Source organism: Chanos chanos, chromosome 9 (assembly GCF_902362185.1).
Source record: "Chanos chanos chromosome 9, fChaCha1.1, whole genome shotgun sequence".
Lineage (NCBI taxonomy): Eukaryota > Metazoa > Chordata > Actinopteri > Gonorynchiformes > Chanidae > Chanos > Chanos chanos.
In genome coordinates, this window is record NC_044503.1 from 30,989,702 (window position 1) to 31,061,790 (window position 72,089).

General features: G+C 39.4%; 2 protein-coding genes across 2 annotated transcripts; one reads left to right on the forward strand and one right to left on the reverse strand.

Annotated features, from left to right (window-relative positions):
- Positions 1-16,063: 16,063 nt before the first annotated feature.
- On the forward strand, positions 16,064-22,911 carry LOC115820128 (guanylate-binding protein 1-like). The gene is made up of 9 exons (XM_030783604.1): positions 16,064-16,256; positions 17,073-17,200; positions 17,465-17,586; positions 17,721-17,926; positions 18,188-18,430; positions 19,291-19,571; positions 21,113-21,325; positions 21,643-21,745; positions 22,520-22,911. The coding sequence occupies exons 1-9, from the start codon at positions 16,064-16,066 to the stop codon at positions 22,909-22,911; spliced, it is 1,881 nt and encodes a 626-aa protein (XP_030639464.1).
- A 5,296-nt stretch (positions 22,912-28,207) lies between these two features.
- Positions 28,208-47,161, reverse strand: LOC115821625 (guanylate-binding protein 1-like). The gene is made up of 12 exons (XM_030785431.1): positions 46,972-47,161; positions 46,595-46,722; positions 45,399-45,508; positions 44,569-44,759; positions 44,169-44,411; positions 43,690-43,970; positions 43,285-43,497; positions 42,834-42,937; positions 42,265-42,451; positions 40,331-40,526; positions 35,201-35,412; positions 28,208-28,222 (listed from the first exon to the last, which is right to left on the reverse strand). The coding sequence occupies exons 1-12, from the start codon at positions 47,159-47,161 to the stop codon at positions 28,208-28,210; spliced, it is 2,070 nt and encodes a 689-aa protein (XP_030641291.1).
- Positions 47,162-72,089: the final 24,928 nt, after the last annotated feature.

The following is a 72,089-nucleotide window of genomic DNA, read 5'->3' on the forward strand; positions in this document are numbered from 1 at the left end:
ACAATATAACACAATGCAAAACCATTGTGTTATATTGACTGCAGTAAACACATTCAAGTCAAAGTTGTCTGCCTGAAAAAAGGGGTATTAAACACACCTAACAAAGGAATAGGCACTGATCCTAACACAGGATTTCAACATATTATCTATTACAAAAGTTATACTTTTGCTAGACTGTTCTTACAGGAGATGGAAATTTGGTTTGGATCAATATAAGCATGCCAAGTAGGGTTGACAGTCTGACTTTTAAATTCCATTTTAGTGTAATTAAGACAAAGGTATCTTTAAAGTAATTACTACGATGTTAATCCTGTCATTCTATAATACCAACTAATTTTAAACCTTAACTCTGAAGGAGCACAGGGCTAAAGAGCCCCTCGCCACACAAGCAACATAACCACCGCTGTTCCCGGGATCTAGCATCCAAGCAAACACCCAGGACCAAGACCACATTGTGTTAGCAACATGCATGTGTTACTTGCCAGTTAACGCTAGATTATAATAATTTAATCGTGTTTACTTGTTGCTAGTGGTGCATTTGAACAAGAGGCTAGCTAAGGTTACATGAGACTTCATTAACCTAAATTAATTTAACATGCAAAAGTCAGGTAGCATTAAGCAACCAATTTACCTCAATATGTTTCTTCAAATTTGACGGTGAATTTTTGAAAGCGAGTATCTCGTGTTTTCGAGTGAGACAAAGATGGCACCGAAATCTCCATGAATGATTTTTAGAACCGGTTATCTCAAACAACTCTTTTAAATAAGGCCATGAGTGGCGCATGTCTAATGGCTGAATCTCCGTGTTGGCCTCTCTCGAATCCATTTTGGATGTTTTATCACTGGTTAGTGCTGCTGCTGATGGTGCTGCTGCGGGTGCGCCCCGCTCTTGTTGAAGGAGGGTTTAACATTACCTGCCTGCTTTGATTGGTTCAGTGGACCAATTCCCCTCTCGCCATTGATTACTTTAAAACTAACAAATAAACAAAAAAACGCAATGTGACTGTAATGTGTAATGCAACGCATGGTAGAAATGTAGTGGAGTAGAAAGTATAGGTACTTGCTGTAAAATGTAATGGAGTAAAAGTCAAAAGTACCCACAACTAAATCTACTTAAGTAAAGTACAGATACATGAAAAATGTACTTAAGTACAGTTACATTCCACCACGGAAAATATGTATACAGTTAAAAGATGTAATGGGCAATAATTTGTGTCTACGTCAACACGGGCTGTTGTTTACATGTTACATGAACATAGTTGGACCCAGAATGGTAGAAAAAACACTCACTCTCTCGGCTCTGGCTGGTGCAAATAGACCGCTGCAGATTATTTGAACACTCTTTTAAACTTTTGAGCTAGGTGACAGGCTTACTATTTTCATGAATTTCGCCCCAGAGCGAAATGTTTTTGGGCAAAATTCGTGAGGTGTTTCACTGTGTGGAAGCCTAGCATAAAAGTAAAAGCAGGCAGATGCGTTCTGTCCAACATTATTCTTTTCCCCACGGAATTTACCCAAACTTTCGTTACGTAGCATTCGGTTCCCAAACCTGTGGAAATGCGGGCCGGTTCTCTCAAGGCGCCAAGGCAGCACTGCCTCCGCACCGGCACAGCCACCGGCACAGCCACCGGCACCAGCACGGGCACCAGCACCGTCCTTGTGGAAAAGCGCTATAAGTAAGGTGAATTGGAGACAGTAAAATTGTGTGTGTGTGTGTGTGTGTGTGTGTGTGTGTGTGTGTGTGAATGTCTTTTTCTTGGTGCCTGCCCTGCGATGGACTGGTGACCTGTCCGGGGTGTTTCCCTGCATTTTGCCCAGTGAACACTGGGATAGGCTCCAGCTTCTCCAGTGCGTCGCTGTTAATGGTCCCCATTTGGGGTCAACCAATAAGGGTTTTTCAGGGCCGATACCAAATATTAGTAATCAAGGAGACCGATAAGTGATATTTGGAACTGAAATACATTTGCAGTAAAAATGAAAATCTCGCTGTCAAAATTTAGAATAACAAAATTCCAACACAAAACTTTGTTGAAATGCCTTCAAGCATATGTTTCATTAAAAGAGAACTTTTCAACATTATCTCAAAAAAAAAAAAAAAAAAAGTTCAGGTAGCTCCCAGTAGCATTTCTTATAAAGCTGACTGAAAATTTTAAAAAATACATAAATAGAAGTGACTATTTAACTCCGACAACAGTACACCTATGCAGTCCTTGTATGGATTAACACAGGCCTTAGGTGCAGTTCCATTATGTCTAAAATCTCTAACAAGAATATCTTGCACCTCTCTATAGGAAAGAGAGTCAGAGACAGCCTCAGGACACACTTCAGTAACGTTACTAGTAGTCGTGGTTTGACACTGAGAGTATAACCGTCCCCGGTAAGTGAAGTGCAAGAAATAACATAGCCTATCAGTTTTTTTTGCTAGACAGCTGGCTAAATTATGGATCAGCAAATGAACTTGTTGACATTCGCTATCGCATTCAACGAGACTCAACGTTAGCTTATGTTATTATGACTATCGGCTACCTATAACATGTAAAAACACCAACTCAAATGAGTGAGTAATGTTACATTTGCAGAATGGTAATTAAAACAAGTTCCAGTTGCAGCGACACCATTGTTACTCAAATATATAGCTATCTCTACATAAATAAACTCTATTATCTTTTGATAGTTCACCAAATATCACTGCAACAAAGTGCATTATTCGTGCATTTTCAGTGTAACTGGGAAACTCGGGCTTTTGCAACTTCAGCGTAGAGGGTTGTGATGTTTATTGCCACAGATAGTGCTGTGAGCGGGACATTGTTCTAGATCACAGAATGGTGACTACAGAGAAGAGGCTGCTTCAGAGCTAAAGAAGTTTTAAATGAATTTATTTTATCGGATAAAAGAAATAATGATACCGATAATTGTAAAAATGCTGAATATCAGCTCCAATAATCGGTCAACCCCTGCTGTTGTAGACAAGAGTGCTACTGAGTAAAACAGCCAGGCAGAAGATCCAAGTGTCGCACTTCTCATCCCCCTGCCAAACACAACAAAACAGATTAGCTCATTACAACAGTATAGTACTATAAATGATGTAACAGTGACACTGACCCTGCTGACGCTGACCCTGCTGACGCATCTATAGATAGTTTTCATGGAAACTGTGCAATCATCACCTTGTCTACATCTCCCAGTCCCTTTGTATCCAGAAGCACTGGAGTGTGTCCTTCTTTAGTTGGGTGAGGTACACACCACATCCAGATTCCTTTGGTCTTATACTGGGCTAACCTCTGAACTGAAGACTAGATAAGCACCAGGCTGACTTACCTGTGTTCACTGGCTAGTTTGTTCATGAGGAAGGATTTACCAGTATGATAGAGCCCCAGTATGGTCACCACCACCACGGGCTGTGTAATCTGCTCCAGAATCTCCACTGCCTCTCTCCTGGCACACATGTGCCCATTCATGTCATTGTCTATTAGACATACAAGCTCTGGCATCTCCACTGATGCTCACCATCTGAAGAGCAATATGACATAACATGACTTTACACAACACAGCACACCTAAACACAAGTATGTCTAATAAAGACATTGACTAATGGGTCAGATGGACATCCTACGCTGGGGATTCGCAGTATCATTTCCCACTTGTAGCAAGGGAACCGGCTTGACACATGTCTGTTCACTTCCCTTTTTAATGCTCATCTGTGCTCCCTGATAGTCAAGCTTCTATTTATGTTGCATCTAAGGAGCATATGGCACTCTTGTCCATTCATACGACATTGCTAGGTGATACAAAGCAATGTGAAAAGATGGAGTGCATGGATTTGTAAGTTAAACAGGAAGTGTGTGCTGCCCTCACTCACCTTCTGTTATGTGTCTGTGAGGGGAGTCTTAAAGATGTTTATGGGTAACTGGCACTTTCAAAAATTGCAAGAAAATGTGGGCAGGGAGTATCATTAACTAATGACTCTAAGCTTCCAAATGCAGATCTCCTTTGGGAAATTAGAGAGCACAAACACTCTGGGCAGTGAGAAAGACCCTATCAATTCTACAGAATAGAGAGCATACACAGAGAATTCAATGTCTCAACCAGAAATGCCAGCTCCACTAAAGAGAAACTGCCAGGTCTACCAATGTTTGAATCATTAGTATTCCCAGTGACATTTCCTGTGTGAGGTTGGCCATGCTGACCACCACTTGATTATTGTGAGGCACCTTGCCAGACGGTACAGTCTATATACTATGTGGCCTTGCAAAAACATTTATTATTCTTTCAGCAAGAGCTGCTTAGTTCTGGGCTGCAAAACTTACATATAGCCCAGGGAGGAGCATATTGTACAGCTTTTGACAGAATGATATGATGTCTAACTAGCAATGGGCGTAATCAAGATATTACAGTATCCTGGGGTATTTAGAAATCCCAAAGGTCAATACCGTTAAAAATACAGACTCTCCTCTTTCTGTTAAACTGATACAGAGATGGTGTCTTGAGGTAGGGTGAACAGGTGTTCCGCTTTGCGTTGTACTGTACAGCATTTTGACCCGTTGTCCCACATCCCACATATTGAGATAATGTCCCGCATTTTCACTGGTCATTTGGTTTTTAACGGTCAGAAATAAGAACACATGGATGCGTTCTTTTATCCACCCAGTACATGAACCGCTTATGCCATTGCGGCATCATTTCTACTGTTTAATACTGCTACATCGAAAGCAGAGACCTGCTAGCTCGTTTTTGAAGAATGCTGTATAGAATATCAACATACATAAGGGCGGAATGGAAACAAATATAAGAAGAAAAGAAAGTTCACATCCCCCAGCAATGCGAACAGGCCGAGGTCCAGAAATACACCCCGCTGGAGTGATATTGGACATTCGTTGGACCCCCGCAAAGCTAGCTCATGTGCCCCACAAAATTTAATACGGTCCACAATCCAAGATAGTGAATGCCTGTTTTTATTTACCAGCTTGTTGTGTCTCTGTATAGTTGACAGGCGATGTTAACTTTACCCAGCACTGATAGCTTTACTCTGTTTCCAATGTGACTTGTGCTGCATTCATGTTTCCTAATCTTGTCGGATAGATGTTTCTAATCCACAGTTCCTTGTTGGGTCCAAGCGGTTTCCTCGAAAAAACAAGAATGGGAAACAGAAAAGTGATTTCTTAGCCACACTTACCGTTAGCCAATCCTTTCTTTGAAACCAGGTAACACAAAATTTACGATTTTGTCGTTCATCCTTTTGTGTTACTTGGGTATCGTTTGGACGATGTGTCCCCAGTCTCTTCACCTCCATTTTCTCCTCCAAAGACATCGCCGAAAATGAACTGGAAAGTCAATAACCCACCTCATTTATGCTAATGCCCACCATTGCTATAACCGCTCTTGTTCACTTCTCCCTCCACACTCTCGCCCAAGGAGGTGCTACAGTAGCAACTCACTGTACATACCATCTGTATATCCGCTGTCATTGGTTAAAAGTTAGTGGCCTGTGGGCTGAATGAATTTAGCCCAAATGATCAGCAAATCAAGGGGGCGTGCCACGACGCCTGTCACTCACTTAATGCTACGACAATGCATAGAAGCTGACACTGCTGTGTTTGGGCTGTGAAAAATAAGCCAGTTCAGATATATCCTGTGTTTTTCTTGTGACTGTTTGGTGCTATTGCTGCTCTAGGTTCCATCAAAATTTAAAACAATCTAAGGGTTTTTTAAACAATAATTTTCTCATCTTTATAGTAATAGATAGGGAGGGCTTAGCCCTGTTAGCCCATTTATACCAGCCGTCCCTGCACAATTGTATGTTTCGTGTATGTTTTAACTTTTATTCATTGTGTTATGACTAGTCAGTATAACGGCATTCCCGTGGTGTTCATTGCAGTACATTTTTATGACCGCTAGAGTGTAGTGTTTATCCTTGAATGAGTATCGTTTTCCGTTAATGTTATCGGAATTGGATGAAGTTGTAATTTATATGATCTATATTGTATCACTTTGTATTTAAATTTTTATTTGTCTAGATATACATTTAATCTCACTATACGATCACAATATAAGAATATGCTTATTTAGGTTACTGTTGTTATTCTGTTGTCACTTCACATTTTATAGTAGTTATACTAATAGCAATTGTAATAATATACTAATTTTAATTGTAAATTTAATAATTGCAGTTGTAGTAATCTGTAAAAGAGAATTGCGATAGCGTGTAACCAGCAGACAGCAGGATACCGTTGCTGTGGCGGACCAAAATTGTTCATGCTTTCTCAGATGCTTGTCTGTGCTGACCCTTGTTGTGCAGCTGAATAAATGATTTGATCCTACAACTGAGTTGTGTGCATTGAGGAGGGTAAATCGGGTGTGAGACAGAGAGTCAGAGTAGCGCAGGTCACATGAGCAATGTCACATATAATTGCTCTAATATTGCGAACGACTTCAGGTTTACTGACAATGTCTAATATGCAATTAGCCTACTTACAATAAACACCTATACTTTGTCCTCTAGTCCGGAGGTCCCCAACCACCGGGCTGCAGGGAAAGGATAAATAATTTATTTTTATTTTTATTATTAAATCAGTAAAACAAAATTATAGCCCGATCATATTAAAATAATTAAAATATTGATTATATACAATTATAGGCTATTCCTGCAGTAATTACACTGAACTTGGTGCAGTCTGTTGGTCCTTTTCTCACCTCAGTAGTATCTCTGTCACGGCCACAACAGTTTACACATTTTGAACTTGAGTAACATGCATGCCGTGAATATTACGATCACATTCTACTTCGTACTAGCTAGCTAGCTGACATGAATTTAAAAAAAAACAAAAAAAACAAACCCTTCCTTTATAGCTTCTTCGGAAGAGGTAAGGGAGAGAAAAGGCCCAAAGATGATGTTGATAATGCAGAGTCAGTAGAGCCTGAGACTGCGAAAAAAAAGAAATAAGGAAAGAAAGCCTCATTTAATAGGAAATACGATGAGTCCTACCTACAATATGGCTTCGTTGCGACAGGTGACTCGCATGCTCCAAGCCCCCTGTGCATAGTATGTGGAGACAGGCTGTCTGACAAGGCAATGAAACCCTCAAAACTGCTTCGGCACATCGAATCCAAGCACCCTGCACTTAAAAAAAAAAAACAAAACAAAAAACTGTTGACTTCTTTGAGCGAAAAAAAACATGAACAAGAACAGAAGCAAGTCTTGAAAGCCACTGCATCAACAAATGTGGCTGCATTGAGAGTGTCATACTTAGTGGTTAGCCATATTGCTAAGGCTGAGAAGCCTTTCAGGAGTTGATTCTACCTGCTGCTAACTTTTAGGAGAGGCTGCAGCTAAAAAGATAGCACAAGTTCCTCTTTCGTCTACCACCGTCATGAGGTGAATTGGTGAAATAGCAGAGGACCTTGAGGCACAATTGTTAGAGGCTTAACGAGTCACCGTGGTATGCAATTCAGGTTGACTAATCTACCGATGTCAACAACAAGGCAATACTGCTTGTTTATGTGCCATATATATTTGAGAATGATATGCATGAGGATTTGTTGTTTGCGCTGTCACTTCTGAGCAACACAATGGCCGCAGAACTGTTTAAGTCTTTGGATGACTATATGTCAGGAAATCTGAATTGGTCATTCTGTGTTGGCCTATACACTGATGGGGCTGCTGCCATGTCTGCATGCGGGAATCAGCAGGTGAGGGTATGCTGCTTTTTGCTTCACGGAAACTTGGCTCCTTTCTAACATCCCAGACATTGCCATAAATCTACATGACTATGAGCTTTTCAGATCGGACCGCGACGCAGCAGCCACCAGTATAACAAAAGGCAGTGGTATATTCTTCTGCCTGAGTATGGGCTGGTGTAATGATAATACAGTCATTAGTCATTACTAAATCCTGGCCAATCTGGAATTACTGATCATACACTGTCGGCCATGCTATTCACCCATTCTATTTACGTCAGCCTCTGTGAGGAGATCTGCACTCCCACGAAAACCATTGTCAAATATGGCAATGATGAACCATGCTTTACCAAGGAGCTATGGTCTCTAAGGAGAGAGAAGGAGGTGGCCTACAGGAGCGGTTAGATTCCATAGTTCTTAGAACTGTTGGAGAAAGTACCCCCTTTTTCGTGTGTTCGCATATCATAGTTCTTAGAATGCCGTTTTGAAGGGCTTTTTTAGCTCCTACTTCAGGGTAGGTACTTTCAGAGCACAATAGGAACCTTGTGACGTAGGTGTACAGCCATTGGTCCAGATGCAGGTATACAATGATTGCAAACTCCATTTTTAAAGATCTGTGCAAAATATAAAGTCTTAGAACGTATTTATGAACATTTAATTTTTGATATTCATGTCTAAAAATGTCTTAAAATGTCTGGAATTGTAGGAGAGGAGACATTGTTTTTATGTTTTATTTTACCGGTATTTTTTATCCCCTAACAATGACCATTTCCGCAACGTCCAATGTATATTTGTACGTTGAGAGGTAGCGTACACTCCATTTGGCAGGTGCTTGTTTGTCCGCTTGTGCGGTTATGATCCACATTTGAACCTAAAATAGGAATGTGTTTATCCAGCTTACGATTTGTGGGGTGCGGCAGGGAAAAGGAAAAAAAAAATAAAACAAACAAAAAAAAAACCACGATGCTGCGAGCAAGCGCCAGGCAGAAGTGCTATGTTAGCACCCGAAAAGTACTATGCTCATCGAGTCATTCACTGCTATTGCGGTGGTAAATGCATAAATGCAGGGGGGAATTTCTTCTTTCCATTGGACTGGGTCTATCGCCACATAGTTTTATTTTCGTTAATGAGAAGGCAGTTATATGTTATCTAATGTGCAATCAATATTTCTGTCATTCAAATTCAATAAAACTCAATAAGTGTGTATAGTGCAGTCTAGTTTGTCGATTTCTTTTGCCGCAGTAATGGTATTTTTTTTTCCTTTTGGAGGTATTTGCAAGGTCTTAAAGCTCATTAAATTTGTACTTAAAAATGTGCAGCTGTCCTGGTTAGTCATAAACAACAGTTCTTAGCTGCTATACCGTCGGGCGACTTACGTCACTTCAGCTTTCCTTCTGGCGGTGCGAATGCAAACAGAAAAAAAGCCCTAGAATGTATGTAGCTCTAGGGGAAGCTTCCCAGGGGGTAGTTCCTATCAAATGAGACCCTAGAACTGTTTGGTCCTAGTGTCATAGTGGACATAGTGTCATCTGCTGCTCTCAAACGCTGTGCCAGCGAGCTGGCTCCAGTATTCACTGACATTTTCATCCAGTCTCTGAACCTACGCTCTGCTTTAAGTCAGCCATCATTGTTCCAGTTCCCAAAAAGTCCAAAGTCTCTGAACAACTACAGACCAGTTGCACTCACCTCTGTGATTATAAAAACATTCAAACGTCTGGTCCTCTCCTACGTCAAAGCCTCCACTGAACATGTTATAGACCTCTGCAGTTTGCATACAGGCCCAATCACTCAGCAGAGAATGCTGTCAGTATGGGGCTCCACTACATCCCACAGTGCCTATACTAGAGTCCTGTTTGTGGACTTTAGCTCTGCCTTTAATACAATCATCCCAGACCTCCTCCACAGCAAACTGACCCAGTTGAATATCGACTCCTCTATCGGTCAGTGGATTACAAACTCTCTCACCTACAGGACACAATATGTCAGACTTGGCCCTCACCTACCTGATCCTCTCACAGTTAGCATGGGTGCCCCACAAGGATGTGTGCTGTCCCTCCTGCTCTACTCCTTGTACACTTATTGTGTCAAAATCACCAAATACGCAGATGACACCACAGTAGTTGGCCTCATCACTAACAAGGATGAATCCAACTACTGGATGGAGGTTGACCGCCTCGAGTCATGGTGTGCAAGCAACAGTCTGGAGCTCAGCATCAACAAAACAGTGGAGTTGATAATGGACTATCGAAAAAACGCTTCAACCCACTCCCCCCTGGCAATTAACTGCACCACTGTCACCCATGTAGAATCATTCAAGTTCCTGGGTACCAACGCACTAAAATGGGACAAGAACATCACCACCTTATCCGAGAAAGCACAAAAAGGGATGTTCTTCCTACAACAGCTGAAAAGACTCCATGTCAGCCCACACATCCTGGTTCAGTTCTACAGGGCCTTCATCTATCATGGACTGGTACGATTCTGCATCTGCCCACTCCAAGGCCAAGCAATAAAGTTGTACGCATGGCTCAGAGGGTCATAAGCTGCCACCTACCCTCTATCAAGGACCTACACAGCTCCAGCGCCAGGAAACGTGCATGGAAAATTGTGGCTTATCCCTCCCACCCAGTCCACAGCCTGTTCATAAGACTCCCTTTCAAACGGTGGGACAGGTCTATCAAGACCAAAGCCACATGACACCAGAACAGCCTCTGTTCCAAAGCAGTAGCTTTTCTCAGCACCTCCCAAACTCTTGCACTGTTTGTTGTATCTGCACTTATGTGGAACCACTGTGCCTTCAGTATTGACTACCCATACCATTACCACCTCTGTGCCTCTGTATCGATCACTCATACCACATACCACTGACTTACTTTGAATCCCACATATCATCTACAATCTAGCATGTATCTGTTAATTACACTGCACACTATTCTGGTGTTGTCTGCTGTATTGTATTTCATATTGTGTAATGCATACTGCAGATTGTACATTGTACTGTATATTGAACTGTATTGTTTACAGTACGTGTATTGCAGGTCCTGCATTGTGTATTGTATTGTATATTGGCTGTCTTGTATCCACTGTTGTATTGCACACTGTATTGTATTTATTGTGTATTTTGTGTACTGCATGGAGAACACCAAGTAAAATTCCTAGTACATGTAATGTTCCATGGCAAATAAAGGTGATTCTGATTCTGATATTGTTTTCACAGTATTTTTAATAGTAATTAATAATAACAAAACAAAACAAACAAACAAAAAAACAAAATAAAAAAACATGGATATGATACAGAATAAATGACAGTACAGGTGAATGACCGGTGATTAACTGTTGGAGCCTTAGCTTGCTGGTCACATTTGAAAGAGAAGCTCGACTTTCAGTTTCATTTTCACTTGCACTTTAAAACTACAAAATAGCAGTATGATATAGTCTTTTGCAGTCTCAGAGGGGGTGAAACATAACTACTCATGTTCTGTAGGTAAGGTACTCCAATATACAGCCATGTTTAGCATATTTCATTGATCATGACTTGAAGGTGACTGAGTCGGCATCGAGAGGGGGGCATTCACGGGCCATGCCCCCCAAATGACTTATTGTGCCCCTGATTGCAGGCCAGGCATTTGGTGCCAAACTTTGCGTTTTATTAATTAATTTATATTTGTCATATTACAAGTGAAAACCTTTTCGCTAAATGAAATGAAATAAAAACAAAAATAAGCAAAAACAAACAAACAAAAAAAACACACCTTGTTAGTCATATTTGCATGAGGTCACATTTGGGGAAGTAGTATGCTCATTGGTCTGCTGCTTTGGTGCTACTGGTTTGATTTGTCTGATTTGCTGATTTGCTGTCATTAAGTGAAGATCAGTGTCTGCGTAACATAAGCAACACTCGCCACCTGCAACTCCTCTAAAAGTAAGCCATGCGTTTAATTCACTTTATGATGCCAGTCTTGGCTGTCATGATTATTGCGCAAAATGCTGAATGATTTTTGAGTCTGCCTGGATTTATTTGGTAAGAGTGGAGTATATGGTCTATTTCAAATGATGTTCTAATGACGCGCACAGTGCCATGTGTGTGTATGTATGTATGTGTGTGTGTGTGTGTGTGTGTGTGTGAGAGAGAGAGAGAGAGAGAGAGAGAGAGAGAGAGAGAGAGAGAGAGAGGTGGTTGCATGTAGGCTATATTTTGTGAGAGGTTGGTTTCACAGTGCAGTGTGTGTGTGTGTGTGTGTGTGTGTGTGTGTGTGTGTGCGTGCATGTGTGTGTGTGTGTGTGTTGAAACTGGGACTCGGTTGGTGAGTTGGTTGTTGATGGCAAACTCATATTATCACGTATTTACATCATAGATTGAGTTCTCGAATGGCAGTACGCAATGCGTACACAAAACATTGCATTCGTTATATTCTTGCTGGTTATTTGTAGTGTCCATTTTTCCCCCTTGTGTTTTTTTTTTTCGTTTTTTTTCCTTTGTACTTTATTGTATTACCATTGCATCCACAGTCAGAATATATGGGCATGCATCATGTTACAAAGATGCCAGGGGGGTTGACATATAAAGAGACATTTACACAGTAAATAGTAAACAATCAAATAGATAACAAGTGAAAGAAAAATACACAGAGATAGAAAGGAGGTTATTCACAGAGGTGAAAAGAGTTCAGGAGGAGGACAGTGTTTACAGCTTTAGGGTTTGTCGAGGTCTGAATTGTGTTCTCATATCTTTTTATATCATTGAGGAATACAGGGAGGAGTGGCTTGGTATTAGTATATTTACATTTGTGTATTTTGCTAATAAAAAGATTAATTTGACAATATGAAATATATCTTCTTCCTCTGGACTGAAGTCATGGAAGCCAAATCAAACATGTTTAAAGGAAAATTCAAAATTATGCTTAAGGCTGGTACATAATAATGATAGTAGATCAGACCAGAATTTTTCAGTGTGGCAGCAGAACCAAAATAAGTGTGCTGATGTTTCATGAGGCCCCTCAAAGAAAGAACATTTATCATCTAGTGTTATCATCTTTTTTCATTCTAAGAATGAAATTTTTAGCAGGGTAATATTTCTGTATACGTTTATAGGAGACCTCTCTCACTTCATTTATTAGAAGATATTTTAAAGGCAGGGTCCAAACACTCTTCCAGGAGATGTCACCAGTGAAACCAGTCCAGTAGGAAAACACATAAGGACTGTCACAATATCTTCCTGGAACAAGGTCCTGATGGCTCTAATGTTCTTACTAACCCTGGGTGAGAGGCAAATCTGCCCTATGGTTGAGGTACATGGGTTCAAGTTTGGTACAGTTGGTAAAGCAGCAAATGATTGTTGGCTCCTCAACAACATCACAGCCCCTTGAGGTATTCCATCAACAACAGTGGCAAGTTCTTTGGGTGTCACTTGTAAGTCGAATTTAGACAAGACTTCAGAATAATTAAGGAGAAGAACATTTTGTTTCAGTAGTTAAGAGACCAACAGAATACTGTGGTTCACCCAATTTTCTAAGTAAAGAGACTTGATTTTATATAGAACGTCTTGTTATTCCAAATTAAATGCTTATGTGGGGAAAAATTATGCTTGTAAATTAAGGACCAGGCTAAAAGCACTTGTTTATGAAAGCTGGCCAATTTAATGGGGACTTCATGAATGTTATAGTTACACATTAGAAGAAACTTGAGACCACCTACTTTGGAGAAAATATGTTCTGGGATAAAGTTCCAAATAGATGATGGGGTGTTTATGAATTGCCTAAGCCAATTTGTTTTCAATGTCTGGTTAAGAGATGTAAAATCAAGAAAATTCATACCTCTGCATGCATTGGAATTGATTATAACAAACTTTTTAATATAGTCTGTTCTGTTCCTCCAAAGAAATTCGTCTGCTATTGATTTATTTCTCTTTCTCTCTAATTTGTTATGCTCATTAAAAATAGATTGCAAATAGTTAATGAAAGTGGCTGTAGGAGAGGCTGCAGTATTTTTGAGATAATGCAAAGTGTACGTTATTCTTTGAAACAATAGACATTCGTTCAATGTAAAGCACTTGCTGAATATTCCAGAGCCATTCGTTTAGTATTTGTGGTTTCACCGCTCGACCTGCTGCCAGCTAGCGGTAGTCTGTGGACATTTTGTATTGCAGAAGTGTCTTACATATCGAGATATTTGGAGACCAGAAATACAGAGAAGCGCTGTTCTCTTTTGTCTTTGGGATCTTTAACACAACAACGATTTAAGAATCATCTCAGCAAAAATGGAAAGTTTTGCGGCTTCCTGACGGGGCGTGACGTAACGTTCAATTTTACTTTCATTTTTAAAGCTATTAAACAATGATCAGGCACTCTTTTGCCATTTCGTCAACGCGACAGAGAGTGACTATACAGAGTGCAAGCCACAAAGGTAAGGTCATATAACAGATAACTACAACAGCAGCGCTAGACAGCAGTTGGCAATAATTGAACAATTTTCAGGATCAGATGGAAGGAGGAAAAACAAGCAAACAAACAAAAAACAAACAAACAAAAAACAATATAGATTGCAGATAAACAATATATATCGAAAGGAATGAAGTTGCTGCTGGCATCATAAACATGATACATAAACTGTACTTTAGCCCTTCTGCCGTTAGTGTACTGTAATTCTAACTCGCATCGGATGGTTGTTCAAAGCTTGTCGGCATTCATTTCATTTCTTTCAATGAGTGCAGATTCAACAAAGCGCGTTTCTGAATGAAAGTTTGAACAAAATGCGCCTCACATTTTCTAAATTTAATTCAGTAGACGACGTGGATTTGGTTAACCATTTGGCTACCAAATCTCAAAGTATGACTTTTTAGGGTTTGACTAAATTTATTCAGCAATCCTGCAAACGAAATGATTTTAATCCCGAGGCATTTTAGCAGTGTGTGTTCAAAATTTATTTGTAAAGAAAATCAACATTGCTGCATAGCCTGTAGATCAGGGGTCACCAACCTTTTTGAAACTGAGAGCTACTTCAAGGGTACTGAGTAATGCAAAGGGCTACCAGTTTGATAACACACTTCTGAAAGAACAAAGTTGCACGGTTTACCTTTAATTTTATATTATTATTAATGATATTCTACGTGAAGACACTGATCATGTTAATGATTCATCACAATAATTATTCAGAATGATTCAACAAGGTAGGAAATAGACTTAAATAAACACAGCACAATTAAATAAAATTTTAGACTGAGGTTGTTGGTGATTAGTGCTATTTTTAGAACTGGCCTGCGGGCAACTGATGTGGTCCCTGCGGGCGACCTGGTGCCCACGGGCACCATGAGGGTGACCTCTGCTGTAGATTATCATAGCGCAAAGCATGAGAACTGGAAATTCATTCTATTTATTGTGAATCATCTCAAGCAACATCCACTAATCCACTCTCTCTTTTTGTCTACTTTGTTGTTTTAAGATGAATACATATGCGCTTCTGAAAAGCTTTCCTCTATTGCTAAAGAGCAACTGTCTTCAAAGACATTAAACATATTACAACAACAATGGTGCTTTGGAAATGTATTATTGCAGTACAGTTGTTCTTGGTTGCATACCCATATACATAGACCGCATCTTTGACAGACTCTCAATATAAAATTTCTCCCATATTCAAAACCAAGTGTCAAATATTCTCAGAGGTATACAGTTAAGTATTCTCAGAGATATACAGTTAATGCAGTTAAGTGAATAAACTCCATAATGCTGCACATTTGAGCAGTTCTCTCGACTTTAAAAAACCCTGGAGTCTGCGGGCATTTGAGTTACCTTTGTGCATTTTCTGTTCTGGTCTCACATCAGCAGTTCAGACTGCACTAGGAAGCCAGGACTGATGCATTTAAATTTATGATATATGGTTTTATATGTTTTTTTGTTTTGCATGAACAGTGATCGACATCTGAGAAATATTTCCAAAAACATCAAGTGCACATTGCTATCTTAGTGTATAAGACAAGAGAAATGCGTATGAAAGTGTATGAAACACATTTGAAATTTACAAGAATTAACAAATTTTCATTTACAGTTTTTTATGGCTTAGAGAATTAGCCTATTACGCTATCTTAAGCTGCTGTATTAAAGACGTTACTGACAGTAATGTTTCAGTTGTGTGCTTCACATACATTCAGCTTACAACAGTGCTGTTCTGGCTGAATCCACATACAGGTAACACAGCACTTTGTTGTTAGCTCCACACACAGACAGTCCATACGTAATGCACCAGTACTATATACACGCAGGAAACTAACAGTGTTTTAGAAGTACACTCCACATACACACTTATGAGACAGTACTGTTGTGCTGGCTGACTCCACTGACGTTGATGTCATGCTGTCAGATTCTGTTTATAGACCGTAAGTAAAACCAGAAGCATCATGACCAACCAGCAGGGTCCCATGAAGTCACCTATGTGTCTGATAAAGAATGTGGATGGATTGCTTCGGACTGAAGAAAAGGCTTTGGAGCACCTGAGGGGAATCTCCCAGCCAGTGGTCGTGGTTGCAGTGGTGGGGTTGTATCGCACAGGGAAGTCCTATTTAATGAACCGACTGGCTGGGAAGCAAACAGGTGGGACTTCTGGTTTAGGACTGGGTTTTCCAGATATTTTGATAAACAAGTGTTTTTTGAGGGATGAAGGAGTTTAACGTTTTCTTAAGGTCCCGCTAAATCAGTAAATTCCGTCTGACCTCAAAGTGTATTTTTGTCTAGTCCGCCTGCTAAACATGTTGGCAAAGAACAAAACTATACAAATAACGGTCAAACCAAGGCTATGTTTTTAAGATGTTTTCATGTTTTTGATATGTAGTACGTGAAAAAATTGAAGAATAAAATACAGACAGCCCTCATTTAAACTAGCGCATGCAAGGCATTATGTGCATCTGACATAGATAAAAGAAAAATGTCACAGACATCAGCACTAGTTTGGCTGAAAGAGGAGGTCCAGAACTGCAGAGAAAAGTTATTGTTAAAAAAAGTTTAGCAATAAATCATCTGTAATTATACTAGAGGAGGACAGTATTGGCCATTATAAGAGTATAAGAGAAACTAAAATACTGCTCAAGTCTAAGATCGTCTACTAAGCCTCCTCCTAGCCTCTTGACAAAAAGACTGTCAGGAAAAACAGTGGGTGCATATAAGAATTCATAGCTGCTAAGAGAAGAGCGTCCCAGCACAGATGGAAGTCAAGGTCAAAGGAGAGAAGCAGGATTTAATCTTGAGAAGGCTGAATTGGGAATGATGGTCAGACAAATAGAAGAGACAAAGACATATTTGGATAATCTGTAACTATGCTGAATTTGTGGATTAATACTAGATATGAGTTTTATATTGTAAATGCCACTCCAAAATAGAATTTAGTGTTTAATCATTCTGTTATTTGTTAAGGTTTTGCCCTGGGCAGAACCATAGAGTCTAAGACCAAAGGCATCTGGATGTGGTGTGTACCTCACCCCACTAAAACTGAACACACTCTGGTGCTGCTGGATACTGAAGGACTGGGAGATGTGGACAAGGTGAGACAAGATGACAACATGATCTACAGCAAGGTCACCAAGACTGCAATACGTATAGCAGGGTCACCATAGCTACACAAGGCACATGATTGTCACCATTATTACAACATCAGCTGAATTCTCACAGTGGCAACTCTGTCTACTGTGGGATTCATCGTGACAACACAGTTAAGCCATTTCTATGCATGTGAATTTGTTGGAAAAGTAAAACAAAACTTTCCATTTAAAATTTTATTTTGGTTAATTCATGTCCATGTGTCTCAGGGAGACTCAAAGAATGATGCTTGGATCTTCTGTCTGGCTGTTCTGTTGAGCAGCACTCTGGTGTACAACAGTCGAGGGACCATCGATAACCAGGCAGTGGAGAAACTCCATTATCCTTTTGTGTAGTAGTCACTGTCAATGTTTTGATTCTTTGAATGTACTTTTGGTGAAGTAGGAGACATGGAGTCACTTATGTCTCATGCTATCCATGTCTTTGTGGATGATTTTTCAGTTAGCTTTCCTCATCTAGATGTAGCTATGTTACTGAGCTGACTGACCAGATCAAGGTGAAATCAGCATCTGCTTCATCAGCAGAATATGAGGAGGAGGAGGAATCTCAGTTTGTGCAGTTCTTCCCCAATTTTGTCTGGGCTGTGCGAGATTTTACTTTAGAACGAAAAATTAATGATGAAGATGTGACGGAGGATCAGTATTTGGAATTTGCCCTAACGCTGAAGAAGGGTGAGAATTAAAGAGTAAAATAATAGGATGGTAATGTGAGTGGGAAAGGAAAAAGTAAATGAGGATCTAGTTTTAAATGAAATAACATGAATAATCATTAATTAACTGAAGTATATCAGCAACATCAGTTTTGATACAGTGACGATAAGCCGGTTAGACCCATGTTAATGTGGAGTCCATAAAAAGTCTAACAGTTTACACCACACATCTCAGTGGTGTCTTTCAGTGACTAATCTAAAGAGCATATGCTCTGTTATTCAGGTATGGGAAAGTCTGTGATCAACTACAACCTGCCAAGGCAGTGTATTCGGAACTACTTCCCCTCTCGGAAGTGTTTTACTTTCCCGTTCCCAACTGCTCCAGAAAATATGTGCAATCTGGAGCAGTTGGATGTGAATGACCTTTTCCCCAAATTTCTGGAGACTGCCGATCGTTTCTGCAAGTACATCTTCAAAGAAAGTCGAGTGAAAACAGTGAAGGGGGGCCACAGAGTCAATGGAAGATGTGAGTCTGCTGTTTGAATGACATGATTAAAGGGCAGGTTTATCAAGTCTTTGCAGTCATGATGTCAGGAAGGAGCAGCAGTAATGATGTGAGCTAGTGAGAGTGCCGCTCTTGTGATTTTTTTTTTTTAAAGATGGTGCTAAAGTCAACTGCTTTGGAACTTGGGAAAAGAACTGGGATACAAAACTTGTATGCCTTCCTCTTAATGCATATACAAATTGAGGCACCATGTTTGAGACAATGCAGCTTTATGGAAATGATCAATTTTGACCAGGAATTATTAAGGTTGCTGGGTGCTAAACATCCCTAGCTGCACCTGGAATAACTTTTTGGTGTGCTAGCCTAGGGCCTGAAAACAATCAATAGCATTAACCAATTCATTAGACTGCTCAGAACAAAGGAACATTTTTAAAGGTATGAGGTTTGGCTAGTATACTCCTAACACATTTTCTCTCTGTTTCTGTAATGTTTTTTTTCCTCTTAACATGTGGGTGTAATAATTGCCTTAATTTGGCTGCAGCAGTCTTCATTTGCATAAATACATAGCTAAGAGCAGTTGCAATAATAAAAGACAACACAGCAGTGATGTGATAAAAAATAATCAATAGATAAAAACCAATCAATATATCATGAAGCACAATTTAAAGTGACTATAGGAATGCACTCTAGTGACTATACATAGCACCAGTGAATTCTCTCTTTCAGAATACTTTGTTGATGGAAACTGCATTTACTTGGATTTTAGAGGTAAAAATAAAGGCAAGGGACTTTTCTGTGATATGTCTGATGTAAGTCTTTGTACAAAAAGAAAATCACCATGTTTTGGAGATTAATTGTCATCCTTTTTTTTTTTGTTGTAGTGCTGAGCCATTTAGTGGAAACCTATGTGAACACAATTGCCAGTGGTGGTGTACCCTGTCTGGAGAATGCAGTGGTTGCCATGGCGCAGATTGAGAACCAGGCTGCAGTGCAGAAGGGGTTTCACGTGTATGAGTCTGGAATGGAACAAGTGAAAAACAACTTCCCTCTAGAGCTGAATGAGATCTTCCCTCAACACCAAGACCTCAACACCATGGCCATACAGGTCTTCATGAAACGCTCCTTCAAGGATGAGCAAGGGGTGCATCTGAAAGCACTGGCTGTGAGTTTGAGGATTTATCCATGTTCACACAATTTAAATAAGTCAATAATAGTGCTATACATGTTTTCTGTTTTTTACTGCACAGATATCATATTCAGACTTTCATCAGGGCCATATATGATATCATAGGCTCCCTTTAAAGTCATATTTATTCCATATTATTTAAATAACAAAAACAAAACAAACAAACAAACAAACAAACAAAAAAACCCTTCATTGTCAGCTGTAGATTATTCCTTATTTTCTGTTTTGAATGTATGTGAAGCGTGGCTGTAAGGTTGTTTTTTGACTTAGGTCATCTGGTAGAGTCATTGAGACTCAGTGGCCCTGTTTACACCTTGTATTAGATCCAATTTTGGTGGTCCAATCACAAGTGGACAACTCTGAAGCACGTCCGTTTACACCTGGATTTAGAATCCGTCTCCCCGTGTCTCAATTGACCACTTATGATCAGATCTCACTTCCCCGCTCTGTATGCAAATAAACACGTGCATCATTTCTGTTTGCAAAGATCAAATGCGTTGTTGTTTTTGACAGGTGTCATATGAAATATGTAAAGACTTGAAATCTGTATCATTTTCAAAGGAAATGCGTCAAATTGTGTCAGCAGTTACTAATGTAAATGATCACGTTCGGAGCCAACAAACTGAAACGGCTGTTACATACTTTGAAAAGTAAGGTATGAAAGAATGAAGTTCCTGTTTCTATTCCCTTTACAACAGGTTTGGCCAACTTAGCCTGCTAATAGCGACACCTTGCCCGTATACCTCAGCTCAATAAACTGATTGCAAAGGACATGATGATATGAGATGTATATTAAATGCCTATATGAACAGAATTATTGTAGTTCGGTTTACTAGTGATATGGTATCATGTGTTGATCAGGGGTCAAATATTCATTTCAGAAGTGTTTTGTTTAACCCAAAGACTCATAACATTACTTATTTACCTCAACATCAGTTGATTAGGCGGTCATTCAGTGTGGTCAAGATCTCATTCGTGTTTATGAATATGGTCATATGCTGTCCAGACCACCTCCGAATGTGGTCTGAGCGATCAGATCTCGATGCGACCTCAATGCGCATTGGGTGCGCTTACACCTGTACTTTAGAGCCGTCCACTTTTGATCGGATCATCAAAATTGGATCTAATGCAAGTTGTAAACAGGGCCAGTGTCACAATCTCATTATTTAGACATGATGCGATTGAATGTTGTAGCAAACAGGATCAGAGACATTGTTGACTGGACATGTTACTTGTAAATATTATGCAGTCCCCTGCCCAAGGCTGTCACATAATTCACTTGTAGTTATCCATTGATATTATCATTCAGCTTTGCGCTAATTTAAAGTTCACCAAGAAAAGTTAAGCAGTGCCCAGTTTTTTTTTTTTTTTTTTTCCCTCCAAGTGTGAGCAATTCAACTGAATTCAATTCAGTACAGTCTAGTTTTCTGTGTTTGTTCAAAAACTATGTATTTTTAATATGGTATATCACAATATGAAATAGTTATGTAATATAGTTTGTGGTTTAACTTACTTAGGAGGCCATTGATAAGCACTACGCTCGGCTCTTGCTCCAAAATGAGGAGGCCTCAGAGAGGAAATGCCAAAAGCTTCTCATGGATCTCTATGCACCAATGGCTAAGAAGCTCCAGGATGGGTGCTATGCCCAGCCAGGAGGCTATGAGCTGTACTGTGGAGACCGTAATAACGTAGTGACCCAGTATCGCAACCATAGCAAGAAAGGAGTCAGGGTAGGTACACTGAAAGTAAAGAGGTATGAGGTATGTCATTGTATAATGTTGCATTGAACTGAATACATGCACAGATAAGGATAAATAATATATATTGAACAACTAGAAATGGGCACTATGGAATGTGTAAGAATGAGTTACGTATAGAAGAATATACTTTTTGTAGGGCTGCCTATACTACTAGTGAGGGCTTTTCTCCAAATTAATGATAATTAAGAGGATAAATTATTACCATTTGATTCCAGCTTCCTCTTAATTTAGAGACAGAATTACAGAATTTATTGTGTTGTGATGCTTGTGTATCCTGTGATCTACAGGCTGAGGATGTACTGGAGATGTTTATGAAAGACAAGAGTATGGAATCTAATGCTGTTCTCCAGGCCGATAAGAAACTGACTGAAAATGAGCGGAGGATACAAGGTAAGATGGCTGTCACCAGATGACTGTGACCTCTGAGTGAGCGGGATGAGGAGATGTAGTGCATTACTATTGCTCCTGGAGTACAGAAATGTATTTATATTCAAATCCTACTTTAATTATTATCTTACAATTAAACAATGGTGATCTGTAGGCCTATTAATGAATGCATTTCCAACTGTCTGTGCAGTCATGTAGCAGTAGTATATTTTTACTCCATTGATTTGGTCACACAGATAGAACATATACTTAAATTTTTCATACTGATATTATCCAGTGGGTATCCACACATTTAGTTTTCCATTTGAAAGCACTGGCTGTGAGTTCACATTTCCTAAGTTGTATTTTAACCACACATTGCTATGTGACAAAACACAATGAAAAGTGTTTTCCCCCATATGACCTGCCTATAACCTTCCATACAAAGTCTCCCTTTCTGTCCAAAACACTAATGTCAGTCCATGAGGTCAAAGACTTACACATGCACTTGCTAGCTGTCAACTTTTCTTTTCACCTAACATGCTTGTGTGATGTATCATCAGGGTATATGCTTTCATATGATATGAGTTACTGGAAGGAGAATATTAATTGTTATTTTACCTCCTCTTAAGACACATTGTTAAATCCTCACAGACCTGGCTTCACGCCCCTAACCAGAGATAATCACTCATTTCTGGAGAGATAATCTCCTGCTTCTTTCTCATTCCCATGCTCCCTCTCTGTTCTACCTTAACTATACCCTACACCTTTTTTCTGGGATATGGGGGAAATGAACAGAGGAGAAAGAAAGAGCTGCCTTGATGGAGCAGAAGATAAGAGCAGAGCAGGAAAGACAAGAGGAGATGAAGAAAACTTTGGAGGAGGAGCGTCAGAGCCAGAAGGAGAGGTTGAAGCAGATGGAAGAGAAAATAGAGGAGGAAAAGTGCCAGCAACAGAAAGAAATGGAGTTAGCCATGGAGAGCAAACTGAGAGAGCAGAAAGACCTCTTAGAAAATGGCTTTAAGGAGAAGGCTGAGCTTTTGGGTGAGGAGATCCAGCAGCTAAAGAAAGAAAAGGCTGCGAACTTTGGTGGCATCTTCAAAGACTATGTCATGCCTTTGCTTAAGATCGCTGTTGACGTAGGCTCCAATATTCTTCAGTATAAAGTACTTAGCAAAGTTTTAAAGTGACATTGTAACCCACTGATTGCCTGCTTTAATGAGTCACAAGTGCCTTTGAAAAAAACTTTTTGACCGCCTCACATTTAAAGAATACGCCCCTCCCCATGCCTTCTTATTTTTTTACACTTTAGTACTGGCAGGATTCAATAATTAATTTCCTTGTCTGTGTCTGATAACTACACCAATGAGTGAGGGCAATTCTGAGAATGTCTTTTCTGATACCACGCCACCACTTAAGCAGTGTTTCTCTTTGAATTTAATCATGGAAATTCTGAGAATGCCAAGAATATATCTTTTTTTCTGTTCAAAATAAAGAAAAGCTGAAATCAAGAATGTTCAGTATGTTTTGTGATGGTCTTAAAACTTATTCTCCTTTTACTTTGGTTCACTTCATGGATTGTTTTCAACTAAGAACCAATAAATGCAGGTGAAATTTATTAAAATTGCATGTTTGTAAATTATGCTTACATCGAGACATAAATAGCTAATACTAAGTGGCTTCACATGTATGATACAAAACATGTTCCAGTCTTCAACCTACAGCACTGAACTGTGTGTCAATGCATCAATGTATAAGGAACTTATGAGGGTACAGGTGAATGTGGGGAAAAAGAGAAGAAGCGGAAAAAACAGAGAGGAAAGAAATTGTACCACTCTCATGGGATATGACTGTATTTCTGTGACTTACAGTAAATTTTCAGTGTATTTCTCTAAACACAAGGTCCTGGCACAATGTTTCGAATTAGACACATCAACAGCATAGCTTTGTACAGCAAAAAATAATTTGAATAATTTTTTGCTTGGTCAGAGCAGTGAAAGCACTGATGTTGTCAACACAATCAGACAAATAAGGCTCTTTTAAAACTATGAAGGTGTCACCAAAATACTACAAAAACCTCACAGTTTGACACATTTTGAGTTGTATTTGTAAGGAGTTGTGTTTTTACTCTGATGAACTGCTTTTGTTTGTTTTGTTTTGCTTGTGTGTGTGTGTGTGTGCGTGTGTGTGTGTCAGAGGAGAAACAGAAAGCTGCAGAACTGGAGCAGAGAGAGAGAGCAGAGTCAGAGAGGTGTAGGCAGTTGCAGCAACTCCTGAAAGATCAGGAGAGGAGTCATGAGGAGAACTTGCACCAGCTACAGGTAAAATAAATCCACTGGGGAAAGATGAAAGCTACAGGGTTGAAGACACAGCAGTACATCAAAATAAGATCAGTATCTACAGTCACACCACAGACCAGGGCTCTCATGTCGCATGCATAGAATACCATGAATACCATTCTCAATTGTCATGTGCAACACTTTCCAGAAATTAAAAAAAAAAAAAAAGAGAGGAAAAAAGAAACAGATGTCATTGGTGTGTGTGTGTGTGTGTGTGTGTGTGTGTGTACTTCATGTGTGTAGGCTAAGCTAAAGCAGGAGGCTGCAGACCATTGCTGTGAGCTGGAAAAGGCACTTCAGAGCAGACTGCTGGAGCAGGAGCAAATGCTGAGTCAAGGCTTCAGGCAGCAGGAGGAGTCCCTGAGAGGGGAGGTCAAGAGGCTCAGGGAGGAGCTGGAGGAATCACGACGCAAACAGGAGATGCAGCAGCAGGAGCAAAATATGAAGCACTCCCTGCAGGTCCTGGGCAAGAGCATGGAAACAATTTTGGACAGGTTAGACATTGTTTACGTTTGTGTATCTATGTGTGTAGGTATGTATGGGTAATTGGACAGGTATAAAACTCAGATTGAAATCATTCAAAGTTACGCCATAGATTTAGAAATACAGTCAGTAAGAAGCTGTTATGTCTGTGTCTGTGCAGGTACTATGCGTACAGAAACAAAAAGGAGGACCGGCGCATCCTCCAGCTGCAAACAATGAAGGACCCATACACACTCAAAGCCCAAGCTCCCAAACTCCCCAAGGGCCAGCCCAAGGAAAATGGTGGTATTGTACAGTCCAAAGCACCAGAATCAAAGACTGAAACACCTGAGACTAAAAGTGAACAGTTTGGGAAACTGGACTTTTAACATATGGTTTGCAGGTCAAAATAGAGATGTCTCAGCAATTTATATCAGCATTTTTTTTTCAATATACAAAAATATACATTAACCACGTTATTATAAATAGTAATATCATGCCACATCAATGCTTAGACCTGTACACTGAAATATATGTGTTGTCCCTGAGATGAACTTAAAAATAAATAAATAAATAAAACATTTTTTGTTAAACAAGAAATATGTATGGAAACATTCTGAGCCATGTGTACTTACATAATACCGGTTGGGCCGTAAAAATGTCGCATGCATCAAAAGTCAAAAAGAGGTGAAATTCTGAGAGACTGAAATTCTGTGTGTGTACCTCTGTCCTTCTTGGCTTCGTGTTTCTAAAATTTGTTTTACGCGATGAGGAGCTGTTCTGTGTACTGTTCCCCTCTTGTTTGTTTCTCATCATTTTAACAGTGGCTTCAGCAGCTGATGATTTAAGTGGGATCCTTCTTTCTGATAACAGAGTAATTTACTGTTTTTGCAAGAACTGACTTGTTAGTCTCATTAAGGTACAATTATTTCTGAATGACTAGCATCATCATCCCTGTGAGCATTGTCTCTTCCTAAAACATGGGAATATATGGGAAATGGGAATAATATGGGAACTGTACAAAGGGAAGCTGTAATGTAGCGTGTCTGCAGATGGAAGAAACAGGCATACAGGTGAGTATTGCAGGCAAGGAGATTTTATTTTATTCATGAATTTGAAACTGCTGCCAGATGAACAGGAAAAAAAAAAAAAAACAAGAACAACAACCACCAAACAAACAGCACAATACCAAACAAAATTAAAAAAAGACTCAAATGGCAAAGAACTTGATAATTCTTATAACGCATAAAACACACTCTCATGCCAAAGCAGCCTTTCTCCCACATGGTCTCTGTGTCACAATTATGTAGGCTTAGACCAAACCATACTCCACAACATGTTTTCAATAATTTTTTGTATAAAACTGCGACACATGGCATTATTACAACATTATTCTATTTACATTGAGAACAGAATTCGTTTGTCATTTACATACAAGTGTCAGGCATGCAGTGGAGGTGGACCCAAGCGCAAGACACAATGATGGTGGTGATGAAAAAGGAGGACTTTACTTACAAAATGTAGATAAATAAACAGGTGCAAACAAGAACAAAGACCAGTAACAAAAAAATGCAGCCAAACAGAGTGTAACCAGCCACTAACAACAATAGACAAGAGGCAGGTCAAACACAAGGGCTTAAATACAATTAGCTGTCACAATTCAGATGAATGAAACTAGTGGCGCGCATGCGCGGCCCAGGGAAAAATAAACAAATCACTCTCTGAGACACCTCGTAACTCCCGAGTCAAACAAAGGATCACTTCGAAATGAGCGAATCATTCATGAATTACACATCACTAATTTCCACTGTTTGCCATGGTGAAACAAGACTTCCAACAATCTGGTAAGATTCAACACTGTTCACCTCATTCGTATTTTGATCACTCCATTCTAATAAAGAATTACTCTGTCCATTCATGTTGGTAAATTAACGTATCTCTAAATGTTGCGCATTACTGTGATGTAATTGATGGGTGTAGAACCGCACCGTCACAGAAGCCAGGAAAGATCGTTAGAATAATTCTAAAAATATTCATTACACATTTTTAAGATAACAGAGTAAACAGCAAAATGGAGCATCTGTCACGGCTTTGGCCGTTCTCTATTTTTCGTTTCCCTTTGTTTGTAGTGTTTCCCTTCACTTGTGTTTCCTTTGCTCCCCGTGTTGTTTCTTGTTGTCTGTGTGTGTGTGTGTGTGTGTGTGTGTGTCTGTGAGTGGGTGTGGCGCTTCAGATTCCTTGGTTAGCTGGCACACCTGTAATCCATCAAATCTGCTGTATTTAAACTACGGTTGTTCTTCTACTCTCCGCCAGTTCGTTGTCTTATCCAGCCTGGTAGTGTTTCGTGTGGCCGAAGAATTGTATATTCTTCTATCTATTGTTTTTTTTTTTTCATTCTAGTTCTAAACTTTGTTTCTTCTTCATGTTAGGTCCATTTTCTCCCTGCCTGCCTGCCCTGCCTGCATTCTTCTTTCTCCACCATGCTCTCTGCTCAGAGTTCATCAGCTGCATTCTAACTGGTTTCATTCACCAGCTCAGTCCTCATTCATTGCTATCCTCTTGTGCCCAAAAAGGGGGCACTCAGATAAAATTTTGGCTCCCTCTGTTTTAACGATAGCCTAATCATAATATGCACGTTTGCCCTCTTGCAAATCTCAATTGCCCCCTCAGTCAATGCACCTTTTAAAAATTGAAAACCTCTTCAGAATATTGCAGATGGAAGAATACTTACAGATATAATAAAACAAAAGAAGACAACTGCATGCACAATCTGTTAAATATGAATAGCATTTGCCCAAGAGCAAGAACCAGGGTACACTAAACTGGACAAATTTGACTTAATCAAACAAAATTCTAACATCTCAGAATCACCAGAGCTATAAAATATTCACGCCTCACTTGACATTTTCATGGGCTCTATATACACATCCATTATAATTCACAGAGCACCTTTTACTGCAGAATCATACCCCATTACTCATATTTACAAGTTAGATAACCACAAAATAAAGACACACGAAGCAGAAACATCATAATTGATATACTATATTCACATTTCCATAGGGCAGCATGGTGGCTCAGTGATTAGCACTGTTGCCTCAAAGGAAGAAGGCCCTGGGTTAGAATCCCGGCTGCCTAGGTTCTTTTTGAGTGGAGCATGCTCTCCCTGTGTTTGCGTGGGTTTCCTTTGGGTGCTCCGGTTTCCTTGCACCATGAAAGACATGTATGCTGGGCAACCCCAGTCAGTATCCTGGAGCAAGGCACTGGCAAAAAGACCTGGAGTTGGTCCCTGGGCACATTGTGGGAAAAAAATATCAGACGCTTTATAGCTGAGAAGGTGAAAGTGCCTCTTAGAAGGTGAAAGTGCCTCATGACAGTTGTCAGTAATACGGATCTGTGCTTGCTTATTTATTATATGCTGTAAGAATTTATCTGTATGTTAGAACAATTACTATATACTACAAGAATGTTTCTCTGTGTTAGACCAGAGAGCATGTATCATGTAGAAGACAAGGCCTGAGTAAAAATGATTAGACTGTGCCACTGGGAGAGTGGTGAACTGGGTATCTGTACCACTCAGGGAGCAAACAACAATTATCCTGTGCTCTCTGAAATGTCATTCTAGGGTCCCCACACATGTCCTTTGTATTTCTTAACCTCAGTGAGACCTGCACTTCAGCCCTGATCAGGTGTGCTTCTCCTGTGCACGTGAAATAAGACAGAAATGGTTCATCACATCTGAGGTTTGTAGTCTCTGAGACTTAGCAACTCTCCACACAGACGTCTTCAAATTCCCCTCACAGCATGTGTTGTGTGCTCACTGCTGTTAGGATGAGTTAAATGCAGAGGCCACATTTCACCGCTCTCTGCTAGTGAGTGTGTGTGCGTGTATGCGTGTGTGTGTGTGTGTGTGTGTGTGTGTGTGTGTGTGTGTCTGTGACTAATAAAGCACTTTTTCTTATTCTTCCTCATTCTTTTTTCTTCTCCTGTTTGTTTCCCCACTGTTTGTTTCTTCTTGTCCCAAATTAATGTAGGTGCACTGCATGTAGAATAGATCAGTTATGGCAAAAACAAAATATATTCGAATGAAAATTGCTGCTGGTATGGATTTCCTTTGGATTTAACAATTTTTATTGACATTTTAAAATGGATCTAAAATGACATTGGTTCTTTTTAGTGAAGCTGAAATGTAATCCAAATGCCATTCTGTTCCACTGAGCTACCAGTAAGAGAAAACTTAGAAACCAAAAAGTTTTGTGGTATAATTATGCTGTTAAACACTCAAGAGTACACCCAGTGTAGAACCATATGCTCCTCTGTTTCTGATATGCAGACAGTAATGTCTCTCATGCTACATATTGTCTGCGGTAAATGGGGCTTTCAGAAAATGAAAAAGAAAGAAATAAAAAAAAATATATATATAATGAATACATAATACATCCTCAGTGCATTATTCAGATGCACCATTTCATTCAAATATTGCACAGTGTTTGATTCATTGCACATTCATGCACAAAGTGTTTATGCTTTTTAAGGATCCCCTGTGCCAGTATTATAGTTTTGAATTACCCTGTGTTATGTTAGCAGTCTACTCAACCCTTGTCATTGTAAACCTATGGTATCACTTCACAATAAGACTACCCTTATAAAGGATTTATAAATTGTTTATAATTTTGTTATTAATTAAGTTATTAACACTTTGTAAATCCTTAGTAAATAATTATAAACACGTTATAATACAGTTTTCATACAACGACGTGGGCTTACTGTTTGCAAAGATCAAGTTACTGCTGTGCTTTTTACCTACCTGTTAAATCTCTGATCTTGATAGTTGCTTAGCTCACTTTATCTTGTCCCTTCATCAGTCGTCATCTTAAACTGTCAGCTCCATCAGATATTTGTTTACATGTGTGGGAGAGACTTCCCGGTCAGGGCCAGATGTGACCAAGTCCCTTCTCCACACTCAGTGCTCTACTTCATATACTAAGTTCTTCTTTTTTTAAAAAAAAAATAAAGTCTAAGTTTCAAAAAGCAATCAAAGTCTTCAGGAGTCCAATGCAGTGTAAGTTTATTGTATTCAGCAGTGAGCAAAATACAACAAACTGAGTCAGGTCCCAGGGAGTGACTGAATCTAATACAGAAAATCGTGCACTTATATCTAAAATTTTACCTGCATGCAAAACCTACGTATCCAATAAACGCATAACATGGTTGTATGGTAACACCCCTTACATCATCTGTGTTCTGCATGGTCCATCCCATTCGCTTCCAGAAATTTCCCCAAATTTTCCCAGAATTGCATTATTCCATATATCACTGTTTCTGATTTCCTTTTTTGGCTAAGTAAAAAATGATGATTCAGCCATGTCCTTACTTTGCTTTGGATGCTTAACCATGTCCCCGATCTCACCTCAGATATTTTACCCCTTAACGCAGGTGTTCGTTATCAAGTGATGGCTAGTCCATGTAAGGCAGACACCGAAGCCACTATGCCCTGACCATTACTTATGCTTCCCTGTCACTATAACCTAGATTTCACCCTTTTCATATTGCCTTTATGTTTTGCTGAACTTGCATTTTCCTTTTTTGGTGTTCCGTTGGCTTCAACATACAGAGGCCTTCTTCCATTTCAGAGGCCTTCTTCCATTTCTCCAACACATGCTACTACCATTCAATCACCAAAGGAATTATGGTGGGGTGGTAGTGTCCTTTCTTGTTAGAGAGGTAAATTTGGCCAGCGTTAACAGATAAGATAACTAAGTAATTATCCACTACCAGAGACAGGCAGTATTTCAATTAAATGTATTTAAAATACGCATTTACTTACTTTTGAGTATATTGTAATTTGTATTTTGCTGGATAGAAAATAATCAGATGTAATTTGTAACAAAATACTTTGAGAGATTGTATTTAGTGTATTTAAAATACTTAAAATACTTAATCAACTATGTCAATTTCTTTTCAAGTAAGACAAGAACTTTCATCACCAGGCTCACTATAGGACTACTAACGATAGGACTTCTTAATATAGCCTATCACAGTCTTTAGCCAGATGCAAGTAAATCACATGACACATCCTTTTGAGTCCAGTGCACTCATTGTGAACTGTTTGTTTTCTTCATGACCAGTGACCCAAGGAAAGAAGGTGCTCTGGTGCTCAGTGCAAATTACCTTGAGACAGTGGTTCTCAACTCTGGTCCTGGGGGCTCACTGTCCTTCACGTTTTTGTTTTAACTCACCTGAGCTCAGAACTGACACATCTGATTCCACTGATCAATTAATTATCACACCATTCATTAGGTCAATTAGCTGTGATAATGAAGAGTCAAAACAAAGATGTGCAGGACAGTGGGCCCTGAGGTCTGGACTTGAGAACCATTGTCTTAAGGTAAAGTATGTTGTAAAATATACTATCAGATATTGCTCGCCAAATGTCATTATAGGCAGGGTTGGTGGGGTTACTTTAAAAATGTATTCCGATACAATTACTAATTACTTGTTGAAAAATGTAACTTGATTACTTTCCATTACTTTTGGATTACCTCGACACCAAATACGCAAATAATGACAAGAGAAAAGAAATATCAGTAAGATGACTTTTACTTAAGCGTATTCTGTAAGACAACAGAACAATGTAACCTTAGAAATTTCCAGCCAGTGGAAGCATTGTTTTACACTAGGGGCCATGATAATGAATTGGCAACTGCAAAATTAGCTATGGTTTCACTCGAGACCAGAGTGGTGTTATGAGACTCGTGAAGTTTTGGGTGGGAGTATAGTTTTGTATTATATGATTGCGTCATCAGCCACGTATTGTTCTTCCATAGCTAATAGTAGGAGGAGGTATTGCACTCCATCGAAAATGAATGGACAAAGTTTTGCATTTTCGGTCATTTTTCTCACCGTTTCTACTCCTGCAGGTTGCAAGATATCTGTTCCATTGCAGCGATGGGTCCATCCTAATACTGTGTAGTGTGCTTATATACAGGTTTTTTTTTGTTTTGTTTTTTTTTAATGCCGTTTTTAACCACTTATTTTCACATTGAAAATGAATGGGGAAAGTTTTATGTCTCTAGTCTTGTGGCGCAACGAGGGTTTGCACACAGCGGCTGTCAATAGTTGAATTCAATGGTCTTTTGCTCCGTGAAATGATTGGTCATGTTTAGACTTACAGTACAAGCTAGTTATGAAATCTGTAAGTTGCAGTATGTAAATCGGTGCATATATGTGTATATTTGTAATTTAGCTCCTGTTGTAATGCTTGGTTGACATGCATGTTTAATATTTTGTAGGAAGGCTATACCGAGTGTGACAACCCAAATGTTTGGCATTTGTTTTTGTTTCTGTTTGGATAATGTCAATTCGCCTCCTTAGTTCATTTATGTTGATTAGCAGCTCACCTGACTGGGAGCGACTGCGCGCCTATAAAAGGTCGCCTGGGATTATTTGGTTTTTTTTGTTGTTTTTTTTTTGGGTTTGTTTGGTTGGTTGGAGGTAGGTGCCACCTCATTGTGTTTAGTTGATTTCTTGTTGGTTTCCTTTGTGCATCATTACATACCCCATCTGCACCCATGCACGTACATTACACCACTGACTTTACTGATTTTCCATGGTTACTTAGCGTTTTATTTGAAATATGTATTTTGTGTTAAATAAATTATTAAGCTTCGATTTGCGAGGTCGTAACAAGAGGCAAGCAGCGACCTGAGCTTATGTACTGTTAAAGCAATGTAATTTAACTCTCTTAATGTGTTTTCGGGTTTAACAATAGTATTTGTTTTTTTTGTTATTAATGTGCTTGCTGCATGTACATTGCCTGACGATTGTCAGCAAAACTTGTGATCTGTTGGATAAACAATCTCACGTAGCCAGCGCGTCGCTGTCTGTGGATGAGAATCACTGGGAATATTTGCTCTCGTTATAAGTATTTTGATTGTTGATTGTCGTTTGTTTGATTGGTCCAGGTTTTTTTCGTTAATTGCAATTTTTAATCGCTTATTTTCCCATTGAAAATGAATGAGGAACGTTGTAGGCCTCTCGTGGTGTGACGAGGGTTTGCACACAGCGGCAGTCGATCGTTGGATTTGATGGTCGTTTGCTCCGCGAAGCAATCGATCAGTTTTAGACTAAAAGCACAAGCCAGTTCAAAGGCACAAATCCTGTTCAAAAACCGATGCTCTGGCACAATCACATTCGCACTTTCTGCCAGAAATGCATCTCTAATTTTAAAATGTATTTTAAAATTGTAATCCTGCTGTTTATCCCCATTTTACTACATGTATTGGTAATGTGATTACGTCTGTCTTTTCTGTAACTGTAATGGAATACAGTTACCTTTTTTTGTATCCTAATTATGTAACGCCATTCCATGTATTCCGTTACACCCCGAGCCTGATTATAGGACAGAAGAAAAGAGCAATTAGCACATAGCTGTGCTCTAAAATTTGTGAATTTACTTGCTAGATTGCTAGTGGCATTCTAACTAACACCACAGGCATGTTCAGACAGCCTGGGACAGTGGCATCTTGTGGTTAGCCTTATGGAAGCCTCCATTAACGTTAAATCAGACTGGCTACTTTTGTTCCTAATGACAAATTAAATTTATAACAGCTAGATTTAGGCGTTTTTACGTATAGTGGTTAATCTCTTATACTAAATGTGTTGCACTTCTTCAAATGACTGCTTGTAAAGTTAGAGATCTAGTTAATTAGCTTACTCCACTGTTGCACTTATTGTAACTTGCTCCTGAAAAGGGCATCTGCTAAATGCCTAAAATAGTGTTAAAGATAATTCTGTATGCATTTTCTTTCATTTTCAAATTACAAGTTACTCGTATTTTAATTAAAATAAATTTACTCACACCAGTAGTTTGTGTATTATTTTTATGCATTTGATGAGTAAGTATTTGTCATTTGTAACAAGATACTCTTTGACGTATTTGTGCCCATCTCTGACCTTCTCGCTTGCATCTTAGTGGACTGAGGAGAATGTCAGTACCTTGCCCTGCTGTCTCTCATGAGTCTACTTTCCTTGATTCTTTTCTCTTTTCCTTTCTGTCTCCTCCTCCTCTTCCTCTCATCCATCTTTCTTCTGTCTGTCTGTTCTTCTTTCTTATAATGTGTGTTTTGTTTTGTGTATATTGGATAGGAAATTGACAGGAAAAAGGGAGATAAATATTAAGAAAAGTATGTCTCTTTTGAAATACTGACAACAGTCCTTGCTTTGGGTTTGAAACACAAATTTTGAGACATGTACTATCTTGTCTTCTGCTAACAGTTGTTGAGGTTGTGTTACATATTTTCAAACAGTAAGTTTGAAACAGTTTTCAGTCAGTTTACTTGAATTTGAATGAATGAATTTTACAACTGTCCAATCATATTGAACATCGGTATCCATCAATTCATGTTCAAGAAATATATCAGGCATGGAAATATTAACCTCATTCAGATTGTAGCTTGAGAGCTAAATTGTTTTCACAGTAGAACAGAAAGGTTACAAGTTTTATTTGCTGAATAGCACTTGGTGTCTGATTTTCTCAAAAGAAATGTCCAGTATATATTTTGACAATATATTTTACTGTATGAGGGAATCTATGACAATAAACTTGAAACTTGAACTTCTGTTATCTATTGTATCTTTGGGTTTGAACACAGCATATTCAATGAACTGTGAAAAGGCCTTTATTTTCTCTTCTTTTCTTACAATTCACACTGACTGTCCAAACACAATGCCAGGTCACAATGACATTCCAGACTGATGGGCCATTACCTTTGACAGTGAAGCGGGGGACTGTTACAGGTGTGTTGACACCTACCTCATCAATATTCATTGTGTAGGCCACTGGCTTTGAAAAAAAAATAGTGTCAGTCCAAAGTTATAACAATTCAGTAGTCAAACCACATGAAATTTCTGAATGCTTTACAAAAAACAGGTTTTTGAAAAGTGTATGTTTACAGTTGATTTAAACAAAAATAGATTAATGAAATTCTTGCTGCTCTCAGATTATTGGTGCTGAGTTTGTGGTGAATATAAGCATATGCAACACTTTGAGATCAATGTTTTTAGAATATATAAAAATGTCAAGGCATGTCAGACTACCTCAAAAGTGGCTGACAGGCCTCAGACTCCATAGGGTTAATCTAATGAGTAACATGATTTTTCTACACAATCATTTTGTCTGTGAACATGCTCAGATAGTATTTATTCTCTAAGTTTAAATCTAATATGTACCTGAATATGTATTTGAATTTTTAAGCTGTTAGTTATTGTAAATTAGAGCACACATGTGTGAAGATTTTATATCACTGTTTTCGTCACGATCTTCACTGCATTCATTATTTCTTTTTTATTTCACTTTTTAAAAATGATACCAAGTAGCATAATCTCTAAATCTGCTTTTTAACTGTAACAGAGCACTTCACTGGTAAGATCTTCAGAGGAAAATGCTCAGGTCAGTTTCAGAAGTACGGAAAGACTCTTTTAGTAAATGTATTTGTGAAACTGCATGTTTGTATTATTAAGAGGGTCAGAAAATGACAATTTTCCAGTCCAACTTAACTCTTATTTTTTGGAGTTTCATCTTCACTGTGTGAAGAGTTCCTGACTGTGTTAGGGAGAATGGTCTATATTCATCATTATAATGGCCCAGGTACCACGCTTCACTAAAGAAAGACCTTACCTGTTCCCAGTGTTTGCTCTTGCCGATGTCAGGGTCCCAGGAGTGTGTTCCTGACTCAAAACCCTCAGACGCCACGACACATGGATGATTGTCAAATCTCTCCAGATCATTAGGAATCTGTTGTTTTGTCTCCTCACAGAATCTCACTCTGGTCAGTTCTTCAGACAGGATGAGTTCTGGGTGAGCAGTGTTAGGGTCCAGAATCACAAGAGCTGAAGACAGAGAGAGAACAGAGATAAAGGTCAAAATGTTCTTGTGTTTCTGTTGTAGAGATAAAAGTCATAAGTGATATTTGAGATTTAGTGTAATTTTACTCAAGCTATAATAGATTAGATCAACATATCTCTGTGGAGTGAGAGATAAACGGAGAGATGGAACGCATTCTGATGTTCATATTGCAAAAATTATGAATCCTGATTTTTGTCTTAGTCATTGTACATTTACATTTACGTAGAATTGCATCACAATGCAGATTGCATATATGCATTATGTGAGTGTGTTTATTTCTGCTACATTTGAAAATGTTATTATGATATAATTCAGTTCTGATCACTGTCTGGAGTTTGGTAAGTCATATTAATTCAGTTTGCTCAGAATTTGAGGGGCAGACTCTGGTACATGATGATGAAAGAAGCCACTCGGTGTGAAACGGTGCCTGGCCCACTAGGCATCTTTGCTCATCTAGTGAATCACAAAGATTGAATTGGAGGACTCTGGTCGAACCCACAGACACCCATAGACACAGGCAGAGTACAGCCTTTGGCTTTGGCTTAAATGTCAGGAGAACCTGAGCATGGAACTGGAGATTTAGAGGTTTAAATGTCTATGTTATTTACTTTGTAGCACAATGACCTGTGACTTGAGGTTTCTGAAAGAGCTGAGTGAATAGAAAATTCCTCCAAATATTTCTGCAGCTATTGGCCAGACCTGGTCTTGTCAATATGTCTGGTTTAATGTTGATAGCTATATGTGTATAAATGTATATAAATGAATGTGTTTCATTTAAGGTTGACAAGTTTTGTGAACACTGAGGGCAACTGTCCATTTTTCTTTGCCCCAGTATCATGCAATTTATGCCAGTATCATGCAAATGATGCAAATATGCATTTTGCAGCGCAATGTTTCACATATGGCATAAACCTCATGAGAAAGACATGTGCATGTGGGTATATGTGTTTCTTCATAGGTACAAAGGCTGTGAAGAGTAAATGTGTGTATTGGTTGTATGTTTGAGTTCAGTAAGGTGAAGTGAATGCATTTATGTAATGTGTGAGTAGTTCATATTTCTGTTCATACCTCATTATGCTTACCTTAATGTGCTCTGCTGTTTTATCACAGTATAGTTTGACTTTGACTTAAAGATTTTTAGCTTCTCTTTCAAGGGTTTCAGTGCAGTCCTCACTTCTCCCTGCATTTCATTAACACAGTATTAAATTACATGTCTAAACGAGAGAAATGTGACTGTGTGTCATGGAATACTGTATGGTAAAAAGTGTACTAATTGTCCCAATGTTTTAGTGTATAAAGGATATTTATATGCTATGCAGAGGAGAGAAAATCCAGAGGTCACATTATGCTATTCTTCATTACATTACATTGTTATACTTTTCTCTCATTAAAACAAACAAAACAAAAACAAAAACTTTGATTAATTCTTGTAATTTAGTTAGAACAGCAACCCTGTGCACAGCTGACAAGGATCTACAGCCTCCTCCACTAGACAGAGATCATGGACCAAACACACAGGCTTTTTAGCCTCCTGACAGAAGAATTTGAGTTTCTCATTGTGTAGATGGCAGAGGTCCTCAGATCCCATTGAATATTTACTATGTCTCTTTTGTAAGAAAACCTCACATTGGTTCTGACCAAAGTTAGGGGGAGGATTGGGATTTGAGGATCATTTCTTGCAAACTGGGCATAACTGAGATCCTTTGAGTTTCCAGTACTCCTGTAGGCATTCTTTACAGATACTGTGACGACATGACACAATAACAGGATCCTCATAGATTTCACAGCAGACAGGACTTAATAAATTCTTTTCTGATTTTGTTTCAGTGGCCATTTTCTCTTCCAGACACAGTCTGTCTCCTGTGACGTATTCCAGTCAAAACATTACTTTCACTTTCATTTTTGAGACTGTATTACAAGACAGCAAATTTAATAAGACTGTTCTAAATTTGGAACTGAGTATCACCTCCTGAGCCGATGATACGTATATTTTTATTCCGTGTCTGTTTGGGTTCTGTGGAGCCTCAGTGGAAGACAAACAAAAAAAGAATAGAATAGAAGCAGAGGAGAGCAACAGTGGTGCACAGCAACACACACACCTTCACTTTCTCTTTCCTGTGAAGAGGAATCTGTAGGTGTGGCTCCAGTAAAGGAGGATTATGATTGGTCAACCTGCATCAAGCTGAGTTTTCATTACTCACAGTCAAATCTGGTTCATCTTCGTTCTGTACTGACTCAACAGATAGTGCTTCATGGTTACTTTGTGTTTCCTCCTGTTGTATTGAGCTCAAGGCAATCAAAACATGAATTCATTTTATCATTGCAAATAGGATTTAGTTGAAAATAGTGTTACTGAGACACTTACTTGTGTAATCTAGGAAGGTTTGTCTTAGAAAAAAAGACACCTCTAATAGACCATTACATATGATAACTATTTAACCATTTGTTTTTCATAGCTGTAACTGTAACTACATAATTGTCAGTGTGTCACGGCCTGCACCTTATCTTTGGACTTTTAGTTTGAAATGTCTTGTGCTCCTGTTCCTTGTGTGTTTCCACCCCTCACCTGATCCTGTTTGTTGCATTTATTAACCTCGTTCTCCCCTTGTTAATTTTATCCAATCATGTTTGCCCTGTTTAGTTCTCCTCTTGTAATTAAGCCCTTGTGTTTGACCTGTCCTTTGCCTATTGTTGTTTGTGTTTGTACACACTGTTAGGCTGCACCTTTTTTGTTATCGGTTTTGTTCCTGTTTTCACCTGTATTCTTTATCTTCAATTTGTAAGTAAAGTCCTCCTTTTCTGTCACTACAATCTTCGTGTCTTGCGTTTGGGTCCTGCACCACTCCACCAGCGTGACACAGTGTGGGCTACTCATAGCTGCATATTTAGGTGCAACTGTGTGGATAGCTGAACACTACATGTAACTTAAACACTTGTATTAACATATTAACCCACTTATTGCACAGTACGGGCATATTGCTGAAAACCACGTTGATTTCGTTTCACTGTTTAGTTATAGACAAATTGTAATGTGTGTGTATATATATTGAATACTACAACCCATTAATGTTTGCTTTGTGATATGCATTAAAAGTGATTTAGAATCAGCACTTTCTAAATCCAAAATGTCATGAGCTATTGCACAACACTTGGACTCTTCAAGCAGATTTTTTTCTGGTCCTCTGCAAAAAACCATTTTCCTGTTGTCTCCTCTCACTTGCTTTGTGTGTGTTTGTCCTGTAGATGTCACTAGTTCACCTCAGCAGTAACAAGAGTGGCGGTATCCATCAAATGTTATTTATATATCTTATAAGCCATTCCCAGGGCAGGATAAATGTTGCAGCGAAAAGAAAAAAATCAGCATGAGAAAGACATACAGTAATTATGACATCTCTAAGTATACAAACATGAGGTAAACATTTGGTTTCATTAATTTTCATCTGTTGACATTAGTGTAGAATTTTTGTTCTCTTAAACAAATTAGCTATTTTAAAGATGATTTACTCATCATATTATTTTTTTCTTTTTTTGAAACAACTTCCATTTTATTTCACTTGCATTCTAATTAGTATAAGCTCTAACTGTGCTTTTCCACAGTTCTACACCATTTGACTAGTTGTACATTATTGTTAATGCAGACCCACTTCCTTTGCTGCATAAACCTAAGACTCTTGTAAACTGACCCTTCCTTTTATAGACTTAAAATGGCTTGGCGGAAGCACTATTCTTAATGAGTCTTGTGACTACAGCGCTCGCGGCTTAAGGGCTGGCTACAGCCCCGCCCCCTTAGGAACCAGAACAAAGCGGAAATCGGCTGTGACGGAGACTAACAAACGAACGCAAATCAGCAATTCAACAGCTGACGCGACAGGAATTCAAACTCCCTAGTAAAATAAGCTAGCGACGCTGTCGGACAGAGCACACAGTTATAAATTTACAAAGAGTCTAAGTCAAAGCGAACCCGAAAGAATCTAGCACGAAGTAAGTTTTATTCGGTGAACAACAACAGAGTAAGCAGAGCATACAGAAATCGCGGCTACTCAGGCAAATAACAACCAATAGAGACAAGAGAGAAACCAGAAATCACGGCTAATCCCTTCAACTGAAGTATGTGCAGTTTCTGTTTCCAATTCAAAACAGAATCTTTCTATTTATAAAAAAACATCTTTTTCGGTTTCTGATTGCTCAGTGTCCCCAGACAGTTTATGAGATTTATATTAGTTAAAAATCAAAGAGAGAGAGAGAGATGAAAAGTACAGTATGAGGGTGTGGAAATATATTGCATAATTAATTATATGCCAATATTAAATCAAAAATTGCATTGCCAGGGAATATTCGGTTAGAAAATACAACATTTGCCTAATTTAACATGACTTCCACCATAAACCATGCCCACTTCCGGCATACTATCTGAAAACATACAGAGACAGAATTTTTTTTTAGTGGAACAGATATAAAGACATTTCTGTACACCTCTAGTAAGGATGCACATCCTCCTTGGCAAGCATTCAGTTTTAGCTTTATTCCTAATGGCAGCTGCACAGTAAAGTGTCAATGTTAAATGAATGTTTATATGAATGTTAATATGGTCATATTCTCACAAAAGTAGTCTCATTTAAGTGCTCTCAAACCCAGAATTAAACAGTCAGCAAACAGGACATGTAAGGCAGCTAGCAGAATGTGCTACACGCGAAAACAAATCAATAACACAGTATTCAGTGTGATAAGAGTCAAGAAGTTGGTACATGATATGCTAACTCTTATTCAAGATATAATTTAAAAAAAAGATGACTTATTCTTTGACATAATGTTGAATACTATGCAACATAATATGTTCAGCTTTGATTTAAAAAGACTTACACAAGCATAAATTCTCACGACTAATTATGGAATAGCAATGACCAATGAGGACAGCCAAAGCCAATCTTCCAATGCCAGGTAAAAAATTCTTGGCAACTTCCTCCAAGGCTTCCAGCATACTCCTAAGAGATGGCCAAGCCGCTGTAACTTCACTCTTGTTCTCTTTCAGGCCATCAATTTCTCTCTGCATTTTCTTAGCTCTGTTTTCAAAGCCCTCCTCCAGCAGCTCTCTCTGTTCCTGAAACCGGACAAAGAGAAATGTTTGAAAGGATGTAGGGGTCATTCCAAGTCAAAATCCTCTGGCCACTGCACCAGAGGGAACAAATCAATGAATCAGATATTGGTTTGCAATGGAGTTTCCAAGGACTTTGTGGCTCTATTATTGGATTTTCTTGTGATTTTACAAGTAAACGAACTGGAGCAAAAGCGCGCTTGGAGAAAAGCTTTATTTGGTGGTGGTGGAACCCGGCAGCAAGTCCGCTTGCGCCGCAGCTTAACTCAGAGAACTGTTACCATGATCGGCCTTTTATACCATGAAGCAAACAGACAATAGGTGTACAACGTTGCTTGATGCAAATCAGAATCTAGGAGCTAATGCTAAATTCCCCTTTTGTCTGTGATGGCTGCCATTCGCCCATTACTGGTTGTATTTTGCTTTAATCAAATGCTATTGGCTCCAACAGTAATGCGGCACCAAAGGTGTGAAGCTTTCTTTGTATCTATGGTAATAAGACCATCAGGTTAAACAGTTCTCCTATCATGAACCATGTCTGTTCAGATGTCACTATAATCTTACACTATATTTAAGTTATGAAATACCTCACCACAGCTATATGACTTTTCCTAAATATTTGTATATTTGATGACTACCCTGTTTGAAATTCAACAAATGCAATTGGAAAAATTAGTGTTTCTCTCTGCTAATACCAAATGTGTCAATCAGCGTTGGTATCCCAGCATGAACTGTGCTCCTCCTCCCCTGTGAATCCACTGGAAACTTGCTTATACTAAGTGAAACAATGTCTCTTTTTTTCATTCCACAAATATTTTGAGTTACACACCATTGGCATTTTGAGAAATGAAGAATATTAGTGTTATAAGCAATTTATTACGTAAACATTAAATCGCAAACTCAGGCGCAATGATATTCATAATCATTCCTTGAGAGAACAATACTATGCAATGGCAGGATGCAGACAATGTGAAGCCCATCCAGCAATAGAGAGAGACTTAATCAAACCCAGTTATGCTCTAACAGTGTGGGCTGACATTGATTTAAAGTAGAAGATTACGATCCTGGTGTCTGGTGTTCATCGTCTCTATAGATCTCTATGCATAAATATTTTTATATTTCATAAATTTGCAGTTGTGATTTTCCCATTTTGTCCAGACATTTTGTTTGTCTTTATGCACTGATTATCAAGATCATGATCATTACATTTTTGTTTCAGTTTTATGTGCTATTAGATGTTTTTTTTCCCCCCATCATTTCACAAATAATACAGATATCCTCAGATGTGAAGTTTATGTAAGAATAAAATTTTGGTTTGTGCAGCAATTTATGCATAAGAATAGAATTCTAAGCATAAAAACATAGCAGATGTTCAAACTATTCATGATGCCTGGGGAAAAACTTTAAGAAAGCTGGTTATTTAAAAAAAAAAAAAAAAAATAATGTGATTTTGGAGATATGTTTTGGATATGATGGATATTTATTCTTTCTTAAATCTAGAATCTTATTCTAAATTGTGAATTAAGCCTAGGTTGGCCTTACTCTTTGTGAGAAATGCAGCCTGGTATTTTGTGTGGTTAGTGCATTTGAGGTAATTTGAAAGATTTGATTCTGAGAGTTGAACACTGGTTCCAGCTAACTCAGGTAATACCCCTGATTTAGTGTTGAATACTTGATCTTACCAAGTCTAGTGTGCAGCATTCAGTTCTTCAGTAAGTATATAGCTTTGAGCCCTTCATTTTACCTTCATTTTGACATTCAGCACACGTTCAAGCTCTTGCTTAGTGATCCCTTGTTCTTTCTCCAACTTCTTCAGCAGTTGTTCAGCATTCTCATGATAGGTTCTCTGCTGATCCTTGAGCTGCTGTTTCTTGATCCTACTCTGCTCTTCCTCAGCCCTTCGCTGCTGCTCATCCGTCACAGTTTTCAACCTCACCCCTACGAAGAAAGATAAACATGCACAGGTTCAAGCAAACACAAATATCCATTTCTCTGAGTCTGTGAGAGCATTAATGAATCAATGTTAACTGTGAATCTAAAGGAAGACTAAACTTGGGAGAAGGTACAGTATAAAGACAGTGGATAGTAAACAGTAACGATGGAGTGGGAGAGTTAATTGTTAAGGTAGGTGAATGTAAAGATTGAAAGTGATTGAGTGTAAAGTGTAATGTTGGATGAATGGAAATAGGGAAGGCAAAGGTACAAGTGGGGTAATTATACAGGGAGGAACAGAGGGAGTGTTAATTATTAATTGATCTATGGGAACTTTGAGATTAGAGTTTGAGTAAATATTGGTGGCACTGTGAAGTTTACCTTTCAGTCTCCTGCTGAGATTCTGTGAGAGACTTGTCTGCTGCCAGAATGATGTGTCCGATCTCCTCCTTCTCACTCAGGTACTCACTGAGCACCTCCTCACTCTGTATGAAAACACAAAAACACAGGCAAATTCTCAAAATACTCCTTATGCCCTTTGCCTACATTAACTCCCTTAGTGCTCTACAATATCTGACAACAACTGTGTGTGTGTGTGTGTGTGTGTGTGTATCTGGAATCAGTCATGAAAGATATTAAAAGAAATAATTAAATTTTTTTATTGTTTGCAAGAAGTTAGACTTTGGTGTAGTGAAAACGTAATGGTAGCAGTCTGATATAAAGCCCTGATATAAAACCAGATTACTGTATGGCAGATTAATGAATGACATCATGTCCTCTCCAATCAGAGATTTTTGATATACTGAAATGAAAACATGACATGTGTAATCACCATGAGTCCATGGCCTTTCTCTGATCTGTACTGCTCAGTCGCTCTCTCCAGGGCACTGCGGTAGTCTGTGTAGCCCCCAGGCTGCATGCAGTACCTGTTCTTCAGTTCTGTCTGCAGTGAGGAAAACACACGAGATATGGCAGCTTTGCTCATTTCGCGAGATGTCTCCACATTATCTCTACAGTACTCCTCATAGACACTCTGCATTCTCCTCTGCACAACAAAAAGAGATAGTGAAAGGGACAGTACAATAAAAACAATTAATACTGATAAATATCTTTAATTATAGTTATTTTTCACTATTACTTACCTTACGTAGCTTTTTTTTGTTTCTTTAACTAATTTATTTGTGTGACATTAATTCATTTGTCTCATTGGCTCAGATTTGTTTGTTTCTAACAGTACCATTAGCTCAAGCTGATGAATCTGTTTGAAGTCACTGAAAGAGCAATTGATGAAGATTTCAACCGCCTCTCTTTGTATATCTGTATGGATTTCAGACAGATGCTCCTGTGTTTCTGTGGGAAGCTGCACTTTTTGTTTCATCTCACGCTCATAAAAATCCAGGGCTTCAGTTGCTGCACGTTTGTTCTGAATTTGTGACAGTGACTCAACAGCGTTGTCCAGACAGGGCACCTGCTCACTGCTGATTGCCTCAACATATGTCTCTGCCAGGCTCCCTAACACTGCAAAAGAGATAAAATATTATATTTACATCAACCACGACAGAGTGAGTGGCTTAAACTTTATTTTGAGTTCAGCAGTGTGGGAGAATTTCAATTTGTAAAACCAGAAACAATAGAGGGGATATTCAATTTAATCAATCAGTAGATGATATTTAGTTTAGTCTATCGTTAATGGAGGTGTCCGAGGGTGTAACTCACTTCTGCCAGTCATTCCAAGGCCTTCTCTCATGATCTTGGCTTGAGCATTAGTGAAGATGTAGTTGCAGAAATCCTCCACCTGGATCACAAATTTAGGGTCAAGGTCTGTGTCTGTTAGCTGCTCCATCTGTTTCATTTTCTCCCCACTTGCTGGACAATCAAACACAAAGCACTTGCAAGGAGAAAAGAGGTTACGCAGGCAGTACCGGGGCAGGTTGTACTGCTCAGTCTCCTTGGAAGACCCTATAGAAAAAAAATGACAAAGCAAGGTAGTTACAAATACACAACAAACGAGTTTTAGAGACAAACTAGGACAAACAGAGTTTTATATGATTTATTGTTTTAGGTTTTTTCAATGATGTTTTGAATATTGTTGTTTTATGCACAGTATAAGAAATACCTGGTTTGAGCTTCAGAACATTGTCCAAGTACTGGTCTGCAGTGATGGGTTGACCGTCCAGCTCGAGTTTCAAAGTAAAGTCTCGAACTGTCCAAACTAACGATGGGAAGAATGATATAAATTCTGTTGACTGGTCATCATCTTTTGAGCCTGACTTCACCTTTACATCCTCAATAAGTTTGGTCACATAGCTACAGGGGGCTGTTTTTAGGAGAATAACTATTTTGACAAACCTAAGGATCCAATGGCAAGTGACAAATGGAAGCCCAGCCTCAAACCACACAATGTTAACAATCATTATAATAACAATAGTGATCCAATAAATGCAGCTGCTTGACCTCTGTTATTTTGCTTTGAAGAAAGCTAAGGGCTGGCACATTTGTCCTCAAATTTGTGTAAAGTCAGCAACCACTTTTTTGCACTTGCCAGGTTACAAACATCTCCTTGGGAATGTAGTGCATTACGAGGCTCAAGCTATTCCTTAGAATACAGCTGTGCAGGACACTTCAGCCAGTTGGTTGGGAGAGAGAGGGTGGGGTAAATTGTCTGGCCCCTGAGAACATGGTGAATTATGTCGTTATTCATGCTCAACCCAACATAGTGTTAACACCAGCATGCATACTGAAAGCCTTTGTGTGAGACCTTTCTGAAGTAAACAGCTCTTAGTACTGAATCCGTTGTCTCATCTCCTTTAGGTTCTTCAATCTTTGCCTTGTTAGTTGCTCTACAATTGTGGAAAGTGGAAGAGATTTTTGAACTATTTGTTCTGTGTGTGTGTGTGTGTGTGTGTGTGTGAGTGTGAGTGTGTATCTCTGTCTGTCAAAGGATACTGCAATTTCTCCAGGGCATCATTGTTGATTGTTCCCATACTATTGTAGACCAGAGTACTACTGAGTAAAACAGCCAGGCAGAAGATCCAGGTGTCATGCTTTGTGTCCCCCTGAGGCAGGACAAAACAGATCACTATAAATTTTTAGATCACTGTGGTACCACTCACACACCATGCTCAGGGACAACATCCGCTCAGTTGAGATAACAATAACAACATAGTCATGTGGCCAACCAAAACAACAAGGGATCATGGAATAATGGTCAGAATCCCTAAGGAGGCACAGCTGTTGACTCATTGAGGGACCTATCGGGTCTCAGTTAAAGGAGCAAATCAAGAGGGGAGGTAAGGAGAGAGGAAAGTGGAATCTGATATGACTTTTTTGTCGCCCACCAAATCCAACTGAGCTGCCTCCCACACTGAGCGCTACTGGCCAGGTAGTCCAGGAGAAGACTCCTTGCCTGCCACCCAGGAGCCCAGGATTTGATACCCCATTGGACCCTAGGAGATCTATGTTCTCTACCCAAATATGTGCTCTTCAGTGTACAGGCCTCCACCGGGTTCATGTCCTTCGAGCTCTTCTTTGGCAAGCAGCTGAGGGCACTCCAGGATATCACAAAGGAGGAAAAGTTTTGAGTAACCTGACAGCGATGGTCCCGAAACGGGATGGCACTCTGCACTTCTACTAGTAGAAGGAGGCATCATGGTTTGACAGCTACCCAATGCCTCATGCAGATATTGGCAGGTGTTGCTCACCGCAGAAGTCGGCGAGAAAACAGCCTTAAGTACAATGCTGGGTTTTCTCCCTTGGGATCCAGGGGTTACCTGCCATATTTGAGCTCACAATGGACATCATCATACAGCTCCACCAAGCCTTCACTGCCACCTACCTAGATGATGTAGTGATCCACTCAGAAAGAATAGTAAGGTAACAACAACAAAAGCACATGGCCAACCAAAACAATAAGGGCAAATGGAAAGGCACCTAAGGAGGTTTAATCTCCTCATTTTCCTGCCACAGTCATGTATTTAGAGATTGGCTGTCTGCATTAGATCAGTTTAACAGAGCAAAATAAATCATTACAAAAGGAAAGTTAATTACAACAGAATAGAGGTGTGTATAATTGATGTCGATAGATGATCCTGCTGTAAACAGTGCTGTAGACCCTTTTGTAAATTTGCAAATGCAGCTGTCACCTTCTCCACATCTCCCAGCCCCTCACTATCCAGCAGCGCTAGAGTGTGTCCTTCTTTAGTGGGATGAGGTAAACACCACATCCAGATGCCATTGGTCTTAGATTCTATGGTGGCTCCAAGAGCAAAACCTACAATGATGATAGAAATGGTGGACTATCAGTTTTTATGAGCTTAATAACAAAAGGTGAAAAATATTACAGTAGCAAATAGTGATGTAAAGGTGACTTTCCTCAAAACATCACGTACATTCCCATTATGATATTACATTTGAATGAGCCAAAAAACATTCAAATACTATCTCAAGCACCAGGTACACTGATGTAACATAAACACAAAGGGGAATGAATAAATCTTGAATGAACAGAAGATCGACTGACCATCATTTTTTACAGCCAGTCTGTTCATGAGGAAGGATTTTCCAATGCGGTAGAGCCCCACTATGGCCACCACCACCACAGGCTGTGTGATCTCCTCCAGAATCTCCAGTGCCTCTCTCCTGACACACATGCACCCACTTTCATCATTGTCAATCAAACAGATGGGCTTTTGCATCTTCACTGTAGCCATCTGAACGACAAAACAACATTACACATCACGGTAGGATATAATGTCACTCAGTATACCACAATACTGTATAATGTTTACCATCTGAAAGACATTACAAAAAAACCTCATTATTCACAACAATATGCATAGTATGACATTCAACATTCACAGTATTATATACCCCACTCTTACCATTATCTGACATACTGGCTTTGCCATCTGTACTCTGGGTTTGATGTTCCCTACCTGAAAAAACACAACGCAACATGGTATTACACAACCAAACAGAGTAGCAAGTAACACAACGCTCCACAACAAAACAAAAACATTATCTATCTGACATACCAGCTTTGCCCTTTTTGCTGTTGGTTTGATGTTCACTGTCTGAAAAACAATGCAACACAAAATAACATTACAAAACCAAACAGTACTAGGTAACACAATGTAACCCTTATAATGTAACCCCTTATAATTAACTGACTGCATTAATGGTTGTGGGTAATTGGTAGACGCTCCCTATGACCCTCCTCCGAATTATGAGACAATTTTTTTCACACACTCTGTTCCCCCAAACATTGAGATCAGATGAAGATATCTTTAGATTTACAATAACATAAGGCTCTAGAGTACACAAGAATTCATAAAACAAGGATTGAGAATTACGATTAGGATTCTGAGGATTTCGAAGAAGAGCGTATTTTTAACTTTAAGCTATCCTGGTGAGTTGTAAACTAATCAGCCACCATAGTGTGTTATTGAAATGTTAACACCTCACTCTTTGGTTAGTTCCAGATTGTACGTCTGAACGAATTGTGAAAAGTGAAATTAAATGTGAACTAGTCTTGATATGTTTTATTGTTTTTATGTGTAATGTTATCTTAAAGTTAGTTAAACCTTGTGTAACTAATGTTTTGTACATTCATGCGATAGTTATTAGCTGTAGTTATGTTCAGGCACCTGCACAGGTAGTCCCGAGGTGGTGCTCAAGCACCTGCGCTTTTGGCCTCTGACTCAATTAGTGCCCTTTTTGCAAGATTTTTTTTTCTATTTCCTTTTTAATTTGATATTTTAGTTATTAAATTTGGCCCATGGCATCAGCTCGCAATTAAAAACGTGTTGTAATGCCCGACAACTGAATTTGAGTTCTAATTCTGCTAGGCCTCTGCCCCTCCCTCCAACGTTCCTTGTCACAGCCACCACAGTTAAGGCAAGCAAATCGAGTGCCCAGCGAAGAAGCATCCATGTCTCCCTGGGCTGCCCTCGTTGGTGACAGCCAGGTAACGATAGTGTTTGCCCTAAGCCTCAATATTGTTTGTCACTGTCATTTCATAGCCCACCATTAAGCTTACCAATTAGCAGGCTAGTCTGGTGTAAAATGGTGTCATCAATGCAGATGAGTGAACTCTGAGTTCATATACACACACACACACACACGCACACACACACATATATATATATATATATATATATATATATATATATATATATATGTGTGTGTGTGTGCGTGTGTGTGTGTGTGTGTGTGTGTGCGCGTGTGTGCGCGTGTGTGTGTATATACTCTTGTGGGCCCACCACCTGCGAGGGGAGTAATAGGGGTCAGGTGCGATGCGACATGGAAACTAACTTTTGGTACATGGAATGTCACTTCTCTGGGGGGGAAGGAGCCAGAACTTGTGTGGGAGGTGGAGCGATACCAACTAGATATAATTTGGCTCACTTCTACGCACAGTCTTGGCTTTGGAACCAAACTCCTGGATAGGGGCTGGACTCTATCCTTCTCTGGAACTACCCAGGGCAAGAGGCGACTGGCAGGTGTGGAGTTACTTGTTAGCCCCCGACTGAGCGCCGCTTTGTTGGAGTTTGTTCTGGTGAACAAAAGGGTCACTTCACTGCGACTTCGGGTTGCAGTGGGGAAATCTCTGACTGTCGTGGCAGTGCATAGGCCAAAGATCGATGATCGACTTTGTAGTCGTCTCATCAGACCTGCGGCCATATGTGCTGGACACTCGGGTAAAGAGAGGGGCAGAGCTGTCAACTGATCACCACCTGATGGTGAGTTGGATCAGATGGCGGGGGAGGCTGCCGGACAGACCTGGTAAACCCAAGCACATAGTGAGGGTGAACTGAGAACGGCTGGCTGAAGACCCTGTCCGGAAGATCTTCAACTCACACCTCTAGAGGAGCTTCTCCCTGATCCCGAGGGAGGCTGAGGACATGCAATCTGAATGGACCCTGTTCAGAGCCTCCATTTTTGAAGCAACAGCTTTGAGCTGTAGCCAGACAGTCGTCGGTGCCTGTCATGGCGGCATCCCAAGGATCCGGTGGTGGACGCCAGCGGAAAGGGAAGCCATCAGGCTGAAGAAGGAGGCCTTCTGGGCTTGGGTAGCATGGGGGACTCTGGAATTGGCTGAGAGGTAGTGACACGCCAAAAGGGCAGCAGCGGCGGCGGTCATGGAAGCAAAAATTCGGATATGGGAGGAGTTTGGGGAAGCCATGGAAAAGGACTTTCAGTTGGTCTCAGTTGAGCCAGAGCAACTCAGGAGGAGCAGGCAGGGCCTCGTCCAGGCTGTTCTCAGCAGGGACGGGGACTGAGGATGTGGTCGGACGGTGGAAGGAACACTTTTACGAGCTCCTAAACCCAACTGACACGCCCTTCACAGAGGAGACAGGGCCAGAAGATTTGGGAGAGTCGTCACCCCTCTCTCTGGCAGAGGTCACTGAGGCAGTTAGGAAACTCCAATGGCCTTCCTGGGAATGCCTACTGCAGGGTACTGGAAAGGAGACTGCAGCCGACTGTCGAACCTCGGATCCAGGGAGAACAATGTGGATTCCACCCTGGCTGTGGAACAGTGCACCAGCTATTCACCCTTACACAGATACTGGAGGGATCATGGGAGTTTGCCAAACCAGTCTACATGTGTTTTGTGGACCTGGAGAAGGCTTATGATGATGTTCCCTGGGGTGTCCTGTGGGGGGTACTGCAGGAGTAAGGGGTGCCAGAATCACTGCTGCTGCGAGCCATTTGGTCCCTGTGTAACTGCAGTGAGAGCTGTGTCCATATTCTCGGCATGAAGTCAAACTCGTTCCCAGTGAGTGTTGGACTCCGTCAGGTCTGTACCTTGTCTGCAATCTTGTTCTTGATTTTCATGGACAGGATTTCAAGGTGCAGTCGGGGTGAGGAGGGTGTCCAGTACAGTGGCCTCAGGATTGCGTCTCTGCTTTTTGCAGATGATGTGGTTCTGTTGGGCTCATCAAACTGTGATCTCAAGCACGCATTGGGGCGGTTTGCGGCCGAGTGTGAAGCGGTTGGGATGAGGATCAGCACCTCCAAGTCCGAGGTCACGGTCCTATGCCGGAAAAAGGATGGCTTGCCCCCTTCAAGTTGGGACTGAGTTACTGCCTCAAGTGGAAGAGTTTAAGTATCTCGGGGTCTTGTTCATGAATGAGGGTAAAATGGAGCAGGATATTGACAGGCGGATCGGGGCGCTTCCTGGGCGCGACCAACTGGGAGGAGACCTAGGGGCAGACCCAGGACACACTGGGAGAATTTTATATCTCGGCTAGCCCGGGAACACCTTGTGATCCCCCAGGAGGAGCTGGTCGATGTAGCTGGGGAAAGGGATGTCTGGGCTGCACTCCTTAGCCTCCTGCCACCGCAACCCGGTCCCAGATAAGCGGCAGAAAATGTGTGTGTGTGTATGTATATGTGTGTGTGTGTGTGTATGTATATATATATATATATATATATATATATATATATATATATATAGATATATATAGATATATATAGATATATATTTATTTATTTATTTATTTTTTTTTTTTTTTCCGTGACATCTCAAATCTTTAAGAGTATTATATTTCTTTCTGGGGATCCAACACAGGTTGTAATTATGTGATCTGTGCCAAAATTTACATTTTATACATAATTTGATTGTTGTGTGAGTGTTATTGTGAGCTGGGAAGTTTTATTATACACAGTTATTAATCACTACTGCAATCCTTCTTCACGAATATAAAGATGCATATGAGTGAATTTATTGAGACTGATTAGAGAAATTTCATGCAACCAGAATCGACTTTGGGTCCCCCTGGTATACAGGCTTACAACAACACTACAAAACATAACACATCATTATCTATCTGAAACACCAGATTTGTCATCTGAAAAACCCACAGTCAAATGTGCTCTCAAAAACTGGGTATGTTTACCTTGTCATTTGCATCGACAGTGCTCAGATAGTCATCGGCCAAACGAATCATCTGTGTTAAAGCGGCTAAAATCAGGCAGTCCAGTTCTAGAACCGATGACCCCTCCTCATGATAGTTCTTCACTGGAAAAATGCAATTCATTGGAACACCCAGCCTGATATGGCACTCCTCCATCTGGACAAACATACAGATTCAAAAGAGTGACAGGGACAGACCATTATGGTACTTTCAGTGCAGGCAATTCTGAATCTTTTCTAATGTCTTTAATGTCTTAATACTTTTTTATGACTGTATTCTTTTTGAAAATGTCCCATGTCAGACAACAGTATGGACTGACCTTCATCCTCAAATGGTTAGCGTGAAAGTCAACAACAAAAAAATTGCATTCATGATTATCCTCCAACCATACTGTTAAAATGGTTAGGGCCTAATTATAAATAACATCACTGCATTTTGGCTAAATGTACATTGAGAATACTAAAAAAATACAAAAAATTGCAAATCAGCTGCACTTTATTTCTTCAGTGAGTTTATTAAAATGTAAAATTTCTGTAGGCATCCTTCAGTCCACCTGTGGGCTAAAATCTATCACCTAAAACATACTGACCAAAATATGCAGCAACCCCCTGAAAAGCTCGTTGTTACTCCCTGTACATAGATAATTGTTTTTAGATTTTTGCAGAGCTGTGGATAACACAGAATTCAGAATTTAGACAAAGTGTGTTTATTTAAAATGTATTAACTACTAGGATTAAAGGTTTAAAAATCTGAGGGCTTTGATAACTCATTTTTCACACAACACATAGCTAAATTATGTAGTGTGTCATATAGGCATTAGGGTAGTCAATCAAGAAAATGATTGTCAATATTGTCTTTCAAAATGTTGCAAGCCTGTAACCTTGAAACTATATTTATTATGTAAACTACTTTGATCTTTGACAACAGAAGTTTGTCTGCCTATCTAGCAACATAGTACATTTCAAATCAAATACTTAAATCAAAAATCCACTTTGCATTATGATACATTTGTGCTCACATAAATGGAATCTAGGTCATTTGCAATGAAATATATAGTGTATCATTTTTTTTAGAAATTCAGACAGCAATGATTCGAACAGCAATGATTCGAACAACAATGATTCATTCAGTTGTGGCATAAACTTGCTCCGGTCCTTTCATTTTTCTGCAAAAGCACACTGCAATTATTGATGTTCTTAAAAAAAACCCTAGCTCAGTTGGGTATTTTAATGTGAAATTCTCAGGGGAAAAATGCACATACATACATCCATGCGCACACACACACACACATGCACACACACAATCAATCAAAAGGCACTGACTCACTTTCTCTTTGATCCTCATGCTGGTGTAAATTTTTTTGAGGTCTTTTTCAACCAGTGGACATGCCTTATCCACCATTGTCATAACAACCACTTGAGGGATTCCTGAGGCATAAAGAGCAGAGATAAATAGTGATCTGAGGGATCTAACACGTACAGCAGAGTCACACAGTGCAACAGATGTGAAACATACACTGCTATTAAACAGAAATGTAGATCACTATGTGACATACACGTCACAGTTAATGAGAGAGATAACAGATCTCTGACACAATCACACTGTGGACTCACCCATTTTGCTGGCTTTCTCTCTGATCCTTCTCATTTTCCTGATGACAGCTTCATTAATCAGAGAGATTTTGTCTGCAGGTATTACACTAACCAGACAGTGAGCTTCATCTGCCAATGAGGGGCTGTTGTTGTAGCCTGAATCTCCTTTTGACAGTGGTTCTCTCTCCCTAAGCTGAGGAAAAATGAGATTGATAAAAAAGACAGAGAAAGAATGATATAACACTTTAGGTGTGTTTGTGTGAATTTGTGTTTATACTGATACATGTGTTTCAGTATATTTGCATGTATGTGTTTTAGTGCAGGCATGTTTTCATCCCACCTCACTATTGTCTTTTATGTGACCCTGTAATGCATTGATGATGTCATCAGTGTGTGCCCCTTTTGGAACTTTTTCGTCCAGACCCATGATGTCATTGACAACAAAAGGCAAAAGTCCTGGATGCCCCCTCATTCGAAAGCTGTGTGCTTTATACTAGAATAGGAAAAAAAAGTTATGAAATGTTACATAAAAAACAGATTAAATATCATTTTGACATAACATACGTACTATAATATATATGACTGTACAGCTGTCAGCCCTATTCATCTGTAATTTTCTCTGGTAAAGCATCAATGCAGAATGTAATAATAGTATATGGTATGAGAAATAGCTGTGTTCATAAAGACTTCCTGTATTCAAAGTGAGATGCAACCAAATCCTTTAACAATGGGTATGGAAGAATATAGAAAATAAGTAGAGTATAATACTACTACTAATAATAAAACAAAAAAAATACCATGAGGGAAAATTGCATTGTGTGATATTGAATTATGGTCTGATAGAGCAAGTGTCTGTAGCGGGCAAGTATAATATTGGTGTGTTATAGGTGCAGTTTGTGTATTAGTGAGGTAATGTTTAAAAAAAGTTTAATATGTAACATGGACATACTTTATTAATATATTCAGTTCAAATCAAATTAAATCAAATAAAATCAAAGCAAGTTTATTTGTATAGCACTTTTTGACAATGAAATTGTCTCAAAGGAGCTTTATGGAGAGCAGTGCCTAAATCCCCAGTAAGCTCAAGGTGGCAGTGGCAAGGAAAAAATTCCCTAAAATGAAATGAATAGGAGGAAGAAAGCTCAGGAGGAAAAAGAACTCCAGGGGGAGACCATCCTCCTCTAGTCAGAACACAGAATAAAGACAAAAGAAAGGATCCAGGTTTACCTGATTTAATGGCTTGTAAAATTAATGACGGTATGTACTTCATTGTGTTAACAGTATAAAAGATTTATGGCGTAGAGGAGTACTAGATGTTGAACTAACAATGTAATGCAATAGAGAGTATTCAGTAAAACAGCACCATTTATTTGCCCTCTGGTTTCTACTCACTACTGTAGTGAAGCTCTCTCCAGTGTCAGCATCAGCGAGGGCTGCATTGGCGATGCAGCCCTTGAAGACATTATCAATGGAGTTGACAAAGCTGGACTTCCCTGATCCATAAGGGCCATGGAGAAGGATCCGAATAATGACTTTCGGTTTAAGCAAACTGATCTCTTTTATAATCTTGTTTTTGCTGTTGATGCTGAAAAGAAGGTGATAATTAGGTTTTAAAGTTTAGAGTTTATGGTTATGATTGTGTCTTATGGCCCCATGTGTTAATGTTTGTTGTGACTGCACAATCCAGAATAAGGTAATTGCTATAACTATCCTATACTGTACCTTACCAATTACTATTTCAACAAGTGTTGTACCACCTAGCAATATTACTGTTGGAAATAGTACCACCTGATCAATAGTTAACATCTGTGGGCCTAATTTGTGTCAGTAATACAGCTGAATGTAAGCCCACAGATTAACAGTACAACAATAGCTGCTTCTGAGAGTTGTGTGAGTCATGTCAAATAGATTTTTTTATGTTTAATTACATTTATTATATATACATGATATATGATCTTGTCATTACACAACCACTGTTTGTCACCTAAGATTTATATCATGACAGCAAAGTACACTATCACTTTATAAAGTACAACAATCAAAATAATTGCCACCTGCAACTTAATTAATAGAAAGTATTATCTTCGTACCCCTATACTGTCCTCAATCATTATATGTCCTTGATTTTTATATTGTGCAATTTTAAAGTGTTGTGTACTTACTCCCAGCTAACCGTCCTCCACTCCTTCTCAAACTCTGTAAGACAAATAAACCAAACAGTTTGCTCTAGAAACACTCATAATACTGCCACTTCATTACATACATGTCATTTCCCCTTCATTTTAACTTTGAGCCACTGTCAAACCTACTCCTCTTGTTCTACAACCAAGCTGCAGACCAACAAAAGCCAATACTGATCTTTCATAAGGTGTAGTTCCATTTAAAAGTTTCAGAGCCACATGCTAGTGACAAAGATTAATTTTAAATGTTGTTATCAAAATTAATATGAAATAATGTTACGGACAAGGTACATGGATCAAGACAAATCACTGTGTAAACAGATGGAAAATCACCTTGTACAGTGACATCAGCTGTGCATTTGACCTTTTCCTTGGACAAGGTCACTTCACAGGTGTAAGTGCCATTATCTGACCTCTGAGCTTCTTTGATTGTCAGAATAAACTCTTTACCATTCTGGGTCATGGTAACATTTACACTCTCAGACACCTCCTTGTTGTTGTTTAGCCATTTTGCTGTGGCTCCATCTTTGTTCACCTCACACTTGAGAACAATCCTCTGTCCCCCGAGGACTGTCACATCACCAAAATGTTTGACCATTTTAAGTCTCTCTACAAGGACAAAGAGAATGTGAAAACAATGAACAATTATGCATACTAAAGCAACAGGGGTGCAAACTACTGTATGTATACTAATCTATGAATTTTCAAACTGATTCTGTCCCCTGTAGTTGAAGTTGTCATGTTGATTTATTTTCAGGCAGTAGATAGAGGGGGGATGCATCTGCATGTGTTTTTTAAGTAGAAATGATCTTGGGGTAGATATGGTAATTACAGAACTGAAGTAAGGAGTTTGAAGAAATTACTTTGTGAATTATGGCAGATGATGGCTTCCATAGGAAGAGGCCATATGTATGTAAACTGGAAAGTAAATACATACAAAGGCCTGTGTTGGGATATTTAATAGGTACAGCAAACATTTGTGATATGTGGGAGCATACATGTTGAATGATGGTAGCCTGTACCATTAAGGTTTTTATGACTTGAGTTGAAGAGACCTGGGCAGCCCCTGGAGACAGTAGTAGTGTGTTTATGGGTAGTTTTATGTGAAAGGTTGTAGTAGGATGTTCCTACGATGTAGACTGCATAGGTACTACAACAGCAGCCCAGAAGAGCTCTGTTGTGTAAGTCAAGATTTACGGTGCCCTAGTTTTTAATGTCTTTCTCTGTGTGAAAAAGACCAAGAGAGATCACCAACCAGCCTACTGTCATGTGTTGATACAGTTGTTATGTAATTGTGGAAACTTCATACAGGGATTGTAAAATTCAGCCATGTGAGGTTTAAAAAGGACAAAAGTAAAAAGTTAGAAGGCTCGTTGTAGAGGTAGAGAAGAAATAAAAGAGGTTTATTGTTCACAGAGCAACCTAAAGAAAAGTAATAACCATAGAATTAGCGCACCGGCCTTATCTTAATGAATTTTTGTTGTGAATCAAAATGGTTCTAAGTTAGTTCTAATACTTGTGACACTGCCTGGAATATTTACTACAATAACAGCAGAAAAAAAGTAGTTTCCCTTAAAATATAGAGTAGTGAAATGAGGGGTATAGCTAGCCAATGATGGCACTGTCCTCAGCTGAGCCCAGCACACAGTTTTACCTGAAGTAAGAAAATGATGAAGCTTGACAAGCATTGAAAGTGTATTATAAAAGAGAGTACACCAAAATAGTTTGGTGTTTGATTTGCTGTAATGCAGCTGTCACATTGCCTTATACTGACTGTGTACATCTTGAATGTGGTTGGCATGGTAGAATATATTGGTAGCCGTATAGTGGCCAAAATGCAATAAAACCTGTGAGATCTTTGAAAACCCATTGAAATATGTGTTTGTATTTAAACATTTCTCATGAAAACACTATTAACAGGAAACATTGATGGCAATATTGTTTGTATATGGAAGGATCTTCACCTTTGACAATGAGTGTGGCAGTCCCACTGAGTGATTCTTTTCCATCTGTCAGATGAATGGTGTACTCGCCATTATCTTCCAACTGGGCATCATGTATGGTCAGGTAAAATATGAAACCATCATTATTTCTCTCGCTGGACGTCTTATACTTGTTACCCCCTGACAGTTTAAGGTCACCCTTCTTCCATTCTGCTGAGACTCCTCGCCTGTTTACTTCACACTTAAAAGTGTCCTCATCTCCTACATACACCTCTTCATCTGAAACTGATACTGTAAGGAGAAGAAAATATATTCCTCAGTTATATCACAACCACAGCATGACTAATTATGACTAACACAAGACTCCTCTGATACACATGCTGCCTGCCAGCACTTCTTTTTAACTCTATAAGCCAAAAGACTTCATCAAGCAAAGCAACATGCTTGAAGGAAAGATCAGTATTGGCCACCTGCAACTCTGAAAGTGGCTAAACAGTAAATATCACCGTAGTTATGCCTACAAGTCAAAACTACCACTGTAAGTCGAAAATGAATTTTTCCATGGGTCTACATTCAGGCACCAGTTTAAGATCATCAGAGGGACATACCATGGCTAATAGATAAAAAAAAAAAAAAAAAAATCACTGCTTTCAATATTATTGAAAACTATCCACAATAATACATTACTGGTCAGCAGTTATTACATGCTGGGTACTTTAATTAAAATCTCCTGCACAGGTACTAAGCTACCTCACACTAACAGTTCCCTGCCACCTAACAGATAAAACACACTCAGTCAATATGCCAAATTCTACAGTTTTCTCTGTAGTCATTAATGGTTTAGCGTTAGACAGCATTTTAACTCGAAATCAGTTACTTCCAAGTTCAGATACTTGCTTGCTTGAATACGTGAAGTCCACAAAGTTTAGCCCTTCCACCAACTCACCAACAATGCACAGGCTGGCTTCTGAAATCCAGCTTCACACATATCAGTGGACAGTTTTTCAAATTTCCTAACTTAGATTGGTATCTCAACAATTCTAGTTCGGAATTAAGAGGTAAAACATGTTTAAGATGTTTTGTGTGTCTGTGTATAGCTGTGTGAGCAGTATGTGGTTGGAGAGAAACACTTCTACTCACCCGACGGTACTGATCCCATGTCTGACTCTAGTGTAGGAAAAATTAATAGCAATAAGTGAACTGCACATTTTAATGTCACTGTTACAAGGAAGGATGCAGGAGCAGTGTCTGCCATAGGTCACAGCATTTGTTTATTTTCAGCACTCCTTCGTAATATTTTGTATAACCAAGTGTGTGTGTGTGTGTGTGTGTATATATATATATATATATATATATATATATATATATATATATATATATATATATATATATATATATATATATATATATGAACAGAGAATGAGGCAGAGGGGTGGGTTATTTCTCCCTTTGTTCACTTTTTTGTCAAATTTAAAAAGAATAAACAGTTTCATTAGTTTAAAGAGGACTATATATGGAAAATACCCTAACACAGCCTAGGTATTTTAGTCAAGTAAATTTTTCTTTGAATTTAACCTGATTCCATTTTCATGTGCTGCAGGAAAAAAAAAACAACAAAAAAAAACTTGGCTACACTAAAGTTTAACTGTCACCATTCCAACAGTAAGAAGGTTCACTCATGTAACAGTAATATTTTCTACATTAAAAAACAACACCATGACTTACCTAACTATTGAAAGCCACTGAGGTCTGCAGTGAGTTGCGGCTAAGTTACGGACGTCTATCTCTCACTCAGTATCTGCTCTTAAATACTCTGTGTATCTGAGTTTCATTTTCTCTATCTCTATTCCTGTATCAGGTATATGGATAAGCACAGGAGTTCTTGACTGTGTTATTCTAGAATAAGAAGTGGGGAACACTCTGCCTGGAGTGTTGATTTTTATTCCAGCTGTACCAAAATCCACTGATACAACTAATCATAGTTCTGAGGGGCAGCAATAGGCGCTTTCGGACCGCACAGTTCTAGGGTCTCATTTGATAGGAACTATCCCCTGGGGAGCTTCCCCTAGAACTACATACGTTCTAGGGCCTTTTTTCTGTTTGCATTCGCACCGCCAGTAGGAACGCTGAAGTGACGTAAGCCGGCAGACGGTACAGCAGCTAAGAGCTGTTGTTTACGTCTAACCATGGATAGCTGCACATTTTTAAGTACAAATTTAATGACTTTTAAGACCTTTTAAATACCTCCAAAAGGGAAAAAAATACCATTACTGCGGCAAAAGAAATCGACAAACAAGATTACAGTTTACACAATTAACCAGTTTTATTGAATTTGAATGACAGAAATATTGAGTGCACATTAGACATATAACTGCCTTCTCATTAACGAAAATAAAACTGTATGGCGACAGACCCTGTCCAATGGAAAAAAAAATGTCCCCCTGTATTTATGCATTTTCCACCGCAATACCAGTGAATGACTCGGTAGGCATAGTAGTTTTCGGGTGCTAGCATAGCGCTTGTGCCTGACGCTTGCTCGTAGCATAATGTTTTGTTTTGGTTTTTTTCCCTTTTTCCCCGCCGCAGCCCTCAAATCGTAAGCTAGATAAACACACTTATTTTAGGTTAAAATTCGGATCACAGCCACACAAGCAGACACACAACCACCTACCGAAGCGGATACGCTACCTCTTCAATGTACAAATATACATTGGATGTTGCAGAAATGGTCATTGTTGGGAGATATAAAATACCGGTGAAATAAAACATAAAAACCATATCTCCCCTCCTACAATTCCAGACATTTATGGACACGAATATCAAAAACTAAATGTAATACGTTCCAAGACTTTATATTTTGTACGGATCTTTAAAAATGGCGGTTGCAATCATCGTATACCTGTGTCTGGACCAATGGCTGTACACCTATGTCACAAGGTTCCTATTGCGCTGCGAAAGTACCTACCCTGAAATAGGAGCTAAAAAAGCCCCTCAAAACGGAGTTCTTAGAACTATAATCATTCTAAGTTCCTGCGGTGCGAACACGCGAAAACGGGGGTACTTTCTCCAACAGTTCTGAGAACTATGGAAAAGTTCCTCCGGTGGGAAAGCGCCTAATGTTAAAAGCAATATTATTAATCATTTGGTGAGTGAACCTGATTTTTTTATATAAAACAGAGATATCCACCTCAAAAAACAATGTGATCTGTATGATGCAATAAGAAAACATTTGTCATTCAGTGGTGTTGTTTTAAAATATGCTGTGCCTAATTCCTGGAGTGACTACTGGTTGTCTTATTCAGTAGTGCTCTGGGAGGGTCAGCTGGGCAGGTTATAATTCCTGTACTGACCCCTCAGCCCACCCCCAAACACTACATTGCTGGCAAATGCTTGTGCAAAGGTTATAATTAATAATGCGTATCAAATTATGAAATGACTCTACAACATCACTAGGCTCATTTTCTTGTTTTAAATAACAAACATCAACATGTTCAGTTCAGAATTTCTGCCAAGGGTAATTACCCTTTTGGGCAATGAATAGAGGAAAGACATTTCTGTACATAAACTTTGAATTGTTTGACTAAGATGGCAATTGTAAAAACTATATCCACGTACCCCACTTTCTCTTTTTCTCTCTATCTTCTTCTAGGACTACGTCTCTTTATCTCTTTCTGCTCTTAATTGCTCATCAATAGTGTTCAAGCCCAGCTTTTATCTGCATCAGTTTTTCTTAATGCATGAACAATTCTTTTTGCTACGCTTAAAAAACACATTATTTTTCAGAAAAGACAACATGAATATTATGCTACTACTTACTCTGTAAACAATGTAAAAATGCTTGCACCAAGTTATAACTACGTATTTTCCAGTTTCAATCCGAGGTAATAAGAGTATCACAGAGAGTGTTCACATATCACACCTGAGTTACAGTAAAGATGCATCCACAAAACATACCTCTACAACAACTTTTGGCTTTGCTCTCTGATATGGAAAAAATCCACCAGTCACTTCTGGACACACAGTAAAGGTTCAGTCAGACTGGACCTTTAAATATTGTCCAGGCAAACGTAGCATATTGTGTCGAAGAGACAAAGAGACTTTAAAACACATGAGGCACCTACTAATGGCAAAAGGTTGTCACAGACATGTTACACATAAGGGGATTATGTGATATCTGTGGGCTATCCGTCTTAATTTTGGGGGGTGCACCATCTGAGGAACACTGAGGGAAAAACTGTGAACCAGGAACAAAGAGGATCCAGGGGAACAAAATGAGGCTCCTTAAGAAGTGTTGGTTTGTTCCTAGATCTGGTAGTTCTGTACAGAGACCTGGCAACTGACGGTTTTTGTGGAGGAGCAGACAAGAATAAATCTATAATGTATAAGGTGAAACCCTAAAGAAATGTTCAGTAGTTTGGAAATAGTTTGAAAAACAGAGAAATTGTTCATCTTACTCGCTTACTCGATATATTTAGCTACTTATTTGTTACAGGCTAGAAGTGACATGTCCACTATGTGTGGGTCATTTCTCTACGGAATATGATGTGAACTCGGGAATCACACGAGGCGACAAACTGTTCATGGGAAATGGCTGGCAAAAGAAGAAATGCTGTTATTTATTTATTTATTTATTTTAGGTTGTGTACAGTCTAGTGGTCTTTGTATGTTTGCAGATGAATATGGCATTTTAGTCTGCCTTTATCAATAAGTAATAGCGTTCCTGTTTTTTTTTTTTAATTAATTAATTTTTTTTTTATGGTTCCTTTTGTGTATAGTTGGTCTTTGAAATTTAAGTACATTGTTTTTGTTCCAAAAAGGCATTTGTTTCAGGAATACCATTAAGTTCTATGTCATCTGAATCTGGTTTTAGCAATAAATATTGGCATTTACTTTTCTTTATTTTGGGTGCTTAATGAATCATTTCTTTTGTATTGATCAATGTAGATATCAAGAAAATTGGTTATCTAAGCAGACTTAATTTGAAGAATCTCTAATGCAACTGATTAAAATAGTCTATACAGTCCACTCTCCAGTCATTTTAGGTAATGTCTTTCAAAAAAGAATAAAACACATCGCTATGACTTACCTTTTCAATAACAGTGCTGAACTACCAAAGTCTGTCTCTCTGTGGTGAACAACCCTTCAGTGTTGGGTGGAACTTACTTTTCTTTCTTTCTCCCTTTCTTTCTCTCTTTCTCTCTTTCTCTCTCTCTGTTTATATTGGGACTGCTCTTTCTATATCTCTTTCTGTGTGGTTTCACAATGAAATACTTGTTCGTAACTGACTCAGTTCTGGAAAACTGAAAGTGAAAGTGTCTGTGTAAAGAGGTGAATGGCAATCCTCCATCTAGGGAGGGCTGCCATTCACATTCTAATCTAAGAGGCAGACATGTATACTTCCCTACTTGCTGACATCAAGAACAAATCACGAATATGGTTCACACTACACAAACAACTTCTGAATCTTGATAAGAAACAAGAGATGTAATTCTGTGGAGTATTGAATACATATTGAGCTGACTAAACAAAGATCTCTGAATTGTATTGATTTTAATAAATACAAAAGGTCTGTTGTGATGACTCTGTGCGGCTTCCTACATAAAAATAATCAGTTATTGTCTAGTCTGTAATAACTTCTATCAAATGACAAATATAAATGAATGACTGTTGGACAATATTGCATCCACTGTTTACTGAATACAAGCATTATTAGCTGAAACAATCAACAAATATAATTTAAGTTGGTTAATGTGTGCTAACATTTTAGACTAATCCAAAAGTAGTGTGCAGCAGTGAGAGGGGCAACGAAAGCCATGGACAAGAAAATGTCAAAAAGAAAAGGAGTAAAAAAAAATGAAAGAAAAAGGGAAGCAGGTATTAGAGACAGTCTTCCAAATGTAAAAATAAATAAATAAATCAAATAAAATAAAATTGAAAAATGATACGTTTGTGCGTTCTCAAGTGGCTAGTAATGCTATGGGGCAGCTGTGGTCTAGAGGTTAGAGAACTGGGCTTGTGACTGGAGGGTTGCCTTGAGCAAGGCACGTAACCCCAATGCTCCCCAGGTGCTCCCCAAGGAATGCTGCCAACTGCTCCTGCGTCTGGTGTGTGTGTTCACTACTGGTGTGTTGGATGGGTTAAATACAGAGGACAAATTCACTGTTCATAGTGGGTGAGTGCAATCACTCACTTAATTAATTAAAATTAAGGAGCAGACTGAAGCAGTGAATTATAGGCAGGGCTGCTGTAACTTCTTGTTACAAAATGACCACACAGTGTTGCTAACAAATTCTCAGGCTGCAGAATGTGCTGACAGATGTCTACCACTTCCTTGGTCTAGCATACAAATTTCTGCTTACCCTGTATCACGCAGGTCGCCTGTGAACATACAGTACATTTTAAATGTTCATGTTCATTAAAAACGGGCTCAGAAGCAAACTCTCACAAGATCAATGGAGGTGTTCATGCTGCTGGCAACAGAGAGGGACATCCTGCTCACTCTGGATGCTAATGTGATCATTGACAAAGTTGCAGAGAAAAGTGATCTGCTTAGAAAGGTTCTACTATAAGCATTGAAAGTCAGGTCAGGCCTTTTTGGCTAGCTAGTCAAAAAGCAACAAATAAACAACAAAGGCAAGCAAAAGCTGTTTGTTTCATTTTCTTTAATTCGATTCTGTCCTGTTGAAAGATGATAAACATTTGCTTCTCATTTGGCTTGTTTGAAAATACGTGAAATACTTTAGTACATGAGTAAAATACATCAGTTCATATTTAGGCAATGTTATGTTTGTATTTTAGGACATCATTATTGTATTTATTTTAGGACATTTTTTCATATGTTTTCAGTAAGTAAGAATTTCTAAGAAAGTAAGGTTTGTGCTGTGAGAAGTAACGATGTAAGAAGTAATTTGGATTTCATTATGTTATTAACGAAAATATGACGAAACAAAAGCATCATGAGACCTATGCTAAAACATTTTAGAAAGAACATGGATGATTTAAATAGTCCAATCACGGACACGCATTTACTGTTGCAATGGAGCACTAGAAAAGGTATCCTCATTATCGACACACAGGCGACTATCGCACTCATTTGCATTTCATCATCATGTCTTTAAAAAAGCCGTATGGTATGGCAAACAATCCACCGGAACTGGAGAGTTGAATTCAGTGGTCTTTTGCTCTGCGAAGCAAACCAGTATGAATCAAACACTGATACTGTGGTGCAATCACATTTGCATTTGCTGGCGGAAATGCATCTCTAGTTCTAATCTACAGTTAAAGAATTGTTACAATTAGACAAATGTAATTTTGTCAGTTAAACTGATATTATTTTCATTGACTAAAATGATGTACCATTTTAGTCAGTGAGTTATCGACTAAATTGAATTAATATGATTAATATCTGACTAAATTTAAGGGACATTTTAGTCAAGATCAAAGACTGACAAAATTTTAAAAATGTGTAAAAATTAACCCTGATCACACAAAATGTGATAAACATTTGCATATTTTTGTGTAGGTTAGGGCTGCAATAAATACATATGTAGTTACACTGACCACCCACCTCCCCCCACCAACCCAGACTGACTGTCATATATATTGTACATGTGTAATCAACCCTCACCAACCCGACCCAAGCATCCCCCTATGGGCCGGTCCCAGTGGATAAGTCCCGGGCTGAGTTTCTTTTCAAGTACACCCCTGAGCCATATAGAGAGCACTCCAATGCCAACAAATTACACTTTGTGGTAAACAAGAGCAGACTGCACTGACAAGTGAATGAATTGTTATTAGGAGATGAAACTATGATGTGCACCCTTTAACTCAATTTAACCTTATCTCTCTAGACGCGCCGGCCAAATTGGTGCACTCTGCTAAACCAGCCCTTGCCTCCTTGATCCCCAACCTGCTTAACTTTACCTAGAGCTTTTCTCGGTTCTTGGCCCAACAATGCTAAATCTTCTAAATATGTCACTTAAATCTAATGTTTTACCCTTTGCTTTTAAAACAGCCGTGATCAGGCCTTTACTTAAAAAAAAAAACAAAAACAAACCTTGACCCTGAAGCCTGAAATAATTATAGGCAGATCTCTAATCTCCCGTTTCTTTCAAAAATACCTGAAAAAATTGTAGCTGCTCAGCTTATGGCCCATATGTCCTCCAACAGTCTGTATGAAATGTTTCAGACAGGCTTCATGTGTTTTCACTCTACTGAAACCACACTTTCTAGAGTAACTAATGATCTCTGATTAGCCATGGATGCTGGTGTTACTTATATTCTTATTCTGCTGGATCTGAGAGCAGCATTTGACACGGTTGATCACGCTATATTGTTAAAGCGCCTGGAAAATCAAATTGGCATTCATGGCCTGGCTCTGTCTTGGTTTAAATCTTTTGTCTCTGAGAGAAAGGGGTGTGTCCACTACAATAATGTGACCTCTATTTCGCTATAATGACCAGCTCGCTGTACACTATCCCACTTATTACACGACTACTTATAGAAGAAATCAATAATTTGACACAATTTTGATTTAAAAATGATATTATTTATTTAAAATGATTCTATTTCTTCTGCTAAAAAATAGTTCCGTAGCAATGGTCTGTTATACATAGCAGTGGTCTGTTATACAGAAATAACAGACTGTAGAATGCCGTAATCAACCTGGAGAAAACTGAGCTTCCGTTCTTTCCTGCTAAGAACTCCCCAACGATTGACACTGCAATCACCATCGAGGGATCTGTGGTGTTCCTCACCACAGCAGCCAAAAACCTAGGTGTAACCCTCGACAACCAGCTAACCTACTCCGCTCACACTGCAGCAATCACTCGATCCTGCAGATTCTCTCTATACAATATCAGGAGAATCCACCCATTCCTCACACAACAGGTGACCCAGCTCCTGGTCCAAGTGCTTGTCATCTCCCGCCTGGACTACTGCAACGTCCTGCTGGCTGGCTTACCGACCTGCACCATCAGGCCACTCCAGCTCGTGCAGAACGCCGCCTCACACCTGGTCTTCAACCTCCCTAAGCGCTCTCATGTCACTCCACTCCTTACTGCGCTCCACTGGCTTCTGGTAGCTGCCAGCATCCAATTCAAGAAACTGGTACTGGCCTACCAGGCAACAAGAGGCTCCGCCCCATCATACCTTCAGTCCCTAATAACTCCGTATACCACTACTAGATCCTTCTGCTCTATGACCTCTGGTCAGCTGATGGTCCCCTCATTTCGGGAACCTGGCAGCTGCTCCTCCCGACCACGCCTCTTCTCTGCCATTGCCCCTCGGTAGTGGAACGACCTCCCTTATACAGTTAGGACTGCGGAATCCCTCACCATCTTCCGCAAGAAACTGAAAACCCACCTCTTCAGAACCCACCTATCCCCCTAAGCCTAACCCCCCCCCTTCCTTTAAAAAAACAAAACAAAACAAAAAAAAACCCTTGTCTTGTATATATATTTGTCTAAGAATTCCAGGGCGCAATACAAAGGAGTAAATTGACGCTCAGTCTTTTTAGCGATGTATGCTTATGAGGTATTAGGAATCTGACTGATGCACTGACTGTAAGTCGCTTTGGCTAAAATCATCTGCTAAATGCTAAATTGTAATTGTAATCGGAACTGAGTAATCAACAAAGCAATGTAATAAAATGTATAGAACCCATGTACATAATCACCAGTCTATACTGGTGACTGCTAGTGCTAAGAAATTGATATTTTATTTGCCATTTTCTGTGTTTAACATGAGGCGCTAGGCTTATCTGTAATGGTGACTGCGCACACTCTGTTCAAAGCCCCCTCTAAACACATACTTACAGCCCAGGCTGTGCTATTTCACATTTAAGAGAAAACTATGCTAAAGAACACTAAAACAGCCACTATCCATGTAACGCCCTTTACCCCGATCTGATTTAAGGCAAAGCCCTGAGTTCTTTTTTAAGGGTGGATCTCACCTAATTCAGTATGTTTAATGATTTACCAAATTACACAGAATTCATTAAGGGTTACCGAATGTGGGTGCCCCCCACTAAACCAGTACCAAAGATTCCCTTATCGAGGTATATTAAAAGAAATACTTTATGAATATAATTGCTTGTTCATTGTAATTGAAATAGTAAGGAAAGTTTGATTTTGAAGTAGAAGAAAGGAAATAAATAAGACCATAACAAGCACAAATAGATTTTACAGGGATGATGGAAGTCAAAACTTTATACTATGTATACTTCAATTAAGTTTTCACAGCAACATGTAGCACAATGCAGTGTAAGTTTGACGCAAAAAAAAGAGTAACTATGTCAGTCAAAACAAAACCTGTATGAATACTAAGATAGATCAATAACTCAATACCAGTTTACAACTATTTAAATAAATTCAATGAACAATTCAGAAATATGTATCAAACTTGATGTCGATTTAAATAAAACTTTGTCAACACAACACTGTGACATCAATACGCTATATCAGTTAACGTTATCTTAAACAATTAAATCTCATATACAACTCTTCAAAAGAAAAAAAAAAAAGAAGAAAAAACACGAAGCAAAAGACAGACACAGAAAATATGGGTCCACACACACACTCACCTCACACACAATACCCTGCAGTCGGAGTAGTCCCCTAGCTGCAGGCCTGTGTTGTTGCTTGTGTTCGGTGAGGCCACAAACAAGCTAGCCGCTTCACTCATTAGAGCCAAAAAACAAAACAAATAGGTACCTCCTTCTGTGTATGATGCTGTACGCCAGTCCCGGGGCAGAAAATCAAGCAGTGGGTCCACAGAGATGAACTGATAACAACGATATCCAGCTTTGCCAGAGGTGATATTAGGCACTCCCGGTGGCTTAAACCTGTTTCCTAGACTGATAACTGCACCAACTTCGGCTAATGCCACTGAGACTTCAGTTTGAAGTCCATAAGAATAAGACACTTTAACTTAAAACATTGTTCTGAATAAAACAAATAAAACTAGAAAATGCAACTGGACAAAACATTTTTTTTTCCTTTTGTGAATGTCTAACTTATAACAGTCAGTAATCTGGCGTCTCTTCTCCTATTCTCTCTTGCACGCACACCTGTAATGTGCTTCGAACACTATCTAACTAGGATTGGCTATTTGGCATGTGCCTTGAACTTTGGGGTCTCTATAAACTATTTAACCCTTTGATATGTTTTTATTTATGGTATAAATTACTCATTTTCCCTCTGGGCTACACCCATAATTCCCCAAATCAGAAACTGCTTAACATAAAATAACTGCTACAGTATGTTTATAAACATTTGTTTACCAAACACTCTTACACGCTATCCATATGTATGTACGTATGTGAGTATGTTTCAGGTATCAAAGATTCAAATTATCAAATAATAATAATAATAATTTACATGTCTATAACAAAAAAGTCAAATCAAAATGATATTATCCATAACTTAGAGAAAATAGTCTGGCTTTAAAGGTATGGAGAGAGTTTCCCTAACTTCTGTAGGTAAACCATTCCAGAGAAAGGGAGAGGGTAGGAAAAGGCTTGGTTGCCAGTGGACTTCTTTTTAACTCTTGGAACAAATCCAGAATCTTGAGAGCGCAGGGTGTGAGGGGGGTTATAGGGTGTAATTAAGTCAGACAGGTAGGAAGGCGCAAGCCCATTTAAAATTTGATATGTTAACGTTGCTTCGAACAAATAAACAACTGGATGTGTCAGAATATTGTCCAACTAAATAAAGGCAAAACAGAAGTGATTATATTTGGCAGCAAAGAGAAACACTCAGAAGTAGTCACTCAGCTTGAAGCTAAAGACCTAAGTACTAGGAACATAGTAAAAAAACCTAGGTATTTTATTAGATTCGGATCTTACTTTCACAAGCCATATTAGAGCAAAAAAAACAAAAAAAAAAAACAGCTTTTTATCACCTAAAGATAAAAAGCCAGAATTACAGTCCTACTGTCCCAGGAAGATCTGGAAAAACTTGTTCATGCTTTTATCTCTAGCAGACTGGACTACTGCAATGGCCTCCTAACCAGACTTCCTAAAAAGACAATTACAATTACAATAAACAATTACAACTTGTGCAAAATGCGGCAGTGAGAGTTTTAACCAAAACTAAAAAAATCACGACACATAACCCGTTTTAAAATCTCTACACTGGCTTCCCGTCCAATACAGAGTTGATTTTAAAGTACTTCTTATCAGATATAAAGCTTTAAATGGCTAAAGCCCTAAGTATATATCCGACCTAATTACAAGATATGTCCGCTGTCGATCCTTTAGGTCCATGGGCGCGGGGCTAATAGTAAAACCTACACCACAAACGAAACACAGGGAAGCGGCTTTTAGCTTTTACGCCTCACACAAGTGGAACAATCTCCCAGAACACCTCGGAAGTGTCCCAACAATAAACACTTTTAAATCTAGACTAAAAACATTTTTGTTCTCCTGTGCCTATGGGTGGTGTGATGCTTGCATTTTATCTCTACAATCATCAAAATTCCAACTATTGTCAATTTTAAGTTTGTTCTGCTTTGACTTGCTTTGCCATTATTTATTTAGTCATTTATTTTTATCACTTATTATTACTCTTATTAATGTTTCATGTTTTATGTGATTTTATTTTATTTTAGTTATCTTATTTCTTCTTCTTCTTCTTCTTCTTCTTCTTCTTCCTAGGGCAGAGGGGGCTGCGGACAAAGGGCTTAACTTGTGAGACATGAAATGTGGGGTGGATATGACTGAGAGTGGAGGGCAGTCTCAGTCTCACAGCAACAGGGCTGATCGCCTTGGCGATGGGGAAGGTGCCAATGAAACGAGGAGCCAACTTGTGGGAATCCACCCTCAGGGGAATGTCGCAGGTGGAAAGCCACACTCGCTGACCTTGACGATAGCGTGGAGCTGTGCTGCAATGACGATCAGCATGTAGTTTTATCCTGGCTGCCCAATTAAGCAGGGCCTTCCGGGGACGCCTCCAGGTCCATAGACACCTCCGGATGAATGCCTGTGCTAAAGGGGGCTGCCAGGGTACTGAAATTGCGAATGAAGCGGCGATAAAAATTGGCAAATCCTAAATCTTCACTCATCTCCCTCCCTTATGCGGACCAAATGGTAGGCATTACGGAGATCAAGTTTGGAGAAGACTGTGGCACCTTGCAGCAGTTCAAGAGCGGATGACATCAGGGGAAGCAGGTAGCGGTTCTTCACAGTGACTTCATTGAGGCATCTGTAATCTATACAGGGACAGAGAGAACCATCCTTCTTGGCGACAAAGGCGAACCCCGCTCCAGCTGGGGAAGAAGAAGGGTGAATTATGACAGCTGCTAGGGAGTCCTGTATGTACCTGTTCATGGCTTCTGTCTCTGGTGGCGACAGGGAGCACAAACGACCTGTGGGTGGTGAAGTCCCCAGAAGGAGCTCTATGACGCAATTATAAGGACAGTGAGGCGGCAGAGAAGTGGCTCATGCTTTACTAAACACCATGCTGAGGTCTCGATATTCAGGAGGAACTGAGGACAGGTCAGGGGGCTCCTCTGAGACGAGGGAACAGGGGTTGAAGGACCCTGAGCAGCACGGAGACAGTGATTCAAACAGAAGGAGCTCCATTCTAAAACCTTAATATGGGACCAGTCAATGAGTGAATCAAATGAAATACAGTGTTCTCCCAGTGATTGCCAGAAATGACAAGCTTCACCGGAGCTGTTGTGTGAGTGATCCGAGCAAGCCTTACTCCCGTTAGTGCATTGGCCTCCACTGGGGACTGCAGTGGAGTGGAAGGGATGCCGAGTCGGGTGGCCAGACCTGCATTCATAAAAGTTCCCCTCTGCCCCAGAGTCGATGAGCACTGAAATAATGTGTCTATGGCTGTCAGTGACAAGCTAAGCTGGCAACAGAGTACGTGTGGCAGGAGATTGAGAAAGAGGAGTATTGCTCACCTGTAATCCTCTGTTCATAGGTGAGTGTTGGCTTTTACTGGACAGGTGGACACAAAGTGGCTGGATTCTCAGCAACTCTCTGGCGGCCTCTCTCCCATGCTGGGAACGATCAAAGACCCGCCTCATCACAAAACGCCTGGTAGCTGTTACAGAATGGAGCCCGAGTCTCCCACACTGCCGTTCCCCACTCTCTTGCTCGACAAGACAGCAAAGTGATGATATATGCAATCCGGGCTCGATCAGTGGGAAAGGTGGTGGGCTGGAGTTCGAAAACCAGAGAGCAGTGTGAGAGGAAGGACCTGCAGGTTCCTGGTTCGCCGTTGTATGACTCAGGTGGTGGTAGACGGGGCTCTCGGGCCAGATGAACTGGAAGGGTCTGCTGGGTGGTTAGTTGGGGGGTGAATGACGTTACTGGTGGTGAATGGCTGGACTTCAGTGCCAGCTGGATCTGCTGTAATTGGGAAGCCATGCTGGTCAAAGTGACAGGGAAGGCCTCCATTGATTGGTTTATGTTGGCCAAATGGCCCTCATGTCTTCCCAACATTTCACTCTGTCCCATAAGTGCATTGGCCTCCACTGGGGAGAGCCTTTTGAAGCTGGCTGGGGTCTGCTGAGCCCATTATGGTCAGTTCGTATTGTCAGGGAAAACTTAGGACTCAGTTGCAGACTCACCAATGAATGAATTAAAGATGTTTATTGTGCCAGGCAACAGTCTTTCAATACACTTGACAGAAAGTGGAATCCAAAAAACAAGCAGAGGTCATAACACAGAGCAGTCAGAGGCAGGCGAACAATCCAAAACAGAAGACAAAGGCAAATTCCAGGGACAGGCAGAGGGTTCAAAAACAGGTGCAGGGCAAGACAGGAAGACAGAGGAAGCAAAATCCAACAGGCAAAAATAGTCAAAAAACAGGCAGAGGTCAAACACAGAAGGCAGTCAGAATAATAGAAGGCTAGTACGACACACTGGGGAGAGCAGTACTGTAGGTACAATTGCAATCCTAACACAAGGACACCAAAAGATGTAGGTGTGATAGGATTAATAAATCAGTCTCATATAATTTACTAACCATTAATTTGGGTGTTCAATATT

What these genes read in the sequence shown, in the direction of transcription:
- LOC115820128 (XM_030783604.1), top strand. Translation starts at nt 16,064, where the DNA reads ATGACCAACCAGCAGGGTCCCATGAAGTCACCTATGTGTCTGATAAAG. An exon ending in TGCATCTGAAAGCACTGGCT is followed by an intron (nt 19,572 to 21,112) that starts GTGAGTTTGAGG and finishes TAACTTACTTAG; the next exon opens with GAGGCCATTGATAAGCACTA. An exon ending in AAATGAGCGGAGGATACAAG is followed by an intron (nt 21,746 to 22,519) that starts GTAAGATGGCTG and finishes GGAAATGAACAG; the next exon opens with AGGAGAAAGAAAGAGCTGCC.
- LOC115821625 (XM_030785431.1), bottom strand. Translation starts at nt 47,161, where the DNA reads ATGGCTACAGTGAAGATGCAAAAGCCCATCTGTTTGATTGACAATGAT. An exon ending in ACTGGCTGTAAAAAATGATG is followed by an intron (nt 46,723 to 46,971) that starts GTCAGTCGATCT and finishes TCATCATTGTAG; the next exon opens with GTTTTGCTCTTGGAGCCACC. An exon ending in GGCTTTGGCTGTCCTCATTG is followed by an intron (nt 35,413 to 40,330) that starts GTCATTGCTATT and finishes CTCTGTCTTCAG; the next exon opens with CTCTTGTGATTCTGGACCCT.